The sequence below is a fragment of the Cannabis sativa genome, chromosome X, assembly GCF_029168945.1.
Source record: "Cannabis sativa cultivar Pink pepper isolate KNU-18-1 chromosome X, ASM2916894v1, whole genome shotgun sequence".
Lineage (NCBI taxonomy): Eukaryota > Viridiplantae > Streptophyta > Magnoliopsida > Rosales > Cannabaceae > Cannabis > Cannabis sativa.
Window position 1 is genome coordinate 9,218,120 of NC_083610.1, and position 72,089 is coordinate 9,290,208.

At 35.0% G+C, this 72,089-nt stretch overlaps 5 protein-coding genes and 2 long non-coding RNA genes across 9 annotated transcripts; 3 read left to right on the plus strand and 4 right to left on the minus strand.

Moving 5' to 3' along the window:
* Window positions 1-642: 642 nt before the first annotated feature.
* On the minus strand, window positions 643-2,407 carry LOC115704885 (heavy metal-associated isoprenylated plant protein 26). Its single transcript, XM_030632099.2, has 2 exons — window positions 2,087-2,407; window positions 643-1,269 (listed from the first exon to the last, which is right to left on the minus strand). Exons 1-2 carry the CDS (start codon window positions 2,165-2,167, stop codon window positions 886-888), a joined length of 465 nt encoding a protein of 154 aa, XP_030487959.1. The 5' UTR covers window positions 2,168-2,407; the 3' UTR covers window positions 643-885.
* Window positions 2,408-9,486: 7,079 nt separating this feature from the next.
* LOC115707976 (uncharacterized) lies at window positions 9,487-13,010 on the minus strand. 2 transcript variants are annotated; one of them, XR_009684962.1, is made up of 7 exons: window positions 12,426-13,010; window positions 12,145-12,216; window positions 11,999-12,067; window positions 10,850-10,901; window positions 10,079-10,180; window positions 9,811-9,943; window positions 9,487-9,726 (listed from the first exon to the last, which is right to left on the minus strand). It is a non-coding gene; the product is annotated as an uncharacterized LOC115707976 (long non-coding RNA). The 2 variants fall into 2 exon arrangements; XR_009684961.1 differs by having other exon boundaries at window positions 9,811-9,982.
* Window positions 13,011-13,030: 20 nt separating this feature from the next.
* On the plus strand, window positions 13,031-15,637 carry LOC133031921 (uncharacterized). Of its 2 annotated transcripts, none has more exons than XM_061105697.1 (2): window positions 13,031-13,241; window positions 13,507-15,637. In XM_061105697.1, the coding sequence occupies exon 2, from the start codon at window positions 14,191-14,193 to the stop codon at window positions 15,394-15,396; it is 1,206 nt and encodes a 401-aa protein (XP_060961680.1). In that variant the 5' UTR covers window positions 13,031-13,241; window positions 13,507-14,190; the 3' UTR covers window positions 15,397-15,637. The 2 variants fall into 2 exon arrangements, with proteins under 2 accessions (XP_060961680.1, XP_060961681.1); XM_061105698.1 differs by having other exon boundaries at window positions 13,951-15,637.
* A 5,545-nt stretch (window positions 15,638-21,182) lies between these two features.
* Window positions 21,183-22,931, plus strand: LOC133032499 (uncharacterized). Its single transcript, XM_061106464.1, has 2 exons — window positions 21,183-22,200; window positions 22,573-22,931. The coding sequence occupies exons 1-2, from the start codon at window positions 22,077-22,079 to the stop codon at window positions 22,917-22,919; spliced, it is 471 nt and encodes a 156-aa protein (XP_060962447.1). The 5' UTR covers window positions 21,183-22,076; the 3' UTR covers window positions 22,920-22,931.
* Window positions 22,932-56,006: 33,075 nt separating this feature from the next.
* LOC133032456 (uncharacterized) lies at window positions 56,007-58,346 on the minus strand. The gene is made up of 2 exons (XR_009685089.1): window positions 56,532-58,346; window positions 56,007-56,270 (listed from the first exon to the last, which is right to left on the minus strand). It is a non-coding gene; the product is annotated as an uncharacterized LOC133032456 (long non-coding RNA).
* Window positions 58,347-58,485: 139 nt separating this feature from the next.
* On the plus strand, window positions 58,486-60,224 carry LOC115704874 (probable BOI-related E3 ubiquitin-protein ligase 2). Its single transcript, XM_030632088.2, has 2 exons — window positions 58,486-59,242; window positions 59,364-60,224. The coding sequence occupies exons 1-2, from the start codon at window positions 58,874-58,876 to the stop codon at window positions 59,928-59,930; spliced, it is 936 nt and encodes a 311-aa protein (XP_030487948.1). The 5' UTR covers window positions 58,486-58,873; the 3' UTR covers window positions 59,931-60,224.
* Window positions 60,225-68,673: 8,449 nt separating this feature from the next.
* On the minus strand, window positions 68,674-69,141 carry LOC133032000 (zinc finger BED domain-containing protein DAYSLEEPER-like). Its single transcript, XM_061105807.1, has one exon. It carries the CDS (start codon window positions 69,139-69,141, stop codon window positions 68,674-68,676), a length of 468 nt encoding a protein of 155 aa, XP_060961790.1.
* Between the last annotated feature and the right edge of the window lie 2,948 nt (window positions 69,142-72,089).

Below are 72,089 nucleotides of genomic sequence, written 5' to 3' on the forward strand. Positions count from 1 at the left end.
TTTTCTAAGTAACTCTAGACTTCTTCTATCTCCCCAATATTCCAACAAGCTAAAAATAAAATAATTACAAACTATATTATTAACATATTATATGCTCCCATTAAATTAATTTGAAATTACAATAATTAAAAACAGAATTATAATATATTCTAACCAAAAAAAAAAAATTGGTGAAAAGAAACTCCTAGATCCACATCTATTCCCCAAAGCAAGTCCCTTTATGATATACATATCTGTGGAGAATGGTCCAAGTATGAGACATTTCTCCATTAGTGAACATTTTTCAAAGGCATATATAAAGTAAAGCAAACCGGTAGGGTTACCCATTCAATAAGCAAAAAAGCATATGTATAAAAAGAACCAAAGATCATTTTGCTTATCTCCTTAGACCATTTGAATAGTTGTTCGATCGATAGATTTCATTGTCACTCAAAAAGAAAATGGTTACGATACGAAACTACATCAGAATATCCATTTATGATATGCTCTTATAAAATAAGTGGCTCTACGTACTTTTATTTCTATCTTTTTAGGAGTAAAGTGGCTTTGACACTTCATTGAATAAAGTTGGAAATTTAAGAAATAAAAAACAATTGGTTCAAAAGTCACACAAATGACATTATTTTAATAGAAAGCATAGTATGGAGTAGAAAAGATTCAAAATATATTATTATGTCCATATAACATAATTCAACCGTAACAATTATAATAATATACAATACAACAACAATACTTTAATTCTTACAGGTCTAATCACAAAACTTTTTCAAAAATAAATGAAAAAAATGAAGCCAACAAAAACACCAAAAAGATTCTTTGTAAGGGAAGCTATCTATAATTTTTTTTTTCTTCTCCGAGGGTACATAGGAGGTAATATGAGCCGTTTCACATGATAGCACAAGCGGCTGGGTTTTCATCACTGAAAGCAGTAGTGTATCGCACCTCAGTGGAGCTCGCACGTGCCAGCTGTGCCACCTGTGGGTCATAGGTATTTCGCACGTACCCGGAGGGGGCTTTCTTGTCGTAAACCCCAGGCGCGTAGGGGTGCTCAACGACGTCGTATGGTACGTAAGGCCAGATCTCAGCCTTCTTACCCGTCCGATGAGCCACGCGGGCCACAACCTTGGAGGGCTCCACATATCCAACGACTGTGAGCTTGTTAGCCTTGCGCTCTACGTCCACGGATTTCACACCCTTCATTCCCTCCACTGCTCGTTTCACTTTTCTCTCGCATCCTTCGCAGTCGATTCTTACTTTCACCTCCACCGTCTGACCACAATAAAAAAAGCAGATTTATTACACGTGGCAGTGCAAACAAGACAATGTGAACGTGATTAGGTCCCTCCTTATATTTCATTGGCCAATAGGAGTCCGACAAATAATCATGTGAAAACATAGCACGAAATTTTGCTGGGTTCCACCCAACCCGGGTTTATGATTGTTTGTATTTTTTTTTAAATGACCTAATAATAAATTATAATAAAAAAACAAAAAAAAATGGTTTCCTTCGTAGATTTTAATACTAATTTACATTTGAATATAGCTGTTTTTGGAGGTACACTACGAATTTTTTTCTTTTTAATCATTAGTTAAATGATCTGGAAAAACAACCTGGGTTTTTGTTTGAGTACTAGAAGAACTAAGGGCTCTAAATTCAGAAACCTCTGGCATGAACAGACAGAACCAAGTACTACGGACACAGATGGGATGTATATCCCATATAAGAAACACTTTGTTTTGCTCATAAAAAATTTGCGAAAGAAATATACTAATCATAACTATTAAGTACATAGTTATACAGAGACAAATATTTTACTTTTTTGCAGATCACTTAAATCCAGTTCATAATAATCAATTTCAGCAATATTTAATTAGGTCAGCATATATATTGAGACGTAACCCAAAAACCCTAGCTAGCATATAACACAATTAGCTGATCTGAAACAATTCAGAAGTGTAGATATTATAAAATAGAAAACATCATATATAAATTCTCAAAGAAATATATGATGAAACTAATGATGCATAAACGCGCACACACACATATATATATAGATATGTGTGTGTGTTGAGCTGTATAAAATACCTGTAACTGCTTCCGTTTCTTGTACTTGGAACTTCCATGAGAACAATCAAAGACATGAGAGATATGATCTAAAACCCCCATTATCAATAGATTAATTGAGCTAATAAAATATACACCAACAAAAAAAGAAGGAATATGTCAAGAGCTTTGTAATTTAGAGAGAGATATATAATATGATTGAATGGTTGAACTTAACTCATTATGAGAGGGTCCAACACTCCTTTATATATAAATAAAAACAAAAAACAATCTACATTAATAAACAACGGGTGAGTAAACTCCTTTATAAATCTGGGTCGTCCGTTTCATTTTAGTCAATTAAAAAATGATTATAAGCTCGTCAACTTACAGTCTTTTCAGCTAGAATGCAGCCACGTGTCCTCGTTACGTAAGCGCGGTTACAAGACCAATACTCTCTCAATCCTCATTCCACGACGTTATTATCCATGAAAGACTCTGCACCGACCGGTGTGGTCCCCCCAAAGACCCTACACCGTTTGGGCGGGTGAGGATGGGGTTTTGTGGTAAGTAGTGGAGTGATTGTCGTTTTAATAATGAGAATGGGATAAATAATGGTGTGGGACCCATTCAAATGTAAGGGCCCACTGCTCGGTGTTGGGCTTTCATTCTTTGGATAAGGGGGAGCGTGACTGCCACGGCCTTTTTTCTTTTCTTTAACGTTTCTAAAATGCCTAATAAGGGAAATTTTCATTTATACCCGAATAGTCCAATAAATTTACAAAAATTTATTGGGCTGGCCTATTAAAATTTTATACAGCCCAAAAACTTATTATGGAAAGGAATACTATACAAAATGACCATAATTTTAAAATTTGAGTTAGTAAATATTTTTTTAATAAAATTAAGAAAATAGTCAAATATTATAAATTAGCAAATAAAAATTATAAAAATATATTTATTATATATTAGTTTTTTTTTAAAAAAATATAATAATTAAAAGAAGTTATTTAATTTTTTTTGGTATTGCATGTAACAAAAACAAATAAATATATTAGATCATTAAATATATATACAACAATATTTGATATATCGTAATACTGAAAAATTAATATACCTATTATACTCGAAGTTCGGTAAGCACATCAGAGGAGGACACGTATCGAGATGGGAAGAACTCAAACACACAAACGACAAGTACGCTTAACATGGAACAACTTGTTCAAAATATAATTCGCAGGGCAGGTTTATAACTTGGCTGGCTGAATAGCCTTCTGCGAGACAGAAACATGCGAACTGCTAATTTATGTATTAACCAGAAACTATGTGAGTGCATACGCTCATAACGAGGCCTCAACCTTGCTGCGTGAAAGAGAAAGCGAAAACACTAAAAATACTTAGCTTATATTATGCGATATACAAACAAAGTACAGATAGTATGGCGAGTCAAGATAACACACAGCGAGGCGTTTATCTCGCTAAAAGATATTTTGCATGCGAGGAAGAAACGACAAGTACGCTTAGTATGGAACAACTCGTTGGAAATATAATTCGCAGGGTAAGTTTATAACTCGGCTGGTTGAATAGCCTTCTGCGAGACAAAAATATACGAACTGCTAATTTATGTATTGACGAGAAATTATGTGAGTGCATACGCTCATAACAAGGCCTCAACCTCACTGCGTGAAAGAGAAAGCGACAACACTAAAAATACTTAGCGTATATTATGCGATATACAAACTAAGTACAGATAGTATGACGAGTCAAGATAATAGACAGCGAGGCGTTTATCTCGCTAAAAGATGTTTTGCATGCGAGGAAGATCTTCTCAACCTTAAAAAGTATAACCATCAGGGTTAAGACAATATTAGTCTCGAGAAGCTAAAATGACAAGCAGCTACTCCCTATCAAAGTGATCTTGGCTCCCTCCTCGGCGAGACATCCCTATGAGATACGGCTTACCGTATATCTTTAATTATGCGCTCATCTCAACCCAATAAAGGCGGGATATTCAAAGTTGTGTAAAAACTTCATTTATTTGGCTTGATTTGTAATCAAAACCCATAATTTTAGGGATAATACCCGTAAATGTATTTTGGTCAACTTTGTAATTAACTGCCACTAACTATGCAATTATAAATAGTGGCAGATAAGATCAGAAAGGGAAAAAAAACAAAACATACTCAGAAATTTGAATAAGATTGACTCGTGGACTATGCAGAATTTTAACTGCAAAACCACATAAAAATACGGTGTTCATATTTTTATAGTTTTTCTGCGTTGAATCATATACGTGAGGCTCAAATTTGGTTAACGAAAATCTGCGTTAACAGTTTGGTGCTTTCATTGAGAGCCTCTGTGAAAAAGCTCAGAAAAAAGCCTCCTGACATAAAAGTGATGGATGACTCCACCGGTAATAGTCCTCAAGAAGGAATCAATCATCGTCCTGGAAAAGAACCATTAAGTCCTCAGGGATCTACTAAATCATCGCATGAACAGAATGCAAGCCCCAGAAAGACTCAGTATTGGGGCCCTTGGCTCGACGGACCTTGGAAGAGCAACAATCGGTCACTCCCTAATCATGTTGATGAGGATGGCGCTTACGACCCAACGAGATACATACTAATCGTGGAATTAGAAAATCGCCATCTTACGCGTCGATTGGAGGAAGCAAACCGGTGTAATGCTGAGTTGGAGCATGAAATAGCTGCCGTAAAGGCAACGCTGGGAGAGTGTACCCAAAAATAACCTGACCTTGAGAAAAGAGATTTACGAGGCAGACCTCGTGGCTCACAAGTCAAGAGGCAGGAGATGACCCAGGGATATGCTCAGAGCTCTCAGGAGATGCAACTTGAGGAAACTGAGGAAAGATTAGGAGTACAGCCTGGGATACGTGGAACATCGGACGAAAATCGTCAACCCACTACTCAGTCTCATAAGAATGAAACTCGTGCAAACCCTTGTAGGAAGAAAAAAGTGAGTCAAACCTTGAGAGGAAGGGCAGGGTCCGGCCACAATCATGATGAGAGTGATCTACGAGAGCATCTGAACCTGAAAAATCCTGACCTCCGCCAACGACTCAATTCAAGACAAAAGGATTCATTCCATTTGCGAATGAACGGGTTGGAGAATAAGTCCAGAGCACATCAAATCACGAAACCAAGAAGCCAACTGGGGCACGATACTGTTGGAGAACTTAATTCGGAAGCCTCAGGATCAATGAAAAAAGATGATTTCAAGAAGCTCAATGAAAATCGGGAGAAGATCTACCTCGCATACGTACAAGAAGTTGTTTTTGGCGAGCTAATATCTATGAAACATGCGAGGTGCAAGAGGGATCCAAGTAAGCAGTGTGAATACCATGGTGATATTGGTCATACCACAGAAGAGTATCGTGAGTTGAAAGATGAGATAGAAAGTCTCATATCGCAAGGACACCTTCATCGATATATAAAGGGGCAAGAAGATGCCTATGATCAGTTCGATCTGCCCAATAACTCGAGCAAATGAGGGTTATAACCCTCTTCCACGAGAATAAGGGACACTTTGGTTATCTCGAGAGGGAGAGGGTCGCAAGAGTACAAAAGGCAGTTACTCTAGTAAAAGAAAACTTGTAAAATAATTGCGACCTGAGTATATACTGGCTCGTTATGGTTGCCATAACTGGACGTCAACCAGTGGCAATCGAAGACAAAACTAAAACCAGGATTACTCTACCTTAAACCCCGGTATATGTCAGGGATCGACCCTGAATATTGAAACGATTGTGGGAGAATGTTGGGGATTGACCCTAGACATCAAAACCCATTTTATCAAAACCAGATGTTCCTGGAAGATTGATAAAATAAACAATTGAACTAGGAAAGTTCTTTTGAGATTAATGATTGTAAATCACATTACTGATGGAATATTTAAAATTCTAGTTGTGAATAAAATAATCATTTCTTTCAAACAAGTAATCACAAAGCATAAAATCTTTAAAATTACTTGAGGGGCATATATGTATGATTAACCGGAATTGATTTGGAAATACATAGTACAATGCAAACCCATAGTTTCAAATGTTGAAAACTTTATAAAAGGGCCTCGACCAAACCTTTTTGACGAAAGAGGGGTTGAACTGTTATAACTCCTTGACCAAACCTTTTCGACGAAAGAGGGGTCGAATCGTTATAACACTTTGATCAAACCATTCTAACGAGAAAAGGATCAAACCATTGTAATTTTTGATTTATAACCTATCTGACGAGAAAGAAAAATTAAAAGTTACGACTAGCGCATAAAATTGAATACTAACGGTTCGCGCTAGGGGGAAGTATTAAACGAGACATCTAAATGTCTTGAAAAAAATACCTAAACCCAACACGTGGGTAGAAATATTAACTACTCATGTAAGCAATAAAAATATATATAAAATGATAAGTTCACTAAAAATATATTTGAATGTGCTTAAAATGGGATCATTTGCGATGATCGCGAGATGGAATTGATGACGGTTCGCAGATTGAGGAATGAGCAGATAAGCTGCTCGCATGTAAAGTAGGAAATTAACTACTTAACGTCGAAGAAAGGACAATCAATGGAAACCCGTAATAAACTTTATGCCTGTGATAGTTTATATTGTGAATAAAATACAAGTAAACATTCGCAAAATAAAGTTCATACTTAAAAGTGCGAGGCATTAAAAAAGCAAAGTTGGCCGTCCAACCTTGCAAATATGTCTTTACAAAAAAGTGCCACTAGGGGCAAAACCATTGTCTCGGCCAAAGGGCCATTTCCTAAATGAAAAAAAAAAAAAAGAGATAAATAAACCAAGTCTACATGATGGGAGACTTGGACCGAGTTTCTTCTTCTTCCTCAACCTCGTCATCGTCTTCTTCCATCTTGGTCTTCTCGTAGAGAGCTAAAGTCTCATCTTCCTTCTCCTCCAAGAAGCTAGTATCCATGTTAGGGTTCCAAGGCCAAGCCCGGTATACAGCGCGAACACCAACTTTATCGCACCGTTCTACGGTCTCAATTTCTTTCTTGGCAAGCTTCTCCTCAAACTCATCAGCTTCGACTTTGAGGGCCTTCTCGGCCTCCTCTTTTGCCTTCTCGGCTTTCTTCTTTGATGTCTCTGCTTCCTCCTTTGCTTTCTCGGCCTCCTAAAGTTGCTCTCTTAAGATTAAAATATATGAATCAAGTAGGCAAATCTCAAGTAAGAGAGAGAGAGAGAGATAGAGAGAGCCTTGGGCGTGTAAGAGAGAAGGGAAGAGAAAGTTAGGGTTTCAGACTTAGAACTTGAGAGCTTAAAACTTGAGACTTAAAGAAATTAGGGTTAGACTAATGCTCTTTATATAAGAGAGCTTACATGAAGATCATAACCTAATATCCCTAAAAAAATAGGAACTATAAAGTATTATTTACATAATTAAATAATAAATAATAAATGTGTTAATTATCCCCCAAGAATAGGGAAATAGCTAATATTTCTCCTTTATTTTTGTGGGTTGTTGAAGTCCAAATTGCAGCTTCGATTGTTGTCCCGAATGAAAGTTGCACACCAAGTATCTGCCAGGTGCAGGCTACATGTCAAGTGCCTGTACGCTGGACACCAAGTTCTTGCCAGCCTACAGGCTGCACACCAAGTGCCTGCCAGCCTGCACACTGCACACCAAGTGCCTGCCAGCCTACATGCTGCACATTAGTGTCTGTCAGAGTCTAGCTGGCCAAGTGTCTACTAGGGTCTGGTAGGCCAAGTGCCTACCAGCTTTGGCAAGTGTTGGCCAACCTTTGTACAACTTTTCCCGCAAAGGTCGGGTTTCCTTGGTCGAACAAACCTTTTTTGGTCTGACAGTCACCCTTTGGCTGACCAACTTATGCTCAAACCTTGGTCATCCATACAAGCTTCTTTTGGTCGGCCTACATACTCCCTTTGGTCGGTCAGACATGGTTGTGCAGCTTCTTGATGGCTTGATTAACTCCTTTTGCTTGTTGCTTAACGGCTTTACCATGCCTTGTAAGGAGACTTTGTCCTACTATTGACAAGGTTGTATTCACGCATTCTTAGTTTTGGCTTACGTGGACATGTCACGTCATGTGGACAAAATTTAGGATAATAATTACATAATTAGTTTGGAAAGATTGTAAGCTTACTCATTATGCTCTAAACACACCTATGATTCTATATTTAATAAAATATGCCTTATCAAACATAATTAGATTTTTGAGATATTATACTTTAATTTAAAAAAAAACTCAGAACAAAAGACTATTAAGGCGAAGACGTAGGTCTCGAAATCACTTAAGACACATGGAGGACCTATATGTCTTCGTTTATTTCAAATAACCAAAGACATGGGTATTTGTTTAAAAAAAATTGATATGTTTACCCAAAACCAAAGCAAATGTTTAAAATCGTTGCCCCTGAGCCCTAAGACCCACAAAACCCTAAAATCTAATGGTTACTTTTCTAATTTTAAACTCACTTAATCCTACACTTATAAACAAAATTAATAGATTGTCAACAGTAAAATCCTTAAACAATATTATTTTTATATTAAAATTAAAAGTTAGAAATATTTACTTGATTTTTCAATCACCACTACCAAATTTTTTAGCACTTCCATTTATTTTTCAACCACCACCGTACATTTTCGGACCACCACCACGAGTATCCAAATCCTATATCACACACACTATAAAAGATCAGAGAATAAATGCAATGCAATCTTAAAGACATATATTAAAGTGATCTATACCACAATGAGAGCTCAAAGACCCAAGAAATATCTCCATAAGCTATTGTTTAACGCTGCCACCGCCGAGCCCCAAAACTCACACTGCTACAAGGAAAGGCCATTTATCCCGGTTTTTAAGGCTTTTTATCCCAGTTTTTGCTAATATGAAAACCGGGATGTATGCCAGTGGGATAAAAGGTATTTAAAAAACTGGGATAAAAGGGGTACTTTTTATCCCGGATTTTATACGGTTTTTTTTTTTTTATAAAAACCGGGATAAAAAGTGCCCCTTTTTATCCCGATTTTTAGAGAAAAGTGGGATAAAAGAAAGGTCTTTTATCCCGGTTTTCGCTAATATGAAAACCGGGATGTATGCCAGTGGGATAAAAGGTATTTAAAAAATTGGGATAAAAGGGGTACTTTTTATCTCGAAAAAACCAGGATAAAAAGTACCCCTTTTATCCCGGTTTTTAGAGAAAAGTGGGATAAAATGGTACTTTTTATCCCACTTTTTATGAAAAAATTAGGATAAAAGGGTGCATTTTATCCCACTTTTTTTTTATATAAAAAGTCACCTTTTGATCCCATTTTGCAAATGTATAGGTTTTTTATTTTTTTTTCTTTTAATTTTATTACATTTCATTTCATTCATTTTTTTTCAATAACTAATAAATATAATTTTTATTTTTATAATTATATAGAGTATATATATAAAAAAAAAACTTAATTAAAAATGAATGATTAATATCATTTTTAATAACAACAATAATAATTTGTAAGTTCAATTTTAAATAACACTTTACATATTATGCATAAATCTCTAAAATACTACACATTGTCTAAAAAAATACAATAAAAGACTACTAGTTAATTTTTATATATCAAGGGAAGCAATTGACTTAACCACTGTTGTCGAAGCGGTAAGAGATGATCGTCCTCAGAATATGGGGATAGGCCGCCAAACTGTCAAATTAAAAAAATAAAACTAATTAAGAAGATAGTATTTTTATATGTTTGTATTTATAGTAAAAATGAGTATATACTTACTTTTGCTTTTATGGCTGTAATAGGATTTTAATGTTGAAGCATATCACGAATGTTAGTTAGTACATAGTAACCACATTCGTAATTGTATGGTTTCTTTGGACAAGCAAAGGTCCATATCTCCGGTCCATTTTTGCTAAATACAATATCATTTTAACTAATATTTGCATATGCACTATTAAAGACATTTAAAAAAAATTATAAGTTAAGCATTTAGAATTTATTAATTGATGATTATATTAGAATGAATAACTTAAAGTTCTAAACTTACATCTTTATCATCTCAGCAATGACTGACGGGATTTTAGATTTAAGCAGGTTTAAGAATACAACTCTTCCCGATGTCATTGCTATAATCAACATCCAATGCTTGCTGAAAAAAGTAACAATGTTATATTAATATAAAAATAAATATTATAGCGAAAGTGAAATAGATGTGTGATTCTTACCCTATGTTCCATGGTATAAAATAATATTGTCCTACATGAGTCATAGTGTTTAACCACATTGATAATTGATATATTACCACAATCGATACAAGGACAACGAATTTTTCAGGATCGCTACAATTCTTTAGGGCAAACTCTAAAAAGTTATTAAATCCTTCTACGAATTGTGGGGTTTCTCTCTTCTCTACCATCCATGACTTATTCATTTTAAAAATAAAAATAAATTCCTAACAAACAAGATTGAAATAAAAAACTTACAAGTTGCTAGAAAAATCCTAAGTACGCTTAGTAATTAAATATTAAAAAACATGTTCATTTAAGAATCCTAAAAAAAATTGGCCAGAGTTTCCCCTATTTCTACAACATTTCCCAATTTAATAACTATCTAACAATGCACGCAAAGTAAATCAGATAACAAGAAAAAATAATCAAAATAGCATTTAACAATATAATAATTGTCACCCATCCGACCGCAGTACATTTATATCGTAGAATCTACTTCACTACGGATGAATATTTAACATATTCAAACTCCTCTAATAGCTTTATAATTAGTAAAATAAGGAGTGTAAATATCAGCGAACAGAACCAACCTTGTCTTAGCTCTTGGAAAGCTTTTCAGAAACTTCACCTTTCTCTCATCATCTGTTGTAAATTAAATTAATCTACTAATAAATATATATATAATAAGCTAATTGTAATTTTATTAATTTTATTTTATCAGTTTCTGCTGCATTACATTCAAAATGACTTTTAAGGACTATTAGTTACTAGCTATTACATGAACCAATGTTAGCTAAGTAAATAAATTATTGTTAACAAAATAATGAGTGCCATAAGTAAAATAAATGTTAATTTCTGGTAGTTAGACTTGATCACTAAAATTATTTCTAAAACCTATATTACTATTTTTGTAAATAAAATTGATTTAATAATAATGTTAATTACATCTGTAATTTATTATACAAAATAATAATCACCATCATCATCAACACCATTACAACACAAATAATTATACAAAATAGCCTTGATAAATTAATAGCCTCGGTCAAATTATACTTTTGTCAAGTTGTCAGGTCATAAAGTTCTTAATTTATAAAGGTTTTACTGTAACAAACACTAGCATATACAAAACAATTTTGTAAGAAATATAAAATTGAAAGTCACACATACATACACATATATCCATAAGTATATATACATATAGTGATCATCATATATATGTGGCTGTTTTTCTAATTTGTGTACTCATTACATTTATAGTTTTAGTATTTGCTCTTGTTAAGTCTCCACAGGTCATTTTATTAAGCCAATGCTCATCTACAAACATTGAAAACAACTACTAACACCAATACTTATTCTTTCCATAAGAGCTTTTCAACTCAAATTAGGATCAAGAACACCAATTTTGGGCCCAAACTCACACAATCAATACTAAATGCCATTAGAAATATATATTGCAAACTAAATAATTATTAGAGATATAGTACGAATATTATTTAAAATGTAATTAAATTATTGTGATAAGGGGTGCTCAACACTGTTCTTTAAAATTGCAGTGTATTTAGTAATGAATTAGATTATTTTATAATACATTAAATCCATCAAAATAAGATTTAGCTTTTAAGTTATGAATTAGTAAAAATAATACTTTTTCAATATTACAACAACTATATGATACTCTGAAGTGCTCTGTTTTATTACATCATATTTCATGGGTAATTTATATTGAATAAACTTACATAGATTCAATCTTTGACCAGTTCTTTACGTTAGGCAACAGACCTGATAACTCATTCTCAGAAACTTCACTGCATTGATCATTTTTTTTTGTCAAGAACAAACTAATTTATATTTGTCAAATCTTGAAAATAATAGAGGTACTTACAGCCAGCAAAGATTTGTTAAATTCGTGTATGTGGCTGGTATGTTCCCAGTAAAATAATTGGATGGTGTCCAACTACGTACAACAACACATATAGAGTTGAGTGAGAGCCATGATCGATTTCTATCTAGCTAGATCTAACACAACAGATGTGTGAGTGTATTTTGTGTTCTCACTCATCAATAACAGATGTAATTAACAGGTATATATCAAAAGAAAGAGCAGCAACAACAACAGATAAAATAAAATAAGAAAATAGAAAGAAATAAAAAGAAAGAGCAAACCTGGGGATAAAGACCAAACGGGACTTTGCTGGCGTTATCTTCTACGGCACCGCCAATGTCAGTTTGGGCGAGGGTTAATTTCTGGGTTTGGGCGAGGATTTGGACGAGAGGGTTTGCGTGAGGGTTTGGGCGAGAGGGTTTCTGGGTTGGGACTTTGGGATTGTCGACCATGATATGTCGAGGTTTGACGTTTGGGATTTTAGGGATGACTTTTTATCCCGGTTATTTAGTTAAAACCGGGATAAAAAGGTTTCCCTAAAAAATTTAATCCCTGTTTGGCAAACTCATAAAAATTGAATCTTGAAATTATTTTTTTTCTTTTAATATTTTTTTTTTAACTTTCTACCAAAAAGAGCTCTTGTCTAAAAAAATATTTGCTGTATATTTGAAGCGCCAAATCTAAAAGTGGGATAAAAAGTTTTAATATATCTTTTATCCCATTTTTTATTTTTGTTAACTAAAAAAATGGGATAAAAGGTCCCCTTTCTTGTACTGTCACGAAATCCCAAAGTAGAAATAATTTATTTACCGTTAAATCCTAAAATAAATTAATTTCTAGTAGATCTGTGTTTTTTGGTAAGAAATATAAAATATTTTACAAAAAAACGAAGAAAGCGGTAGGTTATGGAGAAAATAATTGTTTGAGTTTGGTGGTTTATTAAGGTTTCAGATGACAAGATAATTAGTATACTTTCCAAGATTAAAGAACCAAATGATAAGATAATTGAGAGAATAGATATACCTATTTATTTATTATCGACGAAACAACTGGATTTGGGTTTCCTTGACAAGTTTATGTCCCAGATTTGTTTTCAGGTGAGAAGAATTTACTTTGGTTCCCTTTTAAATGGAGGTATTGTTCAGTGCTCATCCTTCTTTTCCATGGGCTTGGTTGATTTGAGAAATTCAGGATTGCAAAAGCAATATAAATATATATATATTGACAGAATTAAGAGAAAATTTTGGTTATGCATTGCTTCATTCTTTTCAATGACTTGTTATAAAGAATGGTTAATTAAAATCTACAAAATTAGTCGTATCAAAAGAATAAAAGGATGTGTTTTTTGGTCAACCCAATCAGGTAATCACAATGGTCGCCATCGTCTTCATTTTTTTTCTTCTCACCACTCGGAATTGGATAAGCAAGGGTTTTAAGGTTTGTTATTAGGTTTTTTTTTAAAGAAATGTTGTATTTAGGTTACATATATATCACTGGAAACAATATGCTACGGGTTTGTAAGTGTGATTTGTATCTTTTTCAGTCTGTGGATTTTATTCTGTTTGTGATGTTCTGGTTGAAATCAGTTGCTGGTTTGTTTTGTCTGTGATGTACTGTTGAGAATTGTGTGGTTGTATTTATGGTTCTGTTCGGTTTTATCTGGTTCATGTGTATTTGTGTTAAAAAATTTCTTCCTCTATAGAAGTGTTTAATGTTAATCCTTATTCTCTAATTAACTACCCATCTTTTATGTTTCTGGAGAATCCCACGATCTCATTTCATTTATTGTTATAACTTCTGATTCAGATAATCATTCGATTCAAGCTAAGGTAGTTTCTCTCATTCTGTACCACTAAATGGTTTCTACCCACGATTACTCAATTGCTCCACCAACTATGCTACCCCATGAAACCTCGATCACATGAGTCAGTATATGACCCCCATTATCGGTTTGTTTCACCATCTATAAATTCTAGGATGCTTCACTCTTCTCATCACAACCTGTCTATCTCTCTCTCGTGATAAAATTTGTGTTTATTGTCCTCAATGGATCCTTCTCAAATTGGTCCGGATATGCTTGCTGCTGACCTCTCCATGGAGAATGACATTCTGGTTGCTCAAGACATTCCACTTGACGATGCTGCTGATCCAACAACCAAAGTTTTGGTGGGTAAGGTATTTCTCCCTGGCTCTCTTCCTCTTCAACGTTTAAGAGATCGTTTGGTTACCTTGGGCCATATTCGTAATGGGTTAACTATTGATTTTTTTATGGAAGATCTCTTTTTACTAACCTTTGGCTCTGCTGCGAAGAAAGTTCGAATTTTGGAAGGCCAGCCATGGCATTTTTTGCAGAGGCATATAGTGTTGGCTGAACTTCCTCCTTTTGAACAGATCATTTCTGCGAATGTTCGGCTAGTTCCTTTCTGGGTACAGATTCATAGATTACCAATTAGAAGAAATACTGAAGCCATGGGTGTCATGCTCGGTAACTATATGGGGACTTTTGACAAATATGACGACTCCACACGCTTTCGCTTTCTGCGCATTCGTGTTCTTCTGGATGCCTACAAGCCACTGCTTAGAGGTAAAAGGATTCAATTTGAGGACTCCCAAAACAGTTTGTGGGTGGACTTCAAATATGAAAGACTTGCTGAATTCTGTGAATTTTGCGGACGTATTACCCACAAGACGGATGAATGTCCTGCTGTTCTCAATCTACAAGAACAGGGACTTCCTGTTGAACGTACCTATTTTCCTTTGATCCGAACTGCTGGTCTCCCTCCAATTGCTCTCCCCAGGCCTCCACTGGCACGCCCCTATCAACAAAATCCTATGATAATTCCGTCTCTTCCTGTGGTGCTTCCAGGAAACAATGAAGTCCCTGCTATTGTTTCTGGAGTTGTTGGATCTGCTCCTTCCACTATTATCCAACCAACTTTGAAATCCGATAAAGGAAAAGGAAAGCTTGTAATTGCATCTGAGTCTTCTACTATAACTAAGTCATTGGATGTGTCTCTAACTCAACAGGGGTCGAATACTGGAAATACTACTCAACTAATCCTTCCACTATCACTCTCTCCTACTAAACACTCCCAAGAAAGAACTAAATACCTTGGTATGGATAAAGGCAAAGCTAAACTTGTTGATGAAACTTCACCAACTAATACTATTGGAACTACACCAGACATCATTAATGCTAAGAGACTGAAAGCTAATGAAGATACCGTCACTACTAAAAAATACAAGAAATAAATTGTATTCTGCATTACTGAATTCTTCTGTGGTTTTCTGTTGTCCTTTTATTAATTTAGTACTTTCTTATTTTCATCTTTTTATGTTAAGTCTATGTTTTTCAGTTTCTGTTGGTGCTGCAATGGCTGGCAGAGGATAATCTAGTGATGATATTCCTTGTTTAGCTTAAGTAACCTATTTATATATGTATTACTTTCTTCTATCTAGTAGTTATTTCTTATATTAAATCCGTGTTTGTTCATTGTTCAATCTATTACAAACGGTCCTATTTTATTATAGTATAGTCCATTTACTATTTCTGGTTTTGAATTTTCTATCCATTTGATATATATATGTATATGAATATATATATATATATATATTTTGAAGTTTTACCTGTGCAATTTTCCCAATCACGAGTTGGGTGTAATTAATCTACTGGCCAATCATGTCTATACTATTCCACATTTGTTCTTTGTTCTTTGATCACGCATAAATTAGTGTCTATTACATGCATCATACTTAAGTTGTATTATGATATTTTCATTAATAAAAACATTTAAAATTGGGCTTTGGTAGATTCTTAGCTTTTCCTTAAGTGAGATACATCGCAATGATAGTTATAATCCCATGTTTCAGTTGTTTTTTACAATAAATAACTGCCTCCACAGTTCACAGCAGTTACACAAAGGAAACTGCTTGTTCAGTTTTAAACCTCAACTTTAAAGAACTTTAAATGATTGGCTACATAGTTTAAATTTCAATTTCATTTATTTACTTCCCTTTTCAAAATTCTATAATTAATAAGTGACTAGACAGTTTAAATTTAACTTTTAACACAATTTATGTTTATCATATGTTGAAACCTTAAGTTTTATGATTACTATAATACTACCTTCCTTTTATTGGTTATAAAATTAATTTCTACCTATTCTTCCCCTTTTTCTTCTATTTTCAATATGTTAATACAAGCTTGGAATGTACGCGGTTTAAATAGTAAGGCTAGAAAAAGATTTTTAGGTTTGCTTCTCAAGGATTTTCATCCAAATGTTTTATTTCTTCAAGAAACACGTTTAAAAGTAGGATCTACTCCTGCGCTTTGTAAGAAATTTTCTTTTACTCATGGCTATGAGGTGCCTAGTATTGGTTTAAGTGGAGGTCTTATGTTGCTTTGGGATTCTTCAGTGGAAGTTTCTATACTTGATGCTAATCAGAATTATATTAGTTGTCGGATAATCTTGTCTGATGGATCTGCTTCGTTTCAGTTTTGTGGGTTTTACGGCGAACCAATCACTTCAAATAGACATCTTTCGTGGACATTACTTAGACGATTGAGTGATTCTATATTTGAATCTTGGCTTTGTATGGGAGATTTTAATGAAATTTTAGGATTAAGTGACAAAGTGGGTGGAGTTATTCGTCGAGAATCTCAGATGAACCAATTTCGTCAAGCCATAGCAGAGAGCTCTTTGAACCCTTTAGACTATGCAGGGCCTCGGTTTACTTGGAAGTATAGTAGTCACTCAGATACTATTGAGGAACGATTGGATTGGGCTTTAGTTAATGAAGATTGGAATGCTAATTTTCCCGAGGCAAGGTTAACTCACCTAGATTTCTTTGGTTCCGATCATAGAGTGCTTAGTCTTGAGTTTGGATTATCTCCGGTTCCTTCTTCAAATTCATGCAAAAAACGTAAAAGATTTCGCTATGAAGCTCTATGGAAAGATGATCCGGAATTTCAACATATCATAGCTAACTCATGGTTACCTACATCAGAATTTTCTGCATTAGATACTGCTATTACCAATATCGCTTCATGCTCTAAAAGTTTAGATTCTTGGCACTTAGGAAAATATGGTGCACTACCTAAAGAGATCCGAAATACCAAACAGAAATTATCCTTAGCCCAAAATATGGATCATAACTTGTACAATCGGGAGGAAGTTGCTCAACTTGAATCTAGTTTATCCAGTCTCCTAGAGAAAGAAGAGATCTTTTGGCAACAAAGATCAAGAGTCCAATGGTTAAAGGCTGGGGACCAAAACACAAAATATTTTCATCGTCATGCTAATAATAGATTTCAAAATAATCTTATTCGAGGTAATTATGATTGATATGTATTTAGTCTTTATGATATGCAATTCTTTTACTTAAAAAGAATCTGATTATTTATGTGAGCTATTTTGATAATCTGCTAATTTTATATGGTGTTGATTTTAATCCCTGAAATTTTTATTTAAACAATATGACTAATAACGTGAGAGGAATGACTTCTATTGGATCACAGTTGGATCCTTCATTGGCAGGCAGTTGATATTCATACTTTATTTGTATTTATTCACTATTAGTTCATATATACATATAGAATCATTTTCTACCTTAAACCTCATATAGTGCTTTCAGGATAGTTAAATTTAATTTAGTATGACTTCTTATTTGTTACTTTATTCTTATGATATCTTAATTATTGCTCTGATAGTGGGTCTCGATCTTTTCTCTTAATGTTCACATATTCTATAATAAGTTTGGCTCCACTATCACCCGACTGTATTAAGTATGATTTCTGAGGATGTCTTTTCTACTATACTGGATGTACGTTGGTTAGATTAATTTGGGATTTATGATACAAGCTTCCTCAGGACGTAATAACCACTGCTTATTGAATTTCTGTTCAATGCTAGTTTTTGGTATTCTTCTACTATTACTATTATAGTCCAATTTAATGATTGGGATGATATTTGTAAGGAAATTATTATAAGAAATTAACATTACAATTTTGCATTAGCAACCCCAATATTTTAAAAGATATGTTCCTCTCTTTTGTAATTCTTTTAGTATGGTACTTAATGTTTATGTTTTATTATCATTTTGTCAAAAAAGAATTTCAAAATTATGATAAATCATGGGAATTTTGTGATTGACTATTTTCCTGGGCTGTTTTTTAGGGCTTTTTAATTCTGAAGGAATTTGGTGTACAGATCCAATGGACATCCAAGGAATAATAGAAAGTTACTACACTTTTCTTTTTATGTCCTCTTATCCTTCTGAAGCAGAAATTGAGGCTGACCTTTCGGTAGTGCAGTGTCGAGTCACTCCAGAGATGAATAATTCATTTTTACTTCCATTTACCGAGAATGAAGTGAAAGAAGCGGTATTTTCTATGCCTTCCGATAAAAGTCCTGGCGAAGATGGTATGAATGGAATGTTCTACCAAACTCATTGGAATGATGTTGGGGATGTAGTTATTAAAGCAGTTTTAGAATGTTTGAATGGGCAAGGAGATTTGTCTTCTATTAATTCTACGATTGTCACTCTAGTCCCTAAAACTAAAGCAGCCAACAATATGAAAGATTTCAGACCGATTAGTTTGTGCAATGTTCTGTACAAAATTGTATCTACAGTTTTGGTTCGTCGATTGCAACCATGGTTAGACTCTATTGTTCACTCTTCTCAAAGTGCTTTCATTGGAGGTCGCCGCATTACAGATAATGCAATGGTAGCTTATGAGTTATTACATAATCTACGAGGCATTACTAGTGGAAGGCGATGCTATTCGGTGATGAAATTGGACATGAGTAAAGCTTATGATAGAGTGGAGTGGAATTTTCTAGAATCAATTATGCTTCAACTCGGCTTTGCAACTCCATGGGTTAGTCTACTCATGAAGTGTGTTCGAACGGTTCACTACTCTTTTAATATAAATGGTGAAGTCAAAGGGAAGGTGGTTCCGACTCGAGGTTTACGCCAAGGAGATCCTCTTTCACCATATCTTTTTCTTTTTTGTGCGGAAGGTTTCTCCTCTCTTTTATGTCATGCAGAAAATACACACCAAATTTTCGGATATAAAGTCGCTCGAACTGCTCCATCAATTTCCCATCTTTTCTTTGCAGATGACAGTATTCTTTTCTGTCGGGCAACTCCTAATGCTTGTTATGCTATGATGAATCTATTTAATTTATATTCCAAAGCTTCCGGACAGGTATTCTCATTAATTTCATTTCACTAAGTTTTATTTCTCTTATTTTATACTGTGATAGGATGTAGGAATTCATTCAATACTACTTTGACCATGAATGATAGACTGGTTTTAAGACTTAAAACTTAAGAAGATCTCAAAAGTGGAAGGCTTATATTATCAATTCCTTCTACAATTTAATTCTTTGAAACTGTAAGTATTTAATTGACTGTTTTCTTTTATAATGATGGTAGTTTATTAAATTTATATTTTTCTTGGCTTTCTATTAATATTATAAATGGTTTTTTGGAAAATGGTAGCTTCGATGAATTACATAGCTTGTCTTTTAGGGTAGCTTCCTTGTTTCTGCGGTTCCATTTTCAGCATGGCCTTTTTCTGATTTTAAAGGATTAACTTATTGGACATAATTCATTCCCTCTCTCTTGACTTTCGTCTTTTGTTTTGTTCATAGGTCTGCCCCATTTAGACTAGGAAGAATTGTATAGAATTTCATAAATGGTCCACTTCAATTATATTTTCCTTTAGTAGTTCTGATATAGTGACCCTGATGATATTATTTGTTCTTCACTTCATTTATTCTTTGACAATTTTAGTAATTGTGAATTTTGTTGCAAGTGTGTTTGTACTTTTTGTTCATCAGAAAATCAGATACATGAATATATGATTAGTGGAAAGTAATCAATAAACATACAATTAGTTTCTGCTGTGGATATATCACATGTTGTATAGATGCTAATATATGTTTTGGTTCTTTGTTTTATTCCTACTTCAGTTTAAGAATTTTAGATCTGTAACTGTAACTCTAAGGAATAGTATAATAGAGATGATAAGCTAGGGCCATGGTAGTGGAGTAAATTTTGTGTAAGAGGACAGATAACTGTATACTTTTTGTACTATTCAATACAACCTTACTCTCAATATGATTTATAAAATTAAAAATTAGGCATAAACAACTCTCGTTCTTCTTTCCCTTATTTATGTATATTCATTTCTTTCATAATGCATTAGTATTTTTCAATGGATAAGTATAGATTATTTCTTAACTGTTGCAGCTTATAAATTTCACTAAGTCCCAATTGTACTTCTCCCCAAATACTCCAGAAGATCTGCAATCTCTGTATGTGGAAACTTTTCAAATGCAAGTGACTGAGGCTATAGAGAAATATTTAGGATTACCAATGCTAAGTGGAAAAAATAAACAACGACTGTTCAGTAATATAAAGGAGAAAGTATGGTCGCGACTTAATTCTTGGGAAAACAAGCTCTTTTCTTATGGTGGTAGAGAGGTACTACTTAAAGCAGTCATTCAAGCTATACCTACATATGTAATGTCATGTTTCCAAATTCCAATTAAGAGTTGTGATGAATTGGAATCACTAATGGCTCGGTATTGGTGGAGCTCTTCGGTTCATAAAAAGAAGATGCATTGGTTAGCTTGGCATAAGCTCTGTTATCCTAAACAAAAAGGTGGGCTAGGTTTTAGATCTTTTGTCCATCATAATCAAGCACTTTTAGCTGCGCAAGCTTGGCGAATTCTTAATCGACCTGATTCGCTTCCAGCTCAAGTTTATAAGGCTAAATTATCACCATACCTCCTTTTTGGATGCTTCAGGTATTCGATTAATTCATTTTTAGTAATTGCTTCTAAACTATTTTTCTATATAATTTACTTTCTATCATATTCTATTATTATTATTAAGTTGTTAATGTAACCCTTTTTCAAACTAATAATTTTACTTTATAGTTGTAATTTTTTTGGTATTTTCGATCTATAATAATTTTATTTCTTTTATCTATGAATTATATGATTGCAGTAGGAAGATCTCCTAGTTATATTTGGAAGAGCATCATTTGGGGAAGAGAACTTCTTATAAAACGGTTACGTAAAAGGGTTGGAACTGGTGACACCATTCTTGTGTTTCAAGATCCTTGGCTGCCCCGACCTTTTTCATTTAAGCCTACCTCTTTCAATCATTCACATTCTAATTTGTTGGTCAAAGATCTTATGGCAGAGACAAGGATAGGGTGGAATGTGGATTTATTACGAGTTCTGTTTAATGAAGCTGATCAACAATGTATTGGTTCCATACCTCTTTGCAAATTTCCTAAAGAAGACTCTTGGATGTGGCACTACACGGTAGATGGTTCTTATTATGTTAAAAGTGGATATTAAGTGGCTTCTCAGTTAAATTTGACTGCTACCTCTCCTTCTAAGGATGAATTTTCAATTTGGTGGAAAAAATTTTGGAAGCTCCATTTACCAAACAAAGTATTAAATTGCAATTGGCGAGGTTTTCATGAGATTCTTCCGACTTCAAAAGGGCTCCAAAAACGATCTATCCTTCCTCACTCCAATTGTCTCATTTGTGGCTTTAGCAATGAGTCTAATGGGCATGCTGTCTTTTGGTGTCGGGGTTTTAGAAAGGTTTGGAAGCTACTTAATTTTAGTTTCCTAAGAAATTTCTCTTTGGAAACTTCCTTACAACAAACTATTCTTTTGGCGTCTGAAGTGTTATCTCAGGGTGAATTTAAATTATTTTTAGTTGCCGCTTGGTATGTTTGGAGTGAGCGTACACAGATTGTTCATGGTCGGGAGCAATTTTCACCTACAGTTGTTGTCTCACGAATTCATAAACTTCATGCTGAATTTAGTGCAAGTCAGAAAAATATTAACAGTCAACGAGAGAATACGTGTACTTCTACCTCGAGTTGGGTTACTCCTCCTATGGGACAATTTAAACTCAATGTTGATGCATCAATTGATAAGCATACTAATTCTATCGGTATTGGTGCTATTATACGCAATACCACAGGTGGAGTGGTTGCTTGTCTTTTAAAGTCTTTATTCGGTCAGTATTTCTTACTTTTGGAATTAGTTGTGCTGCTAAACTTTTATATGTAATCTTATTACTTTTTTATCACTTTCATTGAATAAGTCATTTAAGGTTCAGTATGTTCAAACATCAATAATTTAATAGTTGTTGAGGTATGAGTGTAAAAGGTTATTTTAAACAGAGCTCATTTCCTCAGCCTTAGGGGCTGAGTAAATGAGAGTATCAATAGGATTCTCTTAACTTTATTATATCACCCTATAGAATTTATGACAAATAATATTATGTTAGTTTTAGTATCAATAGGTTATTTTATTTTTATTAACTTATTTTAAAGGAATAATTCTTTTAGTATAATGTCCTTATTAGCTGTTTTTTATGGTTTTGTAGGGACTTTTGCAGCCATGGAAGCAGAAGCTGTAGCTTTAATGGTGGCTTTGGATTGGACTCTTACTATTGGGTTACCTATTAGTTCGTTTGAAACTGATTGCTTAGCTTTGATTTCAGCTTTTTCTAGAAGAGCTTCCTTCTGTAATGAATTTGGCTCTATTTTAGATGATATTGCTAGTTTACTATCCAATTTTCCTGAGGCATCTCTAATTCATGTTCGTCGTTCGGCCAATATGGCTGCACATGAGTTAGCAGTTCGTGCACTCAGGGTGGATGGCGAATTAGTTTGGATGGATGATTTTCCTCCATTTCTCTATGATGTACTAAACTCTGATTATATTCAATGAAAGTTCATTATCAAAAAAAAAAAAAAAAGGTTTCAGATGACAAAGGTGATGAGAGAGGAGAGAAAATAAAATATATCAACTTTTCCAATAATATATAGGAATATAGACCCTATATCTTTATTTAGTAATAATAGAAGATATATAGGTCTTCAATTTATTTTTAATTTGGTAATACTTGCAACGAAAAGGAACCATGGTTAAAAATGTATGAGACTTTTTTTTAATGGAAATTTCATCTTATTATTGAAATTAAACCCTCACATCCGCTACCAAACAAGGTAGCAACTCAGTTGGAACAGTCTTCAAACTGAAAGTACGATCAGGATATAATCTAGCAGCTCTAGCAAACTTATGAGCCACTACATTAGCTGATCGCTTAACAAAAGACACAACAACATTATTAAGAAATGCAAGCATCATTCTACAATCTTGAATGACGCTACCAAACAAAGGATATCATATCAATGGAACTATGAATAACTTGCACCACACACAGAGAATCGGTTTCGATGTAAACTTGAGGCCATTGATTCTCTTTCAACCAACTCAGCACCTCCCGAATGCCTATTGCTTCTGCAACAGCCACCTCTACTTGAACCGCAGTGTACTTAATCCTTCCTTCAATCAACAAACCATCAGAACTTCTAGCAACCATACCCAAACTGAAGCTCCTTCCATCATCAAAGATTGTCGCATCAACGTTTACCTTGACACTATTACCAGCAGGAGGTGTCCACTGCTCACCAACATCGGCAGCCGTAAGAATAGGCCACGGCGAATCCGAAGATATTTGAGCAGCTTTCCATTGATCAAGATAGCGAAATACATACGCAACAACGTCTTCAAAGATAAATGGTTTATTTTCCACACCAGGTTGTTCCTGGCTCCCCAAACGGCCCAACACACGGCCACAATTCTGCAATTAACAGCAGCAAAATTGTTGTTGAAAGTAGCAGCGCACCAGTCGAAAAAACTTGCACCAGGATTCACACAGGTGCCAATGCCAACACGGTCCTAGCATTTCTTAACCTCACGACATGTGACCAAAGCATGGATTATGGTTTCTTGATCGTTGTGACATATCGGGCATAAAGGACTAACCTCAACACGCTTAGTACGCAGTTGGACCACCGTTGGCAAGTAGTTACTACATGCCCGCCAGACCAGATTTTGCATCTTCGAAGGAAGCTTCAGTTGCCACAACTTACGCCAAAATACATCGCCAGAATCATCAAACCAATGTCCTTTCAACTTTTGCAAGAGTACATAGGCACTTTTAACAGAGAAGGTGCCAGAGTTTTCTTTGGACCAAACTAGATGATCAAAAGTTCAAGAAATGTTAAGTGGAATAGCTTTGATCAAAACACAGTCTCTTTCCTCAAAAAGATCACTCAGAATGTCATCATCCCAAGTTAACTCCCCTGTTTTCATAAGAGAATTGACAGTGCCATTAACCAAGGACGGGTGGAAAGATATAACATGGGGGTTTTCTTCATGGGGAAGCCATGGCTCTCCAAGGATCGGTATTTGACTACCATCACCCACACACCATCTAATACCATGTTGTAAAAGCGACTGAGATTCCAAGATGCTTCTCCACACGAAACTCGGGTTTGAACCCAATTGAGCATTACGAAAATTACCATTAGGAAAATATCTTGCTTTGAACAAACGAGAAGCCAATGACTGAGGACGAGTAAGCATACGCCACCCTTGTTTGCCTAGAAGAGAGAGATTGAAGTCTCGGAGATTACGAAATCCCATTCCTCCTCCTCTTTTATGAAAGCAAAGTTTATCCCAAGCCATCCAGTGAATGCCTTTGTTATCATCTTGTGAGGTTTTCCACCAAAACTTACACATTGCTCTTTCAATATCATTGCTGATCTCAAGAGGAAGTAAAAATACATTCATAGCATAACTAGAGAGCGCTTGAACGACTGATTTTATAAGAACCTCTTTTCCTCCTTTAGAAAGAAACTTGCCTTCCCAACTTTGCAGTCTTTTCTTCACCTTGTCTCTTAAGAACCCCAACACTGAAGTTTTATTCCTGCTCATTGTACTTGGTAATCCCAAATAGAAACTACCTTCGTCGGCCACAGCCATATGGAGGTAATTACAAATCTGCGTTTGGATAGTATGGTCAGTATTGATGCAAAGTTTACTTGTTGACCCGAGGCACACTCAAATTTCTGAAGTAACTCTTGAATTCGTTGAGCTTCCTGTAGTGTTGCTTTACCATAAAGGTAGCTATCGTCCGCGAAGAGCATATGTGATATTCTTGGTGCACCATTAGCAACTTTACAACCATGAATCCACCCATTTCTTTCATACTTGTAAAGTAAAGATGATAAACCCTCTGCACAGATAATGAACAGATAAGGAGATAGAGGATCCCCTTGCCTTATGCCTCTAGAAAGGCATATCAGACCAACCTCGTAGACATCATGGATAACTTTGTACTTGGCTGTCGAAACTCAAGTCATGATTAAGTGAATCCAATTTTCCACAAAGCCCATCTTCCTTAACATAGCTTCAAGGAAAGACCATTCAATCCTATCATACGCCTTACTCATGTCTAGTTTGAGTGCCATGAAACCCGTCTTCCCTTTTCTTTTCCGTTTCAGATAGTGAAGGACCTTAAAAGACACAAGCACATTATCAGATATTAGACGCCCCGGCACAAAAGCACTTTGAGAATCAGCAATAATATCACTCATGAACGGCTTCATACGGTTGGTAATGACTTTAGTTATCACTTTGTATAAGACATTGCACAGAGCTATCGGACGTAGATCTTTCATATGTTGTGGGTTTTTCTTCTTTGGGATTAGGACATTATTGGCTTCCCCACATCCATCCTCAAGGACACCATGCTCAAAAAAATACTGAACCATTCGAGTAACATCCCCTTTAACAATTTGCCAACATTTTTTATAAAAAGCAAGGGTCATTCCATCAGGACCTGGACTTTTGTCTGGATGCATTTGAAAAATAGCCTTCCTTACCTCCTCTTTCGAAACTGGCTTGGATAACTCTTCATTTGCATGACTTGGGACAATAGCCGAGACACAATCAATTACCTCCTGGCAGTGTGTGTTAGCAGTGGCAAAAAGAGAGTTGTAATAAGAATTTATCACATTAGCTAGACCATTATTCCAATCAACCCAATTCCCGTGATCATCTTTAAGTTGCAAGATAGTATTGTGTTGTTTACGGCTACTAGCTATTTTATGAAAATACTTACTATTTTTGTCACCTCCTTTTAACCAAAATTGCTTTGCCCTTTGCTTCCAAAACGTCTCCCGCTGCTCGAGAATTTCAAATAACCGATTTCTAACTTCAGCATACTGTTGGACCGAAACATCATCCATCTTAGGCTTTAAAATAGACATGGTGGTTTTGCATTGTTTGATTCGAGACTTGAAATCCCCCGTTATCTCCTTCCCCCACTGAGCTAGAACCTCCGCACACAAGCTGATCTTACCCGATGTACTAGCATTCGCTTGAGTCTCCCAACAATCTTTAACAAGCTGATAACATATAGGCTTAGAAAGCCAAGCATTCTCAAAACGAAAACGACGAGGAGTACGAAATGAAGCCCTTACAATTGGCTCCAGAAAAATTGGGCAGTGATCCGATGTTGAGGCTTCCAAATTGGTTAAAATTGCTTCGGGAAACAGAATACGCCAAGAATTAGTGACCATGGCTCGATCAAGACGCACTTCGATCCACTCCCCAGTACCTCTACCTCTTTCTCAAGTGAACGGATAACCTAAAAGATCCAAATCTTCAAAACTGCACTCGTCCAAACAACTTTGAAATCCCTGTAACAACCATTGAGGGTACAGGCGTCCCCCTTTTTTGTCGTCTTGACTAAGTACATTATTCAGGTCCCCGATTACACACCATGGGAGGGTCAAGTTCCTTGTCAAAGTCTTCAAAAGGGTCCATGTTTGATCTCTTTGGGTTCGGTTTGGCTCTCCATAAACCCCTGTGAGTCTCCACCAATTTCCATCAAGTGTAGCAATTTTCATATCAATATGGTTTTGGGAAAAACCCGATAAAGACCCCTCATCTTTATTTTTCCAAAGAAAGGCCAAGCCGCCACTAAGCCCATGAGCTTCCACAACAAAAACTCCTTCAAAATCCAAAGCCCGTCCGACCCAAACAACTCTATCTTTTTGACATTTTGTTTCACACAAAAAAACAAAGTTAGGTTTCTTATGAGAAATAATCTCTTTTAGGAATTGAAAAGTCCGTTGGTTCCCAAGCACCCGACAATTCCAGCTCAAGACATTCATAATGCTTGGCGAGCCTAGAAACCAGAACTCGCCCCATTCAAGTTTTTTGGACTCCCATTCTCTACTGTTGGCATACTAACATCTTGGTCTAACATTTCAAAAATGCCATTACCATTTAAATTCTTGCCCAGCCCAATTAAAGAAGAATTCTGTAATATCCAGATTAAAATAGTATTTAATTTTTTTTTTTTTGGATATTAATTGAGCGAGGATAATTATCTTGTTTCTTTGTGTTGTTAGTGAGTTGATATTATTGCTTAGAGTAGTTGTACCAATTTTCTAGAGAGAGTTAAAGTTGTATTAACTACGAAAGTAAAATATTATGGTATTTTTACAGAGTAAGTAATCGTTTAATTAAAGCCCAATATGAAGGTCCATTAGGGTTTTATAATATATTTATTGAGTTTAATTAATTAATGTTAAAAATTCGTAGGTTTGGATAAATTCGCAGGATTAAAAACTGTTTTACTAAAATGATCATATCTGGAGTTCTAGAGCTCGGATTGAGGTGATTTCAGTGGCGTTGGAAAGATAATTTAAAGATCTATAAATTTTGTAGAAATAACTATATCAGAATTCGTAATTTTTCTAGGTCAAAACTAAGCCCTAAAGTTACGAGATTGAGAGCTTACAATTTAAATTTAAAAGTTAGATATTTGTTTATTTAATAATTTATCATATTATTATTGTTATTATGTTAATATTATTATTATTCATAAAACTAAAGCTAATAAGAGTCAGAATAGTATAGATTTCATTAACCCTAAAATTATATCGTTCTATTCTTCCCACCTATCTGAGCAAGACTAACCCTAAAAATTTTCAAGTCATCTTTCCATTACATCCTTAGCCAAATCTATACCACTCTTCACTCTCATCTTTGATCACCATCATCTTATGTCTATCGATCCAAGTAGCTTGATGTATTTGAGGTAAGAAACTCTACATTTACTTATTTATTGATCACAATAGGAGAATTTTCGTAGGTCTCCTTTTCTTATTTTTCAGAATGAAACATGTCTCAGTAAAACTGTCATATCTCTTTAAATACTCATCTGATTCTCGCAATCTTGGTGTCTATAGAAAGCTTATTAAATTTCCTATAATTCTTATGAAGAAAGGTTTTACTGAATCGAAATTTATCTATGTCAAAAATTAGTATTTTTACGCTGTTTGTTGTAAATCGTTTTTCATATTTTCTATATAAGTTGTTTCAGTAAAATCCGAATATCTCTCTGAATAATGATCCGATTCTAGCGATCTTGGTACTGTTGAAGAGATAATTCAATTTTCCAAATGTTTTATGAAGAAACCATTCACTAATTATTGATTATTCTAAGTCAAAATTATTGTTTTGTTGTTGTAGTTCGAAATCCATTTGTTTCAGGATTTCTAGAAAACTGTTTCGGTATAATATCTATATCTCTTACGTTATAACTCCGATTTTAAAGATTTTAGTGTCATTAGAAAGGGAATTTGATTTTCTAAAACTTTTATGAAGAGAGTATTCTCTGATTTGGAATATTTCAGTATCAAAACTTTGTATTTCCGATGTCTCTTGTGATTCGTTACTCCATATTCCTTCTCAGAAATAGTTTCAGTAAAACTATCATAAATCCCTCAGTTTTAATCCATTTTTAATGATCTATATATCGTTGGAAAGATAATTGAATTTCCTATAATTTTTATGAAGGAAACTTTTACTGAATTTGTGTAGTTATTGGTCAAAAATAGTATTCTTTCTGCTGTACTGTAAGAGTGTGAATTTTAATGTTAGGGCCTTGACCCATGTGTTATTATAGGTAGTAGTGACGAGATAACAAGTTTAAGCAGCGGGATTTGAGGTAAGGAAATTAGATAGTTTTGTATGTGTTTATCTACATAAATTTAAATTCTTTATGTATTGAAATATGACTTATGATTTGTTTTTATGAATATGTATATGGTACTGAGAATGTGTGGTATGGACACAATATGAGTTTGTGAATTGATACATAGATTATGGTTGTATGACTTGTATATGTTGTATGTTGTATTTGTATGTTTCAAGTTGTGTGTTGTATGATGTATTTGTATGTTGCATGTTATATGTTGTATGTTGTATGCTAACGTCTCAGGTAAAGTGGGGGACCATGGTGGGGTATGATACGGGATAAGGCCGTTGAATGTAGAGATACCCTACCCTGCATTTTACTGAGTCGTGTATGAGATTGTTATGGTGGGTATGATACAGTGATGTTACTGTTGAATATAGAGATACCCTATCCTATAACAATGGTAGGGCTGCATAGGCCCATGTTATTATATGGGCGAGATTAGGCCTGTGATATTGTAGGGTCGACTAGGCCGGGTTATGTAAGTAATGGCTATGATATGCCAATGTTGTGATAATGACATTATTATTTATAGTATTGATATGATTATGTTATGAGTATGATACTGGAGTTATGATCTCTGTATATGTGTACGGTGTGAACAAATAGTATAGACTTGTATGATAAAGGTTTCCATATGTACAGTTATTTGGTTATAGTTATAAAAGAGCATGTATGATATTGCTAAAACTTAATAAATACATTAATGGTATGTGTGATATTATATGGTATTGTTTGATAAGCATTTCCTTACTGAGCTTTTAGCTCACCCCCTTACTTTCCCCCTACAGGTATTAGACAGGGAAGTATGTATAGTGAGCAGGGTCAGTTCTGGTACGTATACTGTGAGCGGCTACGGGCGGACAAACGATCTAGAACGCTGGTGGTGCCTTAGTTTTATTTTAAGCAGTTGATAAATCTAACACAGTGGAAATGCATTATTTAAAATTATTTACTTACTGTATCTTGTTTTACAAATGAAGGATCCTTCTCTGTTGCATTTTGATTTTTTTTTTAAATCCACTGTTGTATTTAAATTATTTTTTTTATCTTTTCAAATTATACATGAAAATAGTATTTTTGTAAAATAAGGCAAAATATCGGGGCGTTACAGTTGGTATCAGAGCCGATCGTCCGTTAGCCCGAAGGATACTCACGGTATACATACAGAAGACTGAAAAAGATCCCTCTCACTATTATGTAAGTGTTAGTTTTAATTTTCTTGGTATTGCCATTAATAGTTTTATATGTGATACATAGATTTTTGTTAAAATATGTTTCCTAGAATTAGTGCCTCATCTGTAGTGGGTGCTTAGAGAAATTAAGAGTATATTACCTGTTATGATTGATTACACTTTTTATGAAGAATATGAATATGTTTTATTTTTCTTTATTGTCTTGAATTGAAACTAGGAAGGACAGTGTTCCTTTCTTGAGAATTTAGAATAAATTATATTAGGAATTCATAAGACTTTGTTTGATAAATAGAATATTACTAGTTAAGCTTGACAACATTAAGTTTAGATATATTCATGGAATCTTCTCTCCCTATAATTGAACTCTTTTGTTTCTATTAAATTAACCTTTCTTGTAAGAGCTCACACATGAAACTAGAAGATCAGTTAGAATCAATGTGAAAAGAACGACCAATAGAGGTGGGGGCTAAGGATGTGTGTTCCGCTGACCCACAGATGGTTGATGTTCTAGAAAACCCAATAATAGTTAAGGCTAACGATCTAATAGAGGTATTGGAAGGACTACGAGCATGACTAAGACAATTTGTTGAAGAGTTTTCACAGGCTCAGCAAAATATCACCAACACTAGTAGTGGAACTTGAAGCACATAATGAAATGTACCAATAGCCAACTAAGTACCGACGCATATATTTTCACCTATCTATGAATGGTTGAAGAAGCGGTCTCTACACCTAGCCATGAATGGAAGCCCAACATATAGGAAGTAGGGATGACTTAGAATAGTAGACGTTATAACAGACTGGGACAAGATAATTTACGAAACCTACTTATTAAGAAGGATGAAATAATAGATCTTTAAGGAGAAGGTACTATCTTGTTGGATATTCTATAAGTTACACACTCTTAAGTTAGATGGTAAGAAGTATGAGTACTGTATGCAAAGACATTGGAGATAAGTATGTTATAGAAATGAGTCAGGAGAGGACGATGCCATCATATAGAAAGGAGTGTAGTGTGCTGAATAGAATCCAAAATGAGAAGTTAGAAAGAGACATGATAAAATTACTAGAGGTAATAACTTATGAAGGTATCTTAAACACTAAGAGATAAGCAGAGCATCAACAAATATTAGATTACCGAAGGAAAGTTGTAAACTTTAAACTCAAGGTCATCTACTTGGTGGAGGAGATAATAGAGAAAAATGTGTATGGCTTCGACAGAGACATTTTCAAAGGAGAAAGACCAAAAAGGTCCGAGGCACGGCTAACAATTTGGGTACAACATGAATGAGAGACAACTAAGAGGGTGACTACTCGGAATTGATCACAACTACACAACTAAGAGATTGTGGATGCAGCTTTGTGGCGGGTGTACAACAAACAACTATAGAGAGTAGATCGCAAATTCAAAACTTGAGAAAGATGAGGAATTAGCATTCAAGGGTGACATCCCTAGATTCCAAATACTCACTGATACAACAACAATGGTGTGGAGTATAGCTCAATGAGAAAATGTTAGGAAAGCCTCACTTAGAGACAGGAGAAAAGTGAGACACAATTAGGACCAAAGTAACATATATTGAAGAATGTCATGGCATGTCAAGGACCATACAAGTTTTTGATAAGTGTTGGGATTAGAAAATACACTCATGCAACATAAAGGAATTCAAGGCACAACGTAAGCAAAGGATACTACAATCCAATTACGACTTATATTATGGGCAATAGTATAAGTATGTTGGAGTGTCATCTAATGAGAAACTAAGAGGAAAACTCACAAAGTCCAGCCCTGCTGAAAAGAGATGGTGTTTCTAGGTCCTATAATGCCCGAGAAGAAAATGACTATGGATTTGTCAAAAGCTAAAATTGTTAAGAGCACAAAAAAAAAAAAAATATTAGATATTTTTCTCAATCTAAAAGCCAGTAATAGAGATCTTTGGAAGGACTCTCTCAAGCTGACAATAACTAACTTATTGCACACTACTAAGTCTTGTCCAATTGAAAGTGCAAAAGTTAGAAGAAGAAAAAAACAAGATAGGTATTGATAATTTGGTGGCGTTTGGATGTAAAATGAGACGCTTGAACGAATTATTGACTTGTGCTTAAAGGTAGTATGGGAAGTAAGAATAAAAATTCCTGACTAAGGAATTATAAATAGTGAGTCTCCAGTAATAAATCAAATACAAGTAGGGGTATAGGAGGTATAATAGTGATGGACAGAGTAAGGTCTGTTCGGCATAGTTTGCAAATTATATATATAGTATCCTTACCCTGATAACTTGGATGATCAATACATTATGAGATTGGTATGGTTGACTTATTGTTAAAAGTCAACAAATAATAAATAGTTGGGCTACGATAAGCTATGGTAGGATTGAACTTATTTTAAAGGGGTTATTAGTGTGCTTTCTATGTTTTAATACATATATGTTATAGTCTTAAGTAAATAATCAGTATTGGAATGTATGTTTAAGAGATTTGGAAGATTTAGAGGTACAATTAAGAAGTTGAGATTTTTTTTTTTTGGTGAATTAAAGAAGGCTACAATATACAGGGCATGAATATGGCTGGAATAATCAATGCTATGATAAGTATGAAATTATGTGATACCTTAGATGGCTAGTATATTAGAAGAAGCAATCATTGAACATAACTATCAGAATCTATCGGCATTACAGATTCAAAGTTCACCACTATAGCAAGATAATACCAAAGTAGATAAAAGTTAGTATAGAAAACTAGCTAATCTCATAATCAAGTCAACTTGATTGAAGGGGGTAATGGAGGACCAAGCACCATAGGAGAGATTAGCAAAGAAAATACAATATAGTGATACAAGAAAGAGACTACAAAAGGAACCGACAGTGGTTACCTAGGAAAATGGGAAGGTGTGACAAGTGCAATGAATACATGGATAAAGGATATCAAGAGGTGAATGTTAGACAAAAAGATGGTCGAATGGATCATTAAATATTTATATATAGAAGACCTTTTAAAGAGCTTAAATGTTATTTCCAAGTGTCATGGAACAAGTGTCTATCGATGAGTGGGTAACACCTATGAAATTGAAAGAATGACATTGTAGCCTTATAGTAGAAAATCAAGTAGAGAAGTAAGATTTTTATAGGTAATGACATTCAACTAAAGAATGGGAATGATTAAAGACAAGTTTGCATAAGGTCTTCTACCCTACTCTTTGTGTTTGTTATTTTGTATTGTATAATGTGTTCTCAAGTGACATGTAAGGATGTTCATTTAGAGAATAATTAGTGTTACTTTAAATGGCATGTAAGGATGCTCATAGAAGAATAAATAGTTTCACTCTTAATGGCATGTAAGGATGATCATAAGAGAAAGAAAAACTTTTCATATATTACGAGCATGTGATTGCAAAACTTATGTATTCAAAGCATGTATATGTAAGTTATTATGATGGAGTATATTTTGGTATTTAAAGTAATGTATAGAGAAATAATAATACTTAATTAAGTTGTGTATATTTTATGTGTTATGGATTGACCGATAAGACATAGGTTAAATGCATGTTTATTGGGTCCATATATATATGGTAGATAATGAGGTAATGCAGTAAGTGGTGAAAGACATGACGACTCAACACCCCGAGTGTTGGTAAGTTAAATTTCGAGGACGAAATTTCTTTTAAGGAGGGTAGAATGTAATATCCAGATTAAAATAGTATTTAATTTTTTTTTTTTGGATATTAATTGAGCGAGGATAATTATCTTGTTTCTTTGTGTTGTTAGTGAGTTGATATTATTGCTTAGAGTAGTTGTACCAATTTTCTAGAGAGAGTTAAAGTTGTATTAACTACGAAAGTAAAATATTATGGTATTTTTACAGAGTAAGTAATCGTTTAATTAAAGCCCAATATGAAGGTCCATTAGGGTTTTATAATATATTTATTGAGTTTAATTAATTAATGTTAAAAATTCGTAGGTTTGGATAAATTCGCAGGATTAAAAACTGTTTTACTAAAATGATCATATCTGGAGTTCTAGAGCTCGGATTGAGGTGATTTCAGTGGCGTTGGAAAGATAATTTAAAGATCTATAAATTTTGTAGAAATAACTATATCAGAATTCGTAATTTTTCTAGGTCAAAACTAAGCCCTAAAGTTACGAGATTGAGAGCTTACAATTTAAATTTAAAAGTTAGATATTTGTTTATTTAATAATTTATCATATTATTATTGTTATTATGTTAATATTATTATTATTCATAAAACTAAAGCTAATAAGAGTCAGAATAGTATAGGTTTCATTAACCCTAAAATTATATCGTTCTATTCTTCCCACCTATCTGAGCAAGACTAACCCTAAAAATTTTCAAGTCATCTTTCCATTACATCCTTAGCCAAATCTATACCACTCTTCACTCTCATCTTTGATCACCATCATCTTATGTCTATCGATCCAAGTAGCTTGATGTATTTGAGGTAAGAAACTCTACATTTACTTATTTATTGATCACAATAGGAGAATTTTCGTAGGTCTCCTTTTCTTATTTTTCAGAATGAAACATGTCTCAGTAAAACTGTCATATCTCTTTAAATACTCATCTGATTCTCGCAATCTTGGTGTCTATAGAAAGCTTATTAAATTTCCTATAATTCTTATGAAGAAAGGTTTTACTGAATCGAAATTTATCTATGTCAAAAATTAGTATTTTTACGCTGTTTGTTGTAAATCGTTTTTCATATTTTCTATATAAGTTGTTTCAGTAAAATCCGAATATCTCTCTGAATAATGATCCGATTCTAGCGATCTTGGTACTGTTGAAGAGATAATTCAATTTTCCAAATGTTTTATGAAGAAACCATTCACTAATTATTGATTATTCTAAGTCAAAATTATTGTTTTGTTGTTGTAGTTCGAAATCCATTTGTTTCAGGATTTCTAGAAAACTGTTTCGGTATAATATCTATATCTCTTACGTTATAACTCCGATTTTAAAGATTTTAGTGTCATTAGAAAGGGAATTTGATTTTCTAAAACTTTTATGAAGAGAGTATTCTCTGATTTGGAATATTTCAGTATCAAAACTTTGTATTTCCGATGTCTCTTGTGATTCGTTACTCCATATTCCTTCTCAGAAATAGTTTCAGTAAAACTATCATAAATCCCTCAGTTTTAATCCATTTTTAATGATCTATATATCGTTGGAAAGATAATTGAATTTCCTATAATTTTTATGAAGGAAACTTTTACTGAATTTGTGTAGTTATTGGTCAAAAATAGTATTCTTTCTGCTGTACTGTAAGAGTGTGAATTTTAATGTTAGGGCCTTGACCCATGTGTTATTATAGGTAGTAGTGACGAGATAACAAGTTTAAGCAGCGGGATTTGAGGTAAGGAAATTAGATAGTTTTGTATGTGTTTATCTACATAAATTTAAATTCTTTATGTATTGAAATATGACTTATGATTTGTTTTTATGAATATGTATATGGTACTGAGAATGTGTGGTATGGACACAATATGAGTTTGTGAATTGATACATAGATTATGGTTGTATGACTTGTATATGTTGTATGTTGTATTTGTATGTTTCAGGTTGTGTGTTGTATGATGTATTTGTATGTTGCATGTTATATGTTGTATGTTGTATGCTAACGTCTCAGGTAAAGTGGGGGACCATGGTGGGGTATGATACGGGATAAGGCCGTTGAATGTAGAGATACCCTACCCTGCATTTTACTGAGTCGTGTATGAGATTGTTATGGTGGGTATGATACAGTGATGTTACTGTTGAATATAGAGATACCCTATCCTATAACAATGGTAGGGCTGCATAGGCCCATGTTATTATATGGGCAGATTAGGCCCAGGATATTGTAGGGTCAGGCTAGGCCCGGGTTATGTAAGTAATGGCTATGATATGCCAATGTTGTGATAATGACATTATTATTTATAGTATTGATATGATTATGTTATGAGTATGATATTGGAGTTATGATCTCTGTATATGTGTACGGTGTGAACAAATAGTATAGACTTGTATGATAAAGGTTTCCATATGTACAGTTATTTGGTTATAGTTATAAAAGAGCATGTATGATATTGCTAAAACTTAATAAATACATTAATGGTATGTGTGATATTATATGGTATTGTTTGATAAGCATTTCCTTACTGAGCTTTTAGCTCACCCCCTTACTTTCCCCCTACAGGTATTAGACAGGGAAGTATGTATAGTGAGCAGGGTCAGTTCTGGTACGTATACTGTGAGCGGCTACGGGCGGACAAACGATCTAGAACGCCGGTGGTGCCTTAGTTTTATTTTAAGCAGTTGATAAATCTAACACAGTGGAAATGCATTATTTAAAATTATTTACTTACTGTATCTTGTTTTACAAATGAAGGATCCTTCTCTGTTGCATTTTGATTTTTTTTTAAAATCCACTGTTGTATTTAAATTATTTTTTTTATCTTTTCAAATTATACATGAAAATAGTATTTTTGTAAAATAAGGCAAAATATCGGGGCGTTACAAATTCGGCCCATCACTTTGGTCCATTACACTCTCACCTAACCCCTTTTCCACATCAGTTCTCCTTCTTTTATTTTCTACCACCAATAAAGCATTATTATTAGAAATATCCTCAGATGCCACCTCATTCCCACATTGAATTGACTTATCCTTAGCCTTAGGATCTTCTTCCAATAAATGAGATACATCCCCACGTATAAGCTGCTGAGATTTGCCAATATTATGCAAATTGACAATCAGTCCCTGATTATTATCTTCCCCATTATGATTCTTTGATGCTCCAGCCTGTGAACTCTCTCCTCCGCCAGTCACGGGGGCTCTGTAGCTTGCACCAGATCGGAGCCATGGCGAACCGATGGTATGTTGTCTTCTCTGTGGCGCCGCCTTCAGCGATAGATCGAACATTTTTTGAATCAACTTCGCAGGGGTATTAAATAATTGTTCACAAAACCGCTCGGAATGCCCCAATATACCACAAATAAAACAAAAAGTGGGTAAGTCCTCATATTTAAATTGGACTGTGCACGTCTGCCCATTCTTCCTTTCCAGTGTCATTTTCTTCTTCAATGGCTTTTCCACATTGATAGTGGTACGAACTCTAAGATAGTCTCTCCAAACTCCTGTGAAATTATTAGGATCTGATTTCACAAAAGTTCCAATATAATTAGCCATATGCCTCAGTGTACTCTCGGACATAAAACTAGTTTTCATCTCATGGCACTGTATCCAGACATCCAACCGATTAAGATTAATCTGCCTGGGATTTTCACCAGATTTCACTCTCTCAAAAATCAAAGGGACACGATCAAAAGTCCATGGACTACCATCAATAACTCTTGTAATATCAATCTCATGATAGAATTAAAATAGAAAATGATTCGGGTCAAGTTCTTTAACGTACAAACCTCGGTTTGGTTGCCGCAAGGAAGCCATTTTGTGTTGCATGGCTTGACAGTCGATATTGCGTCTGGTAAGGAAGCGCCCCACCAAGCACCATCGATCATCAATCTCCGATAAATCACCATCATCATCCTCTAAGACCACTCTGTCATCCTCCTCGTCGATCAGCACATTCTCATTATCATTCATTCTTCCTTGCCTTAAACTGCTAATGGTAAACAAAAAAAAATTCACCACCGTAATCAAAAAACACCACCGTAAACAAAGCACACAAACAACTCTAGAAAGATTTTCCAACCATGACAAAAGTCAAGACATATCATCTAAAATATCAAATTTTATAATTAGTTAGTGCAAATATTATTTAGCAGTATATCTATAGGCTATATATTATAAAAAAAATGTATGAGACTTAATTCCATTACATATAGTAATTTTAAGTTCTCTTAAAACCATATTTAGGTTAAATATTAACATGAAAATAAAAAGATCATGATAAATGTATAACTAAGTATTTTAGTTATGGACGTTTAACTAATTGTGAAGTTAAAGATAGACATGGTATTAGAATAAATTAACATTTTAGTTTAATAACACCAGCACTAATACACTAATATTTAAATTCTATATATAACTATGCATTGCGTCATACATGCGATTTGATAGCTAACATAATTATTAACAAAGTATTTCGAAATTACAATTTACAACAACGTACGTAATTAACCTTGCTAGCTAGCACAATCATATCATATATATATATATATATGGTTGTTTTTTTCCACCAATATATTTCTTAATGCCATACCCAATATAATAAAGTCGTACATATAAAACAACATGAATCAAAACAAGGTATTATTACTTCCGGAGGCTACTTGCGTTAATATTGTATATAAATAAATGGCTTGAAATCTACGTGATGACATGATAATTAGTAGCACGGTCAAAGTTCCAAAATTTATATATCATTATTGTCTATTCAGTTACGTTGTTGGAAGGAATCGAGCCTTCCTCGAAGCAAGATCGAGCAAAGTCAAATTTTGAAAAAAAATAAAGGAAGAAACGTTTAATAAATGGTTTTGATCACAAATTTGCTTTAGAGAAAAGGTAGCTAAAACTGTTTTAATTGGGAATAAGTCCATAAACTATAAACTATAGTAATAATAATAATAATAACATATATATTTGATTCAATGTTCCATACAATATACAAAGCCCCACAAACCCTATCTAGAGAGTCATACTACTGAGTTATCAGATATACCTAAAAATCAAAAGAATAATCAATCACATTGTAGCTTAGTCAAAGATGCACGAAGAACCACCCAAAAGCTATTATTATTCACTCTTTTCTTTCATACCCTTTTCCTTTTGTTTTCCTTCTTTCAAAAAAAAAAAAGGAAAAGAAAAATACTTGCTTTTCTTGAACTCTTCTTCTCTAATAAAGAAAAGTGTCACAATAGATGGGTGTGTCTCGATATCATGTACGAGTTTAAAAATCAAAACTGACATTTTGTCACCTTAACCAACTCTTCATTATTAGAGCAATATATGGGGTACTCGTAAGACTTTTTTTTGGGGAGAGAGAAAAGTTTTTCAATTTACTAATAAAATGTGGAGAAGACTCATTATTGCAATCTATATTTTTTGCTGGAAGTCAATAAATTATTGCAACCTATATATTGCTTATTAAATTATGATTATAATAGTACATATGGTGCAAAACTAACCAGCCCAAATAAGATAGTTTTAGTACGTTTAAAATCTTATCTCTTCTTTTTGTCAAACGTCACATAACACATTCACTAATAGTTTTCCACATATGAGTTACTTTTCTTATTAGCCCCCTTGAAGTTGGTGGATCATTTTGAATGTGCATAACATTACATTAACACAACATATAATCTTTATTATTCACCTCCATACAGTGTCAGTTATTCTTTATTTAATCATGGATTCCACTTCATACACATACACACTATAAATATATATATATTCATAATACACATTATAAATATTAATATTATAGTCTATAGATAGTCTATAGATATAATATTATTTAAATCTCTCTCGGATCACCCAACCTCTCCATTATAATTTTTTGTCTACATGGTATAATGATCAAAGCTCCAAATGTCTTGATATGGGCCAATATCATGGTACACATTGCTTGAAAATTGAGTTAGAAATTATTAAACTCGGCCACATAAGGCTGCTACTAAAAGTCTCAAACCCAGACAAAGAAAGCAACAAACAAAGCTAGTTGTTTGTTGTGAACATTAATTAAGAACCCCTTTTTATTTATTTATTCAATAATTTTACTTTTTTTTTTGAGGGAGAGTGACCCGCTAAGTTATAGCGAGCAGGAAAAGGGATCACTTCCATTTCAAAGTCAAGTGTTATCTAACCCAATAGACAATTACACTAAGTTGTGTGTTGTTGTATTCCTTAGCCTGTTAATGTGAGATAAGAAAACAATTGGGAAGGAGAACACTTCTTTAAGAGATTCTGTTATGGTGCGAATTTTTTTCCTAGAAACTCAAGACCGGGCTCCTATAAGAATGACACATGGACTCACATCCCTTGAGGATCGTTGAGCTTTCAAGAAGGGACTCCTCGAGAAGTTAGCCTCGCGAGATGATGTGACTCTGACAGGGTCTAATCACATTATTACGTCTCGCCTAATAAAAAATAAGCAGGACCAAGAAGGGACTATACAAGTCGCGCATATACCGAGATATATGCGATGAATAAGTAGTCTTCTCCTGCGACTTAGTAAAGATCATTTCTTTACATTAGGAATTGGTTCCAATGTCCCAGTGTACTCGATGACTCGATAAGGACTCGCATGTCCTATGTTATCAATGCTGATAATGTGTCCACATACGCTACTCGACCAGGATGCAGATACCTTAGTACAAGGTCCATTAGCCTCCTTTAGAATGATAAAACACACCCTAAGCCTGCGAGCTTGTGTGAGAAGATGAACAGGCAACTCGCACTGTAACACCCTAACTAGCATAAGCGTGTTAACATGATTTTAAACATACTGTGTAGCTCGTGCTAATCAACGAGGTTATTGAAAATCGTGATTAATTAAAATTTGCTTATTTAATTAAAAACTTAAAAGTATTATATATATAATATTTCGAGATCCCGTCTACAAAATACTTTACAAAAGGTTTGCTATTCATTTACAAAATATTTGTCGCCCAGCGACTAAACAACAAAAGCCATGATGTCCCGAGGATCGTACGCTCCAGACCTAACCGCCCTGACATGTACAATCTTCATCTGCTCGTCCTCACGATTCCTCAGCTTTAGTCTTGCCCTTACCTACACATGGAAATAGCACTCTGAGTCGACAGACTCAGTAAGAAAAGCATAACATAAACATACAACTATTCCGGGTTATAACCTGGCGCCCATACACCTGATCATAACCCTAATCCCCATGTCCCACACGATACTGAGTCTAGAACGTTCATAAGACAATACTATCGACCATAATGTTAGCCTATACTCAATATGCTAGTCATACTCTAGCCATATTGATGTGACAGCATCGATCAGTATTTTAGCCAACATACATCTATCAGTAATCAGTACAACTCTATGTATACTATTACTCCTATCAATGTAATCTAACATGCAATAACAACATGTACGATAACCATGTAATAACATATGCATGATATTATACTAATCTTATCTCAATTCTGAATTCAGGTGTGCCAGTCAACCTGAGTGGAACAACAGCTCGGCGAATTATAGGCTCCTAAATCATATCAATATCAACACACATAAGTGACTTACTAAATCACAACCGGGACTAAGGTTTAAAACTAAAACCGTATCTACTGCAACTTAATATACTAATATCCCAATCTAGCAGGAAATCAACTAACTAGAAACCTGAAACTGACACGAAATGACAAGTTGAAAAACCGGTTTTCCCCTGCTGCAAAATTCGGGTAACCGGTTTTACAAGCAGTGTAAAACCGCCGGTTTTACCTAGATTACCTACAAAAATCAAATCCCTAACCAAAACGGTCCCAAACTCAATCAAACTTTCCAGACCTGCATATTATACCCCAATAAATATATTCCAAGCAACAAAACAATAATCAAAGCTCAGAATCAAATTTCACCATTAAAGCTTCAAGCTTGAGTTCTAAAACTCAAAGCTTGTCTAAAACTTCAAACAACCACTAATTCAAGCCTAAAACAACATATTCTAACATATTTTAACTGCAGAAACTTAAATCAAACACCAACAACAAGTATAGAACTCAATCCTTCAAAACATGCATAATTTCATAACTTGAATTTCAAGAAAACTAAAGGAAAGTTGTCTAGAAGCTTACCTTAGCTTGAAATCACTAAGAGCTGCTGTAAAATGGCAAGATTTGAAGAAAAAACTCCAGAACCCTAGCTGGTTAGGGATTGAGAGAGAGAGAGAGAGAGAGAGAGAGAGAGAGAGAGAGAGAGAGAGAGAGAGAGAGAGAGAGAGAGAGGTTGAAAGAGAGAGAAATGGCTTTCTCTTGTTTTTTTTTTTTATTTTGAAAAATAATGAGTAAATAAACCTTTGATTTATTAAACTAAATCAGCCAACATTCCAATAAAAAAAATTTGATTTAATTACTTAATCAAACACACAAAAAGACAAAAGACCATTGGGGCAAAATGACTATTTTGCCCCTCCCACACTAAAAGTCATAAAATAGCACTAAGGGGTAATTTAGAAAATTCTAAAATCCCGACTATTTCTGACATTCTCAATGTCTAAACTATTGTCGTGATATACTGAAAATACTAAGATGTGATTCTAATAGCCATACACCGCGTTCTAATGTTGCCGGGCACAAAACATGCATAAATTATGAAAATTCTATATATGACATAAAAATGCATTCTAAATTCAAATAAATCATCATAAATAATTAATTCAATATTCATAATTAATTTCCATAATAAAGCCCTAATTATCTGCTAATTTCTAAATTAAAACTAAGCGGTCTTTACACGCACTATGGAAGTTGCATACGTTGTTGTATTTAGTGAAATAGATTTAAACTGTTCTTCATTTATTCCTTTAGGTTTATTTTAATTTAATGTTAATATATAATGTAAAATGGTTCTATAACCGATTAAGTTTTGTGTAACTAAAAGGACACTTGCTTTGTATATAAAGGGGTGATCCGACATGAATAAGACAAGACAGAGATCCCTTGCAATAGTGGACTAAGCAGACCTTGATTTAACTGAACCACTATACTTCCTGGTGTTCATTATTTTTCTTGCTTTTAAATTGTCTAGGCAGTCTTGTTCGAATACTCGTTGTTTTAAGTTGAGTACTTGCTGCTTTTTTGTTAAGTGTCAATTATTTATTTTCTATGTTGTCTAAATTCCTCCCACAACATTTGGCGTCGTCTGTGGGAACTTCTTTGATTTTGGAGGAAAATCAACATGGCTACAAACCAGACAAACAAAAACACTGGATCTTTCAACTTTGGAACAATGAATGTCCCACTCCTAGGTGATGGAACTAATCTGACTAACACAATCAATGGAGGTGTGGGACGAACCAACGTCACTCCTCTCAATTTGTTCCCAAAAACTACTGGTCATGTAGGAGAGACGTCGACACCGGCAGCCACTCTAGGTGTAACACCCTAACTATCTTAGGCGTATTACGTGATTTTTAAACGTACTGTGCAGCTCGTTGCTAATCAACGAGGTTTATGGGAAAACGTGATTAATTAAAATTTTGCTTTTTAATTAAACTTATAAACCATATTACAAAAGACTCGGGATCCCGATTTATAAAATCATTTACAAAAGTTTTAACTGTTTAACTATTACATAAAATTAAAAGTCGTCTAACGACCAGTTACAAAATTCAGCCTTGCTGTCCCGAGGATCGTACGCTCCAGGCCTAACCGCCCCGACATGTACAATCTCATAAGCTCGCTCACGGTCCATCAGCTATAGCCTTGCCTTTACCTACACATGAACATAAACTGTGAGTCGACGGACTCGCAAGAAAAGCATAATAATATCATACATAATACTAATCGCCGTGTCCAACACGATACCGAGTCCCGCCATCGCCATGTCCAACATGGTACCGAGCCACTACCGCCATGTCCAACATGGTACCGAGTTTTGAACGTTCATAGGTGACGGTACTATTGACAAGTATCCTCCGATCGGTCGAACCGGCCATACTCCGCCGCTGGTCATACTCCAAACTCGTACCGACGGGATAGGTCAATAGCACCGAACCACCAACCAAATGTCACTGATCGGTCGAACCTGGTCATACTCCGCCGTCGGTCATACTCCACTCGTACCGACGTGACAGGGTTGGATGGTTCGAAGCCTAAATACATAACTAATGTAATCTAGCAGGCTTCCTACATGCACGCTAAACATGTAATCTACATATGCATACCGTTATACTAATCTTACCCGGATTCCGATTTCAGTGTGCGGCCAACCCGACCGGAATCGAAGCCGAGCGGACATCGGCTCCTAAACCATAAAAATCACAACGCTATAAGTGACACGCTAAATCACTTCCCGGGACTAAAACTTGGAACTAAAAGTTTCCCTATCGATAAAAAGCATGGCAATACCCCTAAAAACATAAAAACGAGGAAAACTAGGGTTCGGAAAATTCCCCAACCGCAGACGTTGCCCAACCGAATTCCGGTTCGGGAATTACCGGACACCCATCCGGAATTCCGGTTGCACAACCGGAATTCCGGTTCCTCGCAGAATTTTTCAAAAATTCCTAACTCGACCAAATCAAACCCAATTGGTTCCAAACCTTCCGTACCGCTCTAAACACCCCAAAGAACAAATCTAAGGCAACAAACTAACCCAGGAACCACAGAAACAAAATCCACCATTAAAGCTCAAGCTTTGAGTTCTAAACTCAAACTTGAGCAAACCCCACAAACATGCATTCAAACCTAGTTAATTCTACTCAAATATGCTTGAAATAGCTTCTGAAATCAAACAAAAACCTCAACAATAACCCAGCAACAGATTCAATCAATACTCTTTGAAAATCATATTTTGAGCTAAAACTTCCAACTTTGAGCAAAGCAAATTAACACTCATTACTAACAACCTAATTAATCACAAATCAACATAATTCAATCTCAGAAACCACAACAACATTTCAGCAGCAACAACCACAAAGACTCAAGCATGCAACAACCATTTTCATCATAAATTTCAAGAAAACAAAGTAAGAAACTAAAGCCAAGAAATACCTCAATAAAAATCACTTTGATCTTGCTAAAATAACTTGAAAATGAAGAGGAAAAATCACCCTTCTTGCTGCCCCAAATGGCCGAAAAGAGAGAGGGAGTTTTGAGAGAGTTTTCTTTGAGAAAGATGCAATTTTTTCTAAGTTTGTGAAAATGAGATAAAAGCCATATAATTCCATTTTATTCAGCCAACAATTAAACAATTAAACATTTCTTTTTCATTAATAATTTCACTAGAAGACAAAATACTAATGGGGCAAAAAGACCATTTTGCCCCTCCACCATAAAATCATGAAAATCATACTAAAGGGGTATTTTTGGGACATTCTAAATTCCCGGCCATTCCCGACATTCCCAATGTCTAAAACCCGTCCCCAAATTACTAACATACTAAGTTGTGATTTCTACTGAGCCAAACGCCGAGTTCCAAAATACCGGACACCGGAAATGCAAAATATAAAAACTACTGATGACATAATCATGCATTTCTGAATTCCATAAATAACAGTAATAAATTATTTAAATAGCTATAAATAATTTCATAATTAAACATAAACAACTGCTAATTTCCAAATTAACTAAGCGGGCTTTACAACTATTCCCCCCTTAAAAGGATTTCGTCCCCGAAATCTAACCTGAATAACTCTGGATATTGAGCTCTCATATCTGACTCTAGCTCCCAGGTGGCTTCTTCCACCTTACTGTTTCTCCAGAGAACCTTGACCAATGCTATGGTCTTATTCCGAAGGACTTTATCCTTTCTATCCAGGATCTGCACTGGTTGTTCCTCATATGACATGTCTGGCTGAAGCTGAAGACTCTCATAACTGAGTATATGAGAGGGGTCTGAAACGTATTTTCTCAACATTGAGACATGAAATACGTTGTGCACTGCTGATAAGGCTGGAGGCAATGCTAACCGATATGCCACTTGACCTATCTTCTCGAGAATCTCGAAAGGTCCTGTAAATCTAGGGCATAACTTGCCTCTTTTCCCGAAACGTTTAATCCCCTTCATCGGAGATACCCGTAAAAATACATGTTCCCCTACTTGGAACTCAACATCTCTGCGTTTCGGATCTGCGTAACTCTTCTGTCTGCTCTGTGAGGTAAGCATTCTAGCTTTTATTTTCTCTATCGCCTCATTGGTCCGCTGTACTGACTCAGGACCTAGGTATTTTCTCTCTCCTGTCTCATCCCAATGGATAGGGGATCTACATTTCCTACCGTATAACAGTTCATAGGGAGCCATCCCTATCGTACTCTGATAACTGTTGTTGTAAGAAAATTCTATCAACGGTAGATACTTACTCCATGAGCCCTCAAAGTCCATAACACAGGCTCTCAACATATCCTCCAATATCTGAATTGTCCTTTCGGACTGACCATCTGTCTGAGGATGAAATGCTGTACTGAATTTTAGCTTTGTACCCATTGCCCGTTGCAAACTTTGCCAAAATTTGGAGGTGAACTTCGGATCCCTGTCCGAAACTATAGACTTCGGTACCCCGTGAAGTCTCACTATCTCTCTGACGTACAGTTCTGCCAACTGATCCACTGAAAATGTTGTTCTAACCGGCAGAAAATTAGCAGATTTCGTAAATCGATCCACCACTACCCAGATGGAATCATGCAAACCCGTGGTCCTAGGTAACCCGACCACGAAATCCATCGCGATATCCTCCCATTTCCATTCTGGTAGGGTTAGAGGCTGCAACAACCCTGCTGGTCTCTGATGTTCAGCCTTAATCTGCTGACACGTGAGGCATCTCGATACGAATTCTACCAAATTCTTCTTCATACCGTTCCACCAGAAGTACGGTTTCAAATCTTGGTACATCTTGGTGGTGCCGGGATGCAGAGAATATGGAGTAGAATGAGCCTCCTCAAAGATCTCATTTCTAAGTTCCGCACTGTTCGGAACACAAACCCTGGCTTTATACAAAAGCATCCCACTGTCTGACACTGAAAAGTCTTTGGCTTGACCAGTCAATACCTCATCTCGGATCTTCACTAACTCCGGATCTGTCATCTGAGCGACCTTTATTCTTTCCAACAGATCAGATTGCAGCGTTAAGTTGTGAAGCTGACCTACCACAAACTCAATGCTGGATCTAACCATATCCTCTGCTAGCTGAGGTGAGATCTGAACCATGCTAGCTACTTGCCCGGGACCCTTTCTGCTCAGGGCATCGGCCACTACATTGGCTTTTCCGGGATGGTAGAGGATCTCACAATCGTAATCCTTCACTAATTCCAACCAACGCCTTTGTCTCATGTTCAAATCTTTCTGAGTAAAGAAATACTTGAGACTTTTATGGTCGGTATAGATCTCACACTTCTCCCCGTACAGGTAATGCCGCCAAATCTTCAAAGGTAAAAACCACTGCGGCCAATTCTAAATCATGAGTCGGGTATCGCTGTTCATAATCCTTTAACTGACGGGAGGCATAAGCGATAACCCGATCGGCTTGCATCAATACGCACCCCAAACCCTGTTTGGATGCGTCACAGTAGACTACGAACTTCTCCTTGTCCGAAGGCAAAGCTAGCACCGGAGCAGTAATCAATCTCTGCTTCAGCTCCTGAAAGCTAGCTTCACATTTATCTGACCAGATAAATCGCTGATTCTTCTTTGTAAGCTCGGTTAGGGGCATTGAAATTTTGGAGAACCCTTCCACGAACCTACGGTAGTACCCAGCTAAACCCAAGAAGCTTCTGATCTCTGTCACTGTCTTCGGTCTCGGCCAATCTCTGACGGATTCAATCTTCCCGGGATCCACCTTGATCCCATCTTTACTCACAATGTGCCCTAGGAAGGACACCTGAGATAACCAGAACTCACATTTCTTGAACTTGGCATAAAGTCTATGTTCTCGAAGCCGTTGTAGTACCATCTGAAGATGTAACTCGTGCTCCTCTTCTGATTGAGAGTACACGAGGATGTCGTCGATAAACACAATCACACAGATATCGAGGAAATCCTTGAATACTCTATTCATCAGGTCCATGAATGCTGCAGGAGCATTGGTTAGTCCGAATGACATAACCGAAAACTCGTAATGTCCATACCTAGTGCGGAAAGCCGTCTTCGGAATGTCCTCCTCTCGGATTCTCAACTGATGATAACCCGAACGGAGATCAATCTTAGAAAAGACCGTCTTCCCCTGAAGCTGATCGAACAAGTCATCGATCCTAGGTAATGGATATTTATTCTTCACCGTCAACTTGTTCAACTCTCTGTAGTCGATGCACATTCTCATAGATCCATCCTTCTTCTTGACGAACAAAACCGGGGCTCCCCAGGGCGACACACTGGGCCGAATGAACCCTATGTCAAGCAACCCTTGGAGCTGAATCTTTAATTCCTTAAGTTCAGCTGGAGCCATCCTATACGGGGCTTTGGAAACCGGTTCCACCCCTGGTGCCAAGTCAATCACGAAATCAATCTCCCGCTGAGGTGGTAACCCTGGAAGTTCTTCGGGAAAAACGTCCAAAAATTCCCGAACCACTCTGATGTCCTCTGGTCGAATGGTGTCTGGCCGAGTGGTGTCCACCACCACGGCCAGAAACCCTAAGCACCCGCCGTGCAACAATTCTCTCGCTGACATAGCCGAGATCACCGGGATCCGAGATCCCTGAACTGAACCCACAAATACAAACGGTTCTTCACTTTCCGGTTGGAAGACCACCATCTTCCTTTTACAATCAATGCTCGCCGAATATTTAGATAGGAAATCCATTCCTAAAATAATATCGAATTCGACTAAGCTCATCTCTATCAGATCAGCGCTTAACTCTCTACCATCTATCCTGATCGGCATAGACCTAATCCACCTATTGGAGATAACCAATTCTCCGCTGTGTAACAGGGTTCCAAACCCCGATTCATATCTATCAAAGGGTCTACCCAATTTACTAAAGACTCGGCCGCCACATAAGAATGTGTAGCCCCGTAATCAAACAAAGACCGAATAAAGCGAGTTGTTAATAAAAAGCCGACTGTGACAACTGATGGGCTGGCATCTGCATCAGCCTGCGTGATAGCGAACACCCTGGCTGGAGTGGGTATCGCTGGAGCTCGCGGTGCCTCTGGTCGGAGCTGGGGACATTCCCTCTTGAAGTGTCCGGGCATGCCACAATGAAAGCATCCCTGACCTTTGCACTCACCCCGATGGTGCCTCTTGCAGCTAGGGCACTCGGGATAGGAGAATCGGGTCTCATTACCACCAGGACGACTCCTCGGTTACCGGTTCCCCCGAACCTCTTGTTCGACTCGAGCCGCCGGAAGCGTGGGTGCCCTCTTCCTCGATCAATGGCCGAACCACTACTCCCCCTGCTATAGCCTGATGCAGGAGGGGTAGGAGCTCCGCCACTCACCGGAGTACTGGCTGATTCTGACATACACCCCACTGCGCCCTCAGCTCGCAGTGCCTTCTCCACCATCTGAGCATAGGTGGTGCTGTCGTCGGTGGTGATCATCAGGTCATGTCTGATCTTGGGATTCAACCCGTCCAGATACTTCTCCTTCTTACTGAAGTCGGTCGGCACAATTCCCGAGGCTAACCTCGCCAACCGATCAAACTGAGTAGTATACTCAGTGACGCTCATGTTCTCCCGCTGGGTCAGGTGAACGAACTCTTTCCTCTTGGCGCTTCGACCGCCTCATTGTAGTATTTCGCATTAAAGAGTTCCTGGAACCTTTCCCAGGTCATGGTGGTGACATCATGAATCTGAGACACCATGTCCCACCATACCAGCGCGTCCTCCTGGAACTGAAACGTGGCGCACACCACTCTGTCGTTACCGGTGACACCCATGAAATTCAGTATCTTGGTGATCACCGTCAGCCATAGCTCGGCTTTCATTACATCTGGACCTCCCAGGAATACCGGAGGTGCTTGCTTCCGGAACCGCTCATACAATGGTTCCAATCTATGGGCCGCCACCACTATCTCGGCCTGGGCAGCAGGGGCAGGTGCCACTGGAACTATGGGCACAGGAACTGCAGGAGCACCCTGCTGTCTCAACCTCTGAATCTCGAGGTCTTGTTCTTCGATCCGGGCTTGCATCTCCGCAAACCGCAACTCCCAATTCGGGGCTCCCTGATCGGCTGGGGGAGCCTGGGCAGCCTGTGGCGGGTTCTCATCACCCCGGCCACGAGCCCTGCCTCGGGGACCTCTGCCTCGGCCCCTAGCAGGTGGGGGAAACTGAGCTCCCTGTCCCTGATTCGACCCTACGGAGTTGCCCTGACTCCTGGTAGTCCGCCTGGCGTCCATCTAGTTAGAACCGCCTGCGAAACCAAGAGTTGGCATATCAGGTCGTATTCAAGGCGAGCTTACTAATGCCGCTTAATTTGGAAATTAGAAACGAAACATGCGCCTATTCTACTATCAGGCTACTAACATGCTTCCTAACAGGCTTTTCTTTTTCATAACTGAATAAAATAAACTACTAAAGCAATAAAGGCTTACTGAACCGTGAACCGAGCTAACTGCTGATGATGATTGTACATGTCGTGACGATCTTCGGAAGACAACCTGGCGGCTCTGATACCAAATTGTAACACCCTAACTATCTTAGGCGTATTACGTGATTTTTAAACGTACTGTGCAGCTCGTTGCTAATCAACGAGGTTTATGGAAAAACGTGATTAATTAAAATTTTGCTTTTTAATTAAACTTATAAACCATATTACAAAAGACTCGGGATCCCGATTTATAAAATCATTTACAAAAGTTTTAACTGTTTAACTATTACATAAAATTAAAAGTCGTCTAACGACCAGTTACAAAATTCAGCCTTGCTGTCCCGAGGATCGTACGCTCCAGGCCTAACCGCCCCGACATGTACAATCTCATAAGCTCGCTCACGGTCCATCAGCTATAGCCTTGCCTTTACCTACACATGAACATAAACTGTGAGTCGACAGACTCAGTAAGAAAAGCATAATAATATCATACATAATACTAACTGCCGTGTCCAACACGATACTGAGTCCCGCTACTGCCATGTCCAACATGGTACTGAGCCACTACTGCCATGTCCAACATGGTACTGAGTTTTGAACGTTCATAGGGACGGTACTATTGACAAGTATCCTCCTGATCGGTCGAACCGGTCATACTCCGCCGCCGGTCACACTCCAGCCTGTACCGACGGGATAGGTCAATAGCACTGAACCACCAACCAAATGTCAGCCTGATCGGTCGAACCGGTCATACTCCGGCTGCTGGTCATACTCCAGCCTGTACCGACGTGACAGGGTTGGATGGTTCGAAGCCTAAATACATAACTAATGTAATCTAGCAAGCTTCCTACATGCACGCTAAACATGTAATCTACATATGCATACTGTTATACTAATCTTACCTGGATTCCGATTTCATGTGTGCCGGTCAACCTGACTGGAACTGAAGCTGAGCGGCGGATTACTGGCTCCTAAACCATAAAAATCACAACGCTATAAGTGACACGCTAAATCACTTCCCGGGGACTAAAACTTGGAACTAAAAGTTTCCCTATCGATAAAAAGCATGGCAATACCCCTAAAAACATAAAAACGAGGAAAACTAGGGTTCGGAAAAATTCCCCAACCGGTAGACCGGTTGCCCAACCGGAATTCCGGTTCTGGGAATTACTGGACACCCATCCGGAATTCCGGTTGCACAACCGGAATTCCGGTTCCTCGCAGGAATTTTTCAAAAATTCCTAACTCGACCAAATCAAACCCAATTGGTTCCAAACCTTCCAGACCTGCTCTAAACACCCCAAAGAACAAATCTAAGGCAACAAACTAACCCAGGAACCACAGAAACAAAATCCACCATTAAAGCTCAAGCTTTGAGTTCTAAACTCAAACTTGAGCAAACCCCACAAACATGCATTCAAACCTAGTTAATTCTACTCAAATATGCTTGAAATAGCTTCTGAAATCAAACAAAAACCTCAACAATAACCCAGCAACAGATTCAATCAATACTCTTTGAAAATCATATTTTGAGCTAAAACTTCCAACTTTGAGCAAAGCAAATTAACACTCATTACTAACAACCTAATTAATCACAAATCAACATAATTCAATCTCAGAAACCACAACAACATTTCAGCAGCAACAACCACAAAGACTCAAGCATGCAACAACCATTTTCATCATAAATTTCAAGAAAACAAAGTAAGAAACTAAAGCCAAGAAATACCTCAATAAAAATCACTTTGATCTTGCTAAAATAACTTGAAAATGAAGAGGAAAAATCACCCTTCTTGCTGCCCCAAATGGCCGAAAAGAGAGAGGGAGTTTTGAGAGAGTTTTCTTTGAGAAAGATGCAATTTTTTCTAAGTTTGTGAAAATGAGATAAAAGCCATATAATTCCATTTTATTCAGCCAACAATTAAACAATTAAACATTTCTTTTTCATTAATAATTTCACTAGAAGACAAAATACTAATGGGGCAAAAAGACCATTTTGCCCCTCCACCATAAAATCATGAAAATCATACTAAAGGGGTATTTTTGGGACATTCTAAATTCCCGGCCATTCCCGACATTCCCAATGTCTAAAACCCGTCCTCAAATTACTAACATACTAAGTTGTGATTTCTACTGAGCCAAACGCCGAGTTCCAAAATACCGGACACCGGAAATGCAAAATATAAAAACTACTGATGACATAATCATGCATTTCTGAATTCCATAAATAACAGTAATAAATTATTTAAATAGCTATAAATAATTTCATAATTAAACATAAACAACTGCTAATTTCCAAATTAACTAAGCGGGCTTTACACTAGGCCACTTCTCGCCTATCACGTTGGTCGTAGCCTTTAAAGGAATTTTCCAACTGACAACAGCACAGTATGCGACCATGCAGAAATAGATGTAGGCATTGCAGGCTAAAGTCGATGGGAGAGTCAGGACCCGACGTCCACCCTGAGTCTCGAACACGCGCTCAGGCAACCCTCAAGTAACTACCACAAATAGACAACGAAATGAACGTCCTAACAATAATTGTATTCGCAGGGAACGTGTGAATGTGCAAGAGGGTCTCAATCTGAATCAACCCACAGATAACTCCATGCGTAGTAGGGAGCTGGTTGCACCTGATTCCGGTCGTGACAGAGAAGAGAGACCGCAAGAGGAAGACCCTGAACAGTGAAACTTGAGATTGTTAGGCTCGGCCACAAGTATAGGTAAATGAAGTCAAATCTCATTCTTCTTCTACTAACAATCGCTCCCCTAGTATTTATACTAGGCCAGGTTCTGTTGAGACACGACGAGGAGGGAGATACCATGTTCATAGAGCTGATCTTCGTGATCACCTCAATGAGAATTTTAGGGTGTGATCCCGGACACCAAGAAATTGTAATGATGACGAGCATTGTGATCCCAAAATGGGGGATCAAGGCACGCAGAATGTGAACAACCTGACTAATCCAGTCAACCCGCTGATCGCACCAGCTACGACCACAGAGGTAATAATCCTAGCTAAGATAGCCGCGGTTGCTGCTATACTAATAGTAACAGACCAATTATGCCTTACCAGGAGGTATTGACCAAGAAAGCCTCTTGCGAGCATTAAGAATGATCGAGTAGCAAAGAAAGCCTATTTACAAACTCCATGGGACATTGCCTTTTATAGAAGAAGTGCAACAAGCTAGACTCTCGAAGGGTTTCAGGCTATCTAAGTCGCTCAAATACAAAGGTACTACTAACTCGATCGATTATTTAGATAAGTTTAATACAATTATGGAAAGACCAGGTACCACAACTAGCAAAATATTAGATACTTCCTGCGACCTTAGAAGTTAATGCTCACGATTAGTTTAGCAAATTACCCGAGGCCTCCATATCAACCTAGGAGACCTTCGTAGACTTGTTCTTAACCACTTCCAAGCCACGATGACATCCACAATGATAGCAGTGGTTACGGAGATCCTCATATTTCAGTTTAAGCTAGGTGGCGGAAGACATCCCAGGGAAGAGAATAGGAAACCTCTTGCGAGAGGCTTGGTGACATCCAACATAATACAAAACTTTAAAAGATCCCCGTGTTTTGAGGAGGGAGGGTTAATGGATTTCTAGAAGAACCCCTACAATTTGACCAACAAGTTTGGCCATCGATATGGATCTTCATGTGAAGGGGATGTTGTGGATTTGGACCCATAGTGGGATTTTCCTAATAGCCACAGGGACAAGGGAAGAGTCAAGGTCAGGGATTTCAAGGAGGATAGGATTTTAGTCAAAAATTCAAGGTTGATTGACAATGGCTCGACACCTATCTCCTTCACAGTGGAAAGATACCAGGTACAGGTTTGAATTAGAGGATCTTTCCTTAATGCTAACAGGAAACTTTCTTTTCCAGTATTTTTCAAGGAAACTTTTCAAGACATTGTGGTTAAAGCTTTTTGTGCTATACAAGGTGGCCATGAGGTAGAATAGGGTAAAGCTAGTGAAAGTCCTTCTTGAATGTCAGTATTATTCACGAGAGAGTGTACAATGTTCTTTATTTCAATAAGATTCAAAGTTGCAGAAAAAAAAAAAAGGGGGGCTAAGTCTTCCATTTTAGGTAAAGTAAGAATTGAAAGGTAAGATAGGCAAGTCTAAACAAATAACGTAAAGGAATTAACCTGGGTCTTATCAAATAGATAAAAACTAAGAAGATTGTTCTAGGGGGAATACAGGGGGTTGTGACTAACCTAGGTACACTCGAATGCCAGAGACAGTAGGATCTATAGCATTAATAGCCATTTCAAGTGAAAGATTATCTAAATCTATCCACAGACCAGGTTAGTAGACACAACAATTAAAAGTAAAATCTAATATTTTAAGAGCTGAAAAGACTCAAAATTAAATACAAAGAGAAATCATGATTAGATTTACTTAGAAGCAAGATCAAACATGCAAATTGCTCACAAATGCCACTCCATACTTCCCCCAATTAATGTCCTCGTGAACCAGGTAAATCTAACATCAGTGCCTTAGGTTGTCGAGCATCAATCACCTTAAATGTGGCGCCACCACAACATTGCAAAGGGTGGAAGAAGTGTTTGAGCCAAGAATCAAAAAGATTGAATGTGGTCATAATGATCGCTGCTATTTGAAGAGAAGGATGAAGATGCCTGTAGAGAAGCCATGCTTTCTAGAGAAAACGAAAGGTGTCTCAAAGAGGTGTTCAGGTGGTCCAAAGACTAGTTGAAGTAAGGTGGTCTTAGGTACCCTATTCAATACTCATATAGTCATGACACTATAATTTTATTTTAGTGTGTGCATATAATAAAGTCTCTCACAATTCATAAAGCTTGCCAATTAATTTTTAATTAAATTAAGATAAATGCTAGATATTTTTGTGTGTGTTAATATCACTAGATCTAATTAAATATCAAATCTCATGTAGTTAAATATAATAACTTTAAAATAATATTACTAGTTAATTACAAGATAATATATCTAAATGTCTCGTACACTACTAATATTCTATAACAATATTCTTAAATTAAACGAGTTTTGGTGAGTAATTGTGTGTGGATATTGAATAGACGACCATATATGTAAATAATAGGGATCACTAAAAAGCTCGTTGGATTTTCCTTGAATTTGGCCCATAGACTAGAAGCGTGTGATGAGTTTAATATTATCCGGCTCAGACGGCAGGTTATATACTGATTTTATTTCAATTAAAAAGATATATATATATATATAAATATATTACAAGGTGTTTGCGCAGAAGCTTCAGAGAAATTATTTATAATTACTGTTCAAACTAATAATAATAATAAGAAGAATAATTAATAGAGATGTTCATTCACGTCCATCATATGTGCAATTCAACATCATGGAAGTGGAAGTGCTTTGTCATTCATAGGAGATTACACTACTTAATATGTTAATTGAATGGACTTTGAAAATTGGGGGATATTCTAGCTTTTTTGTTTTTTAAAAGTAACATGCTTGCTTTGCTTTATTTTTTATATCACAATTCTCCGTAACTTTAATAATAACAATAAATAGACACACTACTACACAAACAAGACACTGCCATCTTAATCACTCTTTTTTATAATTTTGTGTCTAGGGTAGATATTATCCAATCTTTCAAATCAAATCAACAAACATACGTACGTATCCAATTCAAATTACATCACCTACTTACTACTTAATAATACCAAACACTGTAACGCTATAATAATTTTTTTTCATTATTTTTATCGTTATGTGAATAAAGTACCATACTAAAGAGTCTCAGCTCTCAAATGCGTCCATCCATGTCCACTTTGCCGAAAGCTACAAAACAAAGCGAAGCAGTTGAGAAGTTGCAGAAGGAAAGACTTAGCATCAAATACGAGAAAATGAAGTGCTTTTGGATTTATGTGCACCTCCACGCATTAATTAACCATTAAGAAATGGAGAAACAACACAACACAGCCAAGGAAAATACAATAATTATATGTAAAATTAAAAAATTAAGGTTATTTTTATAAAAAAAAATTATATAATATTTATAGTCAAATGAAAAATGAGCAATGGTTTTCACATGGTTTGCACCATTAGTTGCAGAAGGAGCCGCCCCAAGGAGAGAAATGGCTCGTGGGTTGTGGTGGGTGAGCAGCACGTGGGTCCACCACCATCACCATAGGCCCTCTCCCACATTGCTTGCCTCTCTGTTCTTCTAAGCACTAACTCTCCTATTATTAACTATGTTTTCATAACCATAATAAAACCAAATGTAATAAATATACATGCATACATATGTCCTTTGAAATGGCATAGGGAAATGAAATTTCAATCAGTATATATATTTTAATTTTGTATGAATTTTGTTGTTATGTGTATGTTGATAGTATTGAAAAAAGATTTTTTTTTTTATTTCTCTATTTTTTTTTCGTAATTTGAATACCCGTCAATATTGCTGTGGAAATGAATTAGTAGTGTCGGTTTAGCATATAATGGCCCTCGTATCTATATATTGCATGTGCAAAGTTCAGAGATTTATATTTATATGGAAAACTTTTTCCTAGGAATTTAAAGTTTTCAGGCAAAAAGATGAGATAAGGATAAAAGAGGAGAAAAAATTAGCTACAAAACAAAGAAAATGACCTGCCCTACAGTTACGAGTTACAACTACGTTGCACAAACATTACAATCGTGACTTGTATGTAGTCTCTCCCAAAAATAAAATATAGTTACTTTTCTTACTTTTATTGCATTTTCTTCTCAATCAATTAACTCTACTTTAGTTGTTAAAAAAAAAAATTAACTCTACTTAAGGGATTTGGATTGCAATTCCTTTCCGGTCAAATAGATTAATTACTAAAACAGTGTTATAATTATTAAGAGGACGAATCGATGTTTTTCATAGAAGTTTCTCATATTTGGGAGAAACCCACCAGAGGCTTCTCAAAAAAAAAACCAATTTTGCTTTACAATTTAGAGGTTTCGTGAAAACGTGTAAACTGTAATTGTGGGAAAGTGATTACTAAAGTCATAATACAGTGTTATTTAACCACTACATTCTTCCTATACAGTGAATCAATAATTTGTTCATTGTGGAATATCTACAAACCTATATAAGTCTATATTCATATTCATATCCTACAGTTGTGACCATTTTGGCCAATATTAAATGCATAGTATTCTTTTATTATTTATTTATAAAGATAGTACTATACTTATAGGTCTAAATCACACAAGGTGCATGATATATTGCTTTCTTCACAAGGACAAAGTGCCACCAATAATGGAAAAGTTTTATTTCATTATCTTATTTATTATCAATACTATTTATAATAATAATAATTATACACATATATAATTGCAAGAAAAATGGTATTTGCTTGAAACACGGTAATTAATTACTACTCATTTTTAATTTGAAAATATTATATTAGAATTTTTATAATTTAAAACTTTACTATTTAATTGTTTTTGTTTTCAAATAGAGGAATATTAAGAGTTAAACATGTGATTTTTACTTAATATTTTGAAATCAGTAACTAAATACATATATTATAGTGGATCTCATCCGTTGAATATTTTAGAATTTATACAATGTGATATCCAAATTTAAAAAACTAATTAAATTTGTTATAATACACACACAGTTGTAACTAAAGTATCGTAATTCAATAATAAGAAAGCCTAACAAATAAACCATAATTCTTGAAAAAGAAAATAAAGAAAAAAAACCATAAAGGCACAAAGGAAAAGAGATGAAGAGGATCCTATTCTTCAGCCTTTACAGATGACTAAACTGACAAAATCTGTGATTCTCTCTAAAAATATATAAATACGGAAACTGACTCATTCACAGGGCTGGTTCTCTTCTCCTCCTCACCCACTTTGAATTCAATTTTTTCTTTAATTCAATTCAATTCAAAACAAACGTCTTCTGATATCTGACCCGATAGTTTAGTCACAAAATCTGCATGTGTACGTCGTTGCTTACCGCTTCCCATACATCTTTCTTTAATACACATTATTTTCTTCATTACATTTAAAACAAACCCATAAAAGACAGGGAAAGTAGTTCCCTATCCCTATTATTTTTCTTACTTTTTCCAAATTCTTTTTTTTTTTTTTTTTTGAATGTGGGGTCTACATACTTTAATTAGTCTCAACTCTTTGATCGTTGTTATTACTAAAAACTCCAGCCCACACATTATATATACCCCCATTTATACTCTATCACCTTTGTTTTCTATATGTTACGTCTACGAGAGAGAAGTAGAAGGGTCAGAGAAAGCTTGGATTACTTTTTTTGATCTGCAAAGTTGTTTAGTTCTTGGTTTCGAAGAGAACCCATAGGAGTATATGAACCATTGAGAAAAAGGGGTCGAGTTCGTTTTAAAAGAAGGATTTGGATTTGTGGCTTTTATTATCGTTTAAAAATGGCTATTCAAGCGCATTTGTATCAGGAGAATCTTGGGTTTCCTCTGTTTGGTTCACAGGATTTGATGATGATGCCGGTTGCGGATGTTGTTCATAATGGCTGTGGTGTTAATAGTAACTTTGGTTTTAATCAGTTTTGTTTCGATATTCCTCAAAAAAATCATCAACAACAAATTATGATGCCTGAGTTGCAGAATCTTCAACCGAGAAACGACACCGTTTGGTTCGATCATAACACTAAAAACAACACTAGTAATATGACTACTGCCACTCCCACTCCCACCCCTTCAACAATGGCTTTCTCCCATAGTGTAATGGATCAAGTTGAGAAGCAAAGACAAGAAATCGATCATTATATGAAATTTCAGGTACTAAAACTCTTTCAATTTTTTTTTTCTGGTGACATAATCGGTTTGTGACAGTTTTCAGGATTGTTCTCTTCATAATAAGATTGTAATGTGTTGTTGTTTATGAATTGTTTGGTTACAGAATGAGAAACTGAGATTATTGCTTGAAGAGCAAAGAAAACAACAATTTTTAACGTTAATAAAGAAAGTTGAGCCTAAACTATTGGGACTACTGAGATATAAGGACGAAGAACTACTTCAAGCAACGAAGAGATCAATGGAGCTTGAAGATTTACTGAGAAAATTAGAAGCTGAAAATCAAATATGGCAGAGACTGGCTCAAGAGAACGAAGCCATGGTTGTATCATTGAACAACTCACTAGAGGAAGCGAGAGAAAGAGCTATGTGTTGTTTCAACAATGGCGCCGAGGACGCCGAGTCTTGTTGTGACGTGGGCATGGATGAGGAAGAAGAAGAAAACAGACAAGTAGCAGAACGGGAGCAAAACGACGACGTAATAGTAGTAACAGAGGAGAACAGAGAACACAAAACGACAATGGTTTGCAAAGCCTGTAATTCTCGAAGCTCGAGCGTTCTTTTCCTTCCTTGCAGGCACCTTTGTTCATGTAAAATTTGTGAACCCTTTCTCGATTCTTGCCCAGTGTGTAGGACAACCAAGAAGGCTAGCATAGAGGCTTTAATTTTCTAGGCTACTTTCCCGGGAAAACAAGAAAGAAAAATGTTAAAAAAAAAAAGCATAGTTGATTACCATTAAGGATATGGATTGCACATAATCTGATAGCACTCTCTTTTCGATGCAAGGATTGGTCTTTTTATGTTTAAATTAAAATATTTTATTTATTTATTTTGCTGTTTCTTTTTAGGGACTCTGAACATGGATTTGTTTTGTACCTTAAACAACCAAAATTAATAGCCAGAGTTAAATAGTACATAAAAACAGCATCTTTACCTTTCATAGAGCGCTGTTTACAGTTTCCCATTACTCTATTTCTTTTCAACCTTTTAATTTATTGGCATTAATATCACTTATCAAATTCTATCAACTATTGTTATATTTTTGGCGGTATTAATTATTTGATTGACAGAGCGAGGCATTGAAAGCAATGTCAGATTAATTTTGCCTAGCTGTGACAAAGCTATAGCTAAGAAAAAGCCATCAAACTTTCCTATATTCAAAATTAAAATATTTAGTGGTACTTATGTTTGAACGTTTCTATTTATTTTGGTATAAAACTACAAAATTGACTGGAAAATGACACCCCATATTTCAGATAGGATATGACAAAAGAGACAAACGTTACGTTTACATGTGTTTGCAATTCTACTATATTTTTATTTTTAAATGAAAAAGTGATGTTTTTTATAAAGTTTCAGAATGAATACGTATAATTTGTCATGATTTTTTTTTTTCTGAACAAGTAATTTGTCAAGAATAGAGGCAAAATTGCAAAATGGATTAGTTGGGGGATGTACCAAAAAGGAGGTGGGTGGCGTTGACAGGAGATTCTGCTCCCTGGGGTCCTCCTATTAATCCGCTGCTTTTCTGAGTAATTTCTTTCTTTAATTAATTATAAAAGAAATTACAGTGGAGAATGGCGTGGTTGAGGCGATGGGTCATTTTTTTTCTTTTTTGGTTTTTTTCTTTTGAGACATTTTGTTTTATTTGTTTATGAATAATGATTAATATAATTTATAGTAAAGTATTGTTCACGATCCAACGTGTTTGTCTGTGATGATACTTCACTGTGGGTTACTCTGACAAGTCTATGTGGAGTGGGACCCACTTAAGATTTAGTTCTTGGGGACCAATTTGATACAATCTTAAATTTGGTTTGGTTTATTACTCATTTTAGATTAATATTAACCATTAATGAAAGTGTGAACACGTGAATATGGTCATTACAGGAAAAAAAAAAAAAAAAAGGTAAGCAGACAATGGTTAATCACATGGACTTTGACCGATAATTGGGCCGGGTTATGGCGTGTGAGATTCCCGATATGGCGAAATTGTATTATTATTTTTCTGCCAGAGAAGAAAGAAAGTATAGCTTTGGAAAATCCAAAAATTTCAGTATAAGTCTTTTGTTTTAACCACTCGAGCAAGTATTTGTTGATAAGGATTAGCATTTTTTCTTTCTTTTTTTTTTTTTTAATTAGCTATTTTACTTCTATTTGTTAACTTTTAAAATATAATCAATATGTCTATATATATATATATACTAGGCGGCAACTACGTGCAAAGCACGTTGTATCTTATTTTTTGTTTTTCTTTTTTAGATTTTCATATCTATATAAAAAATTAAATAAGTTATATCTTTTATTATAATTTTTAAATTATTACTAATATGTAATTTATAATCTGAGATGAAGATTTAGCAATTTTTTATTGTTTTCCTTTTTCAATAGAGTATACATTAACATTCTTATATATTTGAGTGTTTATCTTCTCTTGAATATAATAAATTTATAGTATCCAACACTTTGTTAACAGTTCATTAGAAACACTTTTAATATATTTAGTCTTTTCTTGAGAAATAAATTATAAAAATTGGTAGTATTGTCATTTATTTGACCATATATTCTTGCACTAAATAGATACATCATAATTATAAATCTATTTTTTGTATTTAAAATATTTAATATAATAATATAATATTATTTATAAGTTTTATGGTATATATTAACATAAAATATTATATTACATATTAAATTTTAAGTTCTATTTCATCCGATAAAATGTTTAATTATTTTAAAATATTACATAAGTTGTTATTCTAATTTTTACAATATTTGATATATGTAATTTATAATTTAAAATGCAGATGTAGTAACTTCTTCTTGTTTTACTTCTTTAATATAATATAAATTGAAATCATTGAGTCTTCATCTTCTCTTGATCAACATAAATTTATAATATCTAACATTTAGTTGTCAATTCATTAGAAACACTTTCAATATATTTATTATTTTCCTAAAAAATAAATTATAAAAATTAATATTAGTCTTCAATTATTAATTATTTTAGTATATAATAAATAAATAAATATGTGTATATTAAAATCATACTTTTTTTTAGAATATTCTATTATTTTTGTTGCATAACAATCCAAAATTTATTTTACTTTGTGACCAAACATAATTATAGATATGCTTCAAGTGTTGTCTTTTATTACAGTATATACTTTGCACTGAAAATATATTTATATTTACATATATGTTAAAATATATTTGCTTACATATATATATATATAATACTTTGTATTATTGATGAAAATTTAATATTTTTGATCTAAAAAATACAATATTTTTTAATTTGATGGTTTTTCCTATAATTGAAGAAATGTTCGCTACTACGATTTATCTTGTTTAATTATAAGTCACGGTTAAAATTAAAATCGTGTATTATTAGAGTTAGTCCCACATTGTTAATGTGTAGAAATAAATTGTGATATATAAGATAAATGAGTTACTCCTCCCATTGCTAATTAATTTTGAGATAGAACTTCATTCATCTTATTTTTAAATTCTAACATTTATTTAGATATTTAAAATATTTAAATCATTATTTTAAGTTCATTGACAATATAAATTTAACTAATTATTATATATATACAATAATTATTCACTATGAAAAATTTATTATTGTCCTTTCAAAATATAATTAATCTATATATACACATAAAAACTAATTTATTATAACAAAAAAAAAAATACTAATTATATATTTTTAATATAATTTAGAACAACAAATAAGATACGAAAGACATAAATGCATAATGCACCCTTATTTCCACTAAAAATTCCTCCAATTATACTATATATATTTTAGCCGTAATTTCTCATCATCTTCTCTAAATCTATAAGCATCAAGGTTCTATAATAAAAACTAATCATTGGCTTTCTCTCAATCATACTTATCTCATATCATTATATATTTTATTAATTTTAAAAGTTTGATAATATTCTACACAAGTAAGTTAATTAAAAAAAAAAAAAGGTAATTAGTAAATGAATGATATAATAGTATGAAATAAGGGTGCAAGATATAAATTATGTTATTATATCTGAGTAATTTAATTATTATTATCATTATTACTATTAATATTTTTTTTAAAAAAAATAATTTCAAAAAATACCACCAATAAATAAAAAAATTGAAAAGAAAACAACTTAATAGATACAAATTGTTTAACAATAAATAATATCAATGAATATTTACCATCTTTCAAAAAAAAAAAAATCAATATTTACCAAAATACTTTTTACTCTTATCCATTCTTATTTCTCATATATAATATTTTAAGGGCTATTTTCAAAAATATGGAAAAAATTATTAAGGTTATGATAAATATGGCATAAAAAGTAAATACCACTAAATATGGCATTATCTAACCAATCAAACTAAAAATATGGTTTTTTTCTAAAAAAATCCATACAAAACATTAAAAAGAAATCTGAATTTAAAATTCATAAAAAAATAAAAACTTAATTAAATTACTATAAAAAATATTAAAATTCCCTTCATATTTATTTTTTTAAAAAAATAAAACAAATAAAACTATAGTGATTGCCGAAGTTGTCACTCGTGCTGGAAAAGTCACCGGAGTTTACTGTCGGCACCGGAAAAGTCGTCGGAGTAGCCGCCGGTGCCGAAAAAGTCGCCGGAGTTGCTGTCGGCGCCGAAAAAGTCGTCAGAATTAGCATTGTCGCTGGAAAAATCACCAAGAAACCGGTTTCTTGATGTTAGAAACCGGTTTCTTGGTGATTTTTTGGTAATTTTACCAAAGGATAATGCCAAGTCCGACGACTATTCCGGAGTTTGATGCTCGGTGCCGAAAAAGTTGCGGAGTAGTTCTGGTGTTGGAAAAATCGCCAGAGTTATTGCCGGCGTAAAAAAAGTCGTCAGAACTGGCATTGTCGCCAGCAAAATCATTAGAAAAATCACCAAGAAAGTGGTTTTTTCGTCAAGAAACTGGTTTCTTCACCAAGAAAGTGGTTTCTTCATCAAGGAACTAATTTTGTTACACAACAATAATAAAGATTATGAAAACAAAACAAAAATGATATACACTGAAAATAATTGAAACCAGTTTCATCAATCAACCAAATAGAGAAAAAAAATATAAAAAAATTACCAAGAAACTGGTTTCTTCATAACCGAAAAAAAAACCAGTTTCTTGGTGATTAGCCCGATAATTTTTCCGGTGACAATGACAATTTTGACGAATTTCCTAGAGTTTACTGTTGGTACTGAAAAAGTCACCGGAGTATCTGTCGGTGTATTAGTCGTCAGAGTTGCTACCAACGCTAGAAAATTCGTCAGGCCATTGTCGTCAGAAAAATTACCGGAAAAATTACCAAAAAACTGGTTTCTTCATCAAGAAACCAGAAACCAGTTTCTTGGTAATTTTTCCGGCGACTATGCCAATTCTGATGACTTTTCTGAAGTTTACTGTCGGTGCCGGAAAAGTTGCCGGAGTAGCTGCTAGCGTCAGAAAAGTCGTCAGAATTGGCATTGTCAACGGAAAAATCACCAAGAAACCGGTTTCTTAGACTTCAAGAAACCGGTTTCTTAGACTTTAAGAAACCGGTTTCTTGGTGATTTTTCAGTGATTTTTCCGGCGAAAATGCCAATTCCGACGAATTTTCCGACGCCGGCAGCAACTCCGACGACTTTTCCGGCACCGACCGCTACCCCGATGACTTTTCCGGCACCGGCAGCAAACTCCGGTGACTTTTCCGGCATCAATGACAAATAAAACTTCCTAAACAAATAAAAACAGTAAATATGGGATTTAGAAACCTAATTACATATATATGGCATATCAAATACCATACAAAAACCTAAAAATAAAAAAATACCATATAAATTGGCCAAACTTAAATGTGCCATATTTATCATAAGAACTTTTAAAATCCCATACTAAGTGTAATTTCCTCATATTTTAATGTATTATACTGTTATCTTCGACCCAAAACCAAAACTTTATCCACCAGTATAAGGCCTCTATCTTTTTAACTCTTTCTTGAACACCTATTATTCCCTCCATACATCATCCCCATAGATTGAATTAATTTCAGTCATTTTTTTTAGCCCAACCAAAACTAATGAAATTTTGGGCAGAAAATTTTGCATGAATTATTAGGAGGAATTTCAATAATTTAAATCCAGTATTTTTTTCCTATACCCTGAGGCTAAGTGATCCTGACAAAAAAAAATAAAATAAAATAAAAAATAAATAGTGGCAATTTGGCATCTATAGAATTGCGTATAAGTTTGTTTCTCGGCTCAAGACATGCTTTCGATTGGAGCCTTAGTTTTCGACAGATTCCAAGTTCTTGATGACTTTCCAATCGAGTAAAAACATAATTATACAATTTGGAAGAATTGTCACTATTATTCTTAGATCAGGGTTACCTATATATAACTCTCTCCTTCTAACACTTTGTTGAACACTCGCTGCAACATTAAAGTGTATGATTCAAGGAATTCTATGAGGGATGAAAAGATGTGTTTTACAAATATACAGCAGATATTATATGTACACAATTAGTGTAGTTGATGACAATATATAAAAGATGGTTTGTGCGAATAAGTGCTTATTTGCCAATAGTTGTATCTATATGTGGAAGGATGCAACTCTTAAGAAATGCTATTTGTAATTTATACTTTTGTTAAAATTAACTTTTTTTGGAGAATATTCTGTTAAAAAACAAAAAAATCTGTTAAATGCACAACAAAAATAGTTAGATAGGCATTTATATAATAGGTAAGATATATATAGAAAAAGTATCAGGCAGTAATATGTTATTCTAAAATCACTCAAAATAATTTGTTGTGATTGAACAACACAAATAGGAATGTCAGTCGGGCCGGGCCGGGTCCGGCCCGCCACAAACCCGGCCCGGCCCGACATCACTTTGGCCCGGCCCGGCCCGGCCCGACTCCTTCTTTTGGCCTAGCGGGTCAAGCCCGGCCCGAGATAATTGGGCCGGGTTAGGCCCGACCCAGTTTTTTTTTTTTTTTTTTTTTTTTTTAGAATACTTATTATTTTGTTTTGTTTCATTTGAGTATTTAATTTTGGTGGTGGTTGAGACAATTCATTATAGACACCTTTTATGTTATTTTTAGAAAGAGAAAATTTGATGAGAAAATAGATAATGCATCAAAACCCACCATTGATTATTATTATTATTTGTCCTTTTTTTTTTATTTTCTTTCTAAAAATTATTATTATTATTAGGAAGTGGTTAGTTATAACTATTATACTATTACAATATGACATGCCTTATTAAAAGGGATTTCTTTTTTCTTTGGTTTTGTCTTGTTTTGAGTCATGGGTAATGAGAGAACTATTATGTTGTTTGATTATGTTTTAAAATCAATATTGTAATAATTATGTAAGTCAATTTATTTTTAATAAAGAGAATTATAAGAGTGTGATGGTAATATTTTTTTTTTCAATTTTACTTTAATAATAGATAAGGTTGGAAACTAAGGTTTTCAATGAATAATTGCATTTTTGTTATAATGAATAAATGAGTGATTCAATTATGCATAATAGAGGAAAGCTTGAGATTGTACTTTTGTTACTAACAATATTTAATACATCAATAATAAATACCAACCATAAACTCAAATATAATAACTAGCAACCATAAAAACTAAACACTACAATTTGTTCTCATCCATGTCCTCACTCATATACTAAAAAGAACAATGTACTTTCTAATCATCAAGATCAACTACGTAAGGCTCCTGCAAAAAAATAAAAACAGAAAAAAGTATTAATAATAAAAATAAATAATTTATTTGATAAATTACAAAAACTTAACTAATTACCATTGTTGGATCAACATCATTATCTTCATCATTCACTGTTGCTGTTAAAAAAAATAAAATAAATATTAATTCTAATTAAGAAATAAAAAAATGTATATAAATATATATTTACAATTGTTAAATAATATCTACCTTTTTGTCAGTCTTCAACCAATTTTGTGTACATACTAATGCTTCTAATGTAGAAGGATGAAGTCTCGATCGATGTGAACTCACGTGCCTACCACCAGTGCTGAATGTAGATTCCGAAGCAACAGTGCTAACAGGCACAGCAAATACATCCTTGGCAATCATACTCAACAAAGGGTATTTGAGGCCCGTCACCTTCCAATAGTTGCATATATCAAATGACTCTTCAGTCCTAGGTATCAAGTTCTCCTCTAAATATAAATCCAGTTCAGACTTCATATTCTCTACTCGATAGGAAGCTCTAACAAATCTGTCAAAGTTAGAAAGGGCATCCAATCGGCGTGTTGAAGACGATGTTGATACATTTTCTTCTTGAACCCTTCTTTCTCTCAAATGAGGAAACTTAGACCCGTACTCCTCTAGTAGCTCGCAACAAAGCTCACGAACCTTCGCAATTTCAGTTACATATTGCTCATCTCCATAAATTACAGGGAAATAATATTCGAGCAACATGAACTTGTACCTCGGGTCTAAAACAACCGCCACACACATAAGCCCGTGAATCTCTCGCCAATATTTCTGGAACTTGGACATCATTTGAGTTGCCATGTCCTTAATAAAAGGCACCTCTGATAACATCCATGATTGAATGTTGGTCTTAATTTCACATATTTTTGGAAAAAAAATATTGGCGGTAGGGTACTTTGTTCCAGAAATTAATTCGGTAACTTCATGAAACAACTCTAACTTATCACACAATTGTTGAGCATTTTGCCAATCAATTTCTGAAGGGGCACACCTCAAACGCAACTCCCGCAGCCTTGCACGTTCAAATACTGTCTTGTAGGATAAAGCTGTGCTAAGCATTAGAAAAGTTGAATTCCACCTCGTTACACAATCAAGTGATATTTTTTTGGTGTATGGTCCTCCAAGTTGACGAGCAGTGTCTTCAAATTTTTCATGTCTTTTTGGTGTGCCCGACCAATAAGCAACACTGTCTCGAATTTTGTCAACACTATCACCAATGACAGATAAGCCTTCTTTGACAATTAGATTTAAAATATGTGCACAACAACGCACATGTAGCAACTTTCCCTTCAAAATAAAACTGTCAGGCTCAAATTGTCCTTTCAAAAGATCAATCATGGAATCATTGGCAGTACAGTTATCGAGAGTCACTGTACTGATCTTGTCTTCTATTTTCCAATCATTAAGACAAGATCTTAAGGCCTCAAGTAGTGCTGGAGCATCGTGAGGACACGGAACATACTTAAAACTCAATATCTGACTGTGTAAGTTCCAAGAATCATCAATAAAATGAGCTGTTACAGCCATATATCCCCTCTTCTGATGATTTGCAGTCCACATGTCACTGGTTATGGCTATTCTGCTCCTACTTTTTTCCAAATTTTGCCTGCACTTTTCTTTCTCAATTTTATACATTTTCATAATGTCTGACCTAATTGTATTCCTTGACAACCATTTGAAACATGGGACATAAAGTGCTTGAATATTCTATAAACCCGCTATGCTCAACCATAGACAAGGGATATTCGTGCTTAACGATCATTTGAGCCAATTTGGTCCTTGCTAAATCAGGATCAAAATTAAAAGAAACCGAAGGGCTTGCAGTTGCACTAGGATTGGCGGCAAGTTGGGCCTTTCTTACAGGACACGTTTTCACGTGAGAATTTAAATGCCTAGTCCCACTAGAACTTTCTCCCACCAGCTTACGCTCGCAATACTTGCAAACTGCTTTAATTTTTCCATCAATTTTTTCCCGTGTGAAATGATCCCATGCACGAGAAGTTCTTTTTCTCTGATTCTGAGTTTCATCTACTGTATTGCTAACAGATTGTACTTCATTTGTAGTTGATGGCACAAAATCAACATCATCCTCAAAATTAGAATCAATTTGACCAGACATTCTATTTTAACCTACATTAACACCATATTCTCAAATCTATCAATTAATCCATGCAATTGCTTTAAAACCATGATAAACATATCTACGAAAAATCGGGCAGCATTTTTCCTATTTTATTAACCTAACCATCTGTCAATTTTAACTATAAATAATCAGATAACACACAATTTATCATCCTTATATCACCGCAGCACACAAAGTTCGCAGAACCTACTTCACTATGGATGAATATATAAGATATTCAAACTCTTCTATAAAATTATATGTAATATAATAAAGCAATTATAAAAAAAATATATATACCTCCGATGAATCGAGATTGAAAGTTCCACTTGACTCAAATTCTTTTCAAACACTTGCAAAACGCCAAAACCTATAAAAAAATATAAAACAGAGTAAATCAAATGGAGCCAATAATTGATGTTTGAAGACCACGTAATATAGTCAAATCATACTCTAAACTCAAACACAAAATAAACCCAGATGTTAAATGACACCCAATTCCAAAATTCCAAAAATACAGATTATTGATCGAAAAAAAATCAAAATAATTCATTTATTTATTTTTAAAAAAATCAATCTTTTTTTTTTTTGGCTAACTACTTGTAAACTGGAAAAGCAAGATATTTATGATGAGACTAGTATTTGGCAACTGAATTTAAGAAAGACTAAAAAAAAATGGCAAATCAACACATAACTCATCTATCTGAGAAGTCTTTCAAGTGGGCAATGTTGAATTCATCATATGAGTAAATAAATATATGAATTTGCCTCTTCTAAGAGGAATTACTACAAGCACTTGGAGAGCAAAGGCAAAGCTATGAACTTTGAAGTGCCCAAACAGTAATCTGTCTATATTGTTTCAATATACACGAAAAGAACTGTGATTTTATAACTATTTGGGAACAAATAGATAATCATATTCTTCTATATTCTATGGAAAAATCGATTCTACAAACAAATTTGCCTTAAATTTCTTTACAAGGATTTCATTGTGAGTTCTAAATCTGTAAAATGTGCAATAAAAACAGATATGGAAATAGAAGATGATGATGAGTAAACAGATATGGAACGGACATCTTCATAAGCTACACATTGTTAGCCCAAGATATGTTTCCAATAGGGGGGTGAATTGGAAATTTATACTAATTTCGGTAAATCAAAACTTTTAACACAAAATTAAGCAATTAGCCACTTAATCAAATAAAAAAAAGTAATATGGCAAGCAATATATTATGACAAATAATCAAACTTGTAAAGTAAAGAGTTTAAGGATTAGAAAATGCAAACTCTCGATTTTTACAAGGTTCGGTAGAACTATGCCACCTACGTCCTTGGTCTTCAAAGCTATGGACCTAGCTTTGAGTTCCAATATCGAGCCAAGTTAACGGGCTTGACTAACCCTTACAACCGGGGAATTTTTCACCAAGGTTTTTCCCAAACCTCTCACAATAGTTTTCTTCCAAGGACTATCAACCTCGCCGGATTGTTGAAGTGCCAATCTCACTTTTCTCGGGTTGTTTACAAAATCGGTGTCAACCTCACCTACAACCGAGTTGTTTTTCTACCGGTGCCAACCTCACCTCTCAATACAATGAATATGCAATTTTGAAATACAAAGCAAACTCTCTCTAATAAGATGGAAAACAAAGTAAAATCCTAGAGAGAATTGCAAGCACACTAGAGTAGATAAGAACAAGTTTGGCTCAAGTGTGTGTGGTTGGTGTGTTTATGAAAAGATGATAACTCTTTAGTTTAGAACACTTAGAATGATGTTATATGATGAATAGAAGCTCAACCAACCTCCATTTTTGAGTGAAAAACGAGTTTATATAGTGTAGGAATGAAAACTAGCCGTTTATAGCCGTTAGCACATTTTTCGAGGCCACTTCAGCCATGATCCGGAATTCCGGATTGGTTACAACCGGAATTCCGGTTGGCAACCGGAATTCCGGATGGGAACCGGAATTCCAGATGCAAAAGGTCCATTTTTTTGAACTAAAACGTGCATAACTTTTTACTCGTTTATCCGATTTCAAAAATTCCAGTTGCGTTCTCTTAGTTAAATGATATGTGATCTTAAAAATCAATTTAGAAAATTTATATATCATTTTTTGTGAAATAACTTGTCGCACAAGTTAGTGAGCCAAACTTTTAAACTTATAAATCCTAGTGTACTATGCAAATCACTTTAACAAGACTAAAGCAAATTATACCATTTGATTGTTTGTAGTCTTGATGTAGATGAGCCTCCTAGCTTGATTTGCATGTTTTTGATCCCATGTTGACTTTTCCCGAGAGTTGACCTTGACTTTGACTTTGACTTTGACTTTCGGGTTGACTTTTGACTTTGGGCTTTTTGAAGACCTCTTTTGAATAGGGTCTTGAGTTGTTGATCCCTTGATGAATCTTTTGCTCTTATGAAGTATGAAGTAGTTTATATACTTGTTGAATCTACTTCTTTGATTATGTTTGACTTTACCGAGTAAATATAGATACTCTGTGAACTTGCTTGCAAAATGATCAAGAAAAGATTAGTAACAAGTAATAATCAAATATTTGTTTATCATCAAAATAAATGAGTGAATGGCTTTTGGTCAACATTCTCCCCCTTTTTGATGATATCAAAATATTTGATTATTTTAACGGAAAGAAAAAGTAAATTGAAACATGTTGAGTTTAGCTCCCCTTTAATGTATGCATATGTTGTTTATACCGTTTTACCTTTGCATATTTCTTGTTACCCTTTCTTAACATGACAAAGCTCCCCCTTAATCATATACTCAATAAACTTGTTAATACTTGAAAACATAATATGATTAATGCCAAAATAATCAATTCCAATATTTCTCCCCCTTTTGATTTCATCAAAAAGGGTGGCAGAGGAAGCAAGGTCAAGCTAAATATATTTCTCCCCCTTAATCATACAAGATATGACTTGTATCAAT

Excerpts from the sequence above, each read along its gene's own strand:
- LOC115704885 (XM_030632099.2), bottom strand. The coding sequence starts at position 2,167 with ATGGGGGTTTTAGATCATATCTCTCATGTCTTTGATTGTTCTCATGGA. Across the intron at positions 1,270-2,086 it reads AGAAACGGAAGCAGTTACAG|ACGGTGGAGGTGAAAGTAAG; the intron begins GTATTTTATACA and ends TATTGTGGTCAG.
- LOC133031921 (XM_061105697.1), top strand. The coding sequence starts at position 14,191 with ATGGATCCTTCTCAAATTGGTCCGGATATGCTTGCTGCTGACCTCTCC.
- LOC133032499 (XM_061106464.1), top strand. The coding sequence starts at position 22,077 with ATGGGACAATTTAAACTCAATGTTGATGCATCAATTGATAAGCATACT. Across the intron at positions 22,201-22,572 it reads TCTTTTAAAGTCTTTATTCG|GGACTTTTGCAGCCATGGAA; the intron begins GTCAGTATTTCT and ends ATGGTTTTGTAG.
- LOC115704874 (XM_030632088.2), top strand. The coding sequence starts at position 58,874 with ATGGCTATTCAAGCGCATTTGTATCAGGAGAATCTTGGGTTTCCTCTG. Across the intron at positions 59,243-59,363 it reads ATCATTATATGAAATTTCAG|AATGAGAAACTGAGATTATT; the intron begins GTACTAAAACTC and ends GTTTGGTTACAG.
- LOC133032000 (XM_061105807.1), bottom strand. The coding sequence starts at position 69,141 with ATGTCTGGTCAAATTGATTCTAATTTTGAGGATGATGTTGATTTTGTG.